The sequence below is a fragment of the Chanos chanos genome, chromosome 11, assembly GCF_902362185.1.
Source record: "Chanos chanos chromosome 11, fChaCha1.1, whole genome shotgun sequence".
Classification (NCBI taxonomy): Eukaryota; Metazoa; Chordata; class Actinopteri; order Gonorynchiformes; family Chanidae; genus Chanos; species Chanos chanos.
The window spans coordinates 14,384,049-14,450,115 of record NC_044505.1 but is presented as its reverse complement, the minus strand read 5'-3'; the positions used below and the strand labels follow the sequence as shown (position 1 = coordinate 14,450,115).

General features: G+C 41.6%; 2 protein-coding genes across 2 annotated transcripts in view; both read left to right on the top strand.

Annotated features, from left to right (window-relative positions):
- The first annotated feature begins 5,326 nt into the window (after positions 1 to 5,326).
- ncapd3 (non-SMC condensin II complex, subunit D3) lies at positions 5,327 to 33,016 on the top strand. Its single transcript, XM_030787720.1, has 40 exons — positions 5,327 to 5,378; positions 5,799 to 5,950; positions 6,208 to 6,370; positions 6,651 to 6,826; positions 7,179 to 7,343; positions 7,458 to 7,519; positions 7,629 to 7,716; positions 7,836 to 7,969; positions 8,443 to 8,515; positions 8,716 to 8,841; positions 9,192 to 9,444; positions 10,047 to 10,130; positions 10,293 to 10,366; positions 10,495 to 10,629; positions 11,043 to 11,263; positions 11,796 to 11,987; positions 12,207 to 12,304; positions 12,579 to 12,688; positions 12,798 to 12,905; positions 13,116 to 13,230; positions 13,523 to 13,618; positions 13,969 to 14,207; positions 14,873 to 14,952; positions 15,064 to 15,201; positions 15,533 to 15,666; positions 15,866 to 16,062; positions 16,269 to 16,379; positions 16,493 to 16,687; positions 16,799 to 16,923; positions 17,184 to 17,230; positions 17,390 to 17,434; positions 17,569 to 17,631; positions 17,829 to 17,886; positions 18,073 to 18,130; positions 19,038 to 19,101; positions 20,698 to 20,807; positions 21,663 to 22,299; positions 23,321 to 23,436; positions 28,797 to 29,074; positions 32,902 to 33,016. Exons 1-40 carry the CDS (start codon positions 5,327 to 5,329, stop codon positions 33,014 to 33,016), a joined length of 5,487 nt encoding a protein of 1,828 aa, XP_030643580.1.
- Positions 33,017 to 64,329: 31,313 nt separating this feature from the next.
- Positions 64,330 to 66,067, top strand: part of LOC115823686 (high affinity choline transporter 1-like) — a 5,713-nt gene continuing 3,975 nt past the window's right edge. The window contains exons 1-2 of the mRNA XM_030787719.1: positions 64,330 to 64,513; positions 65,514 to 65,627. Of these exons, the coding sequence (XP_030643579.1) occupies positions 64,330 to 64,513; positions 65,514 to 65,627 (298 nt within the window). The remainder of the gene's footprint in view (positions 64,514 to 65,513; positions 65,628 to 66,067) is intronic.

Sequence of the window (66,067 nt, the reverse complement as noted above, 5' to 3'; positions counted from 1 at the left end):
AACAGAAAGCTTTTCTCAAAACCCCATTTGTTTCTGCACCAGCAATTTTATGTTTGTCTCAGTTCTAATCATCCCAACATCACACAGCTGAACGAATATATATACACACACACACACACACACACACACACACACACATATATATGATAGTGGGGTTTTTTTGTTTTGTTGTGTCTTTTTATGGTAGGATGAAAGGCTCTTTTTTACTATTGTATGGTTAGACACAGAATCTGTTTTCCCTGGAGCAGAGGTCTGAGAAATGATCGATTGGGGAAGAGGGTTTTTTTTTTTTTGTAATGCTATGCTACGCTTGTGTGTTGTTTAATCTGTGCGCTTTGTGAAGGAACGCACAGCCGCGCTAATGACCCGAGACGCTTTTGTTGCTTTCCACAGCCACGCGCTACCGGCGTTCTAGAACACTCATTCTAGAACGCGCGTCTTCCTCTGGGTTCTACTCTGCGACAGATCTGTGGTGTTCTAGATTTTAATTATTTTAGATTCTGTCTGTTCTGTCTACTACATCTTCACTGCTCCTAAGAAGACAGAGGCTTCACTGGATATGTGTGTGTGTGTGTGTGTGTGTGTGTGTGATCTTGACGATCTTACACTCTACCCCATACTGTGTTATGAGTGACACTTAAAGAGTCACAGGAAGGAAGCTCAGAGTCTTAACTGACAGACTGAGTTTCCCCACACTCCCATGATTCAGCTCTGTGCGTTTTTGAGGAAAGAAGAAAAGAGGGAGAGAGGGAGAGAGAGAGAGAGAGAGAGAGAGAGAGAATCTGAGAGCAAAGTGCTGCAAAGAGCAGCAGAAACAAAAGAAAAGAGCCAGTGATATTACAGCGACTTCAAAAAAAAAAAAATAAAGGTCTAAATGTACTCCCTTGGTGCAACAGACAAAGAATTTCAACTGAGGTGTAGTCAGTAGTACACAATATTTTTCTGTTTGTTTTGAAGACACTTAATATGAATTTGATATTTACTCTTTTCTTTGGTATCCATTACATATCAGCAGGGAATTCATTAGTAAATACTGTTTGTGTGCAGATGGATTTCTGATAGCGATGCCTTTTCTTTCAGGAGTTCAAGAATTGTGTACCTATTTGTGCATAACTGTGTGCTTAAGGAAGTTTACCATCTGGTAAAGATGACCAGTGATGACTCATCCCGTTCTATATTGGGGGTGAGGGTGGGGGGGGGGGGGGGTGTTGGGCACTGACCTTCCCATTGACTCTCTGTGTGTGTGTGTGTGTGTGTGTGTGTGTGTGTTGCCCGCTCCATTCATCAGCAGATTTTTACTGCCTATCTCATCCAAAGTGTTTTGGTCGAAGGTCAAACAGGGGACCATCAGGGACCTTAAATCACTGTCTCTGCATCCGTATATCCTTATACCACACTACACACACACACTACACACACACACACACACACACACACACTTACATTAAACTTATACAAATAAACACAGCTCCGTTCTGGCAACACGTTGTAAAGTAGTCCGTATGATTCATGTAGCGAGTTTAGTTCTCTAGACACATCAAACGTTATTAGGGTATTCAGTGCCATGCACACTGGGCTGCAGTGTGTCACACCAGTTCAGCATAATATAACACACTCTACCTTTTTGTACTGTATGCTGTAAGTCAACCAGCAAAATGTAAAATAACCCATATAAACTGTATACAGCAAGTGATTCTTAATGTATATTAATTTGTTTAATATGTAGGACACGTGGCGTATGGAACACTGTTGCTAGGCAGTGCGATTCCGACCAGTTAGTCCTTAAGGAGCGTGTAAAGATTCATTATTTGGTGTTTGGTGCGGAAAGTCATGTTTTTAAACAACATAACATACCATATGGTATACTGACCATGATGCTGTAGCTATCTTTGGACCAGACTTTGGGCAAATGTAGACTTTTTAAATGAAAAGAGAATGGTTGAATAGACTAATGTGTTTGAACATTAATGGAGGCCAATGATCCAATGACTGTATGTAGACTAGGTACAAAAATCACATTTTAAGCATTTGTGAATAGTCGAAACTTATCGGTCCAACGTGCCCCGAGTCTGAAGATTTGAGAACTTCTTTGAGGATGTTCTCTCTGCACTTTGATATCTTTGTTTTAAAAGTGATCTCAAATGTTAATGTCAAAGACATTCCTAATTCATAGATTCAGTTAAAAAAAAAAAAAGAAAAAAAAAAAAGAAGAACCGTGGACTGTACTAGTGATATATTGAATATGGTCCAACTGCCAACATACATCTGTCTTTTTAGTTTGTTTGTTTATTTCTTGTGTCTTCAGTCAGGTGGTAGTTTTGTGTTTTCAGAATGAAACAAATGGTACTAGATGATAAACACATTCTCTCTATTTTTTGTACTCTGTTGTTTCTTTCATGTCTAATTTGAATTCCTTTTAAACATGTACATGTTGTTAAATGTTTCTTGTACATTCCACACTGCAGTGTATTGGTATATTTGTTAATATTTTTTTATATTAAAGTGCTGAGGAGAAAAAAAAAACTAATCTGTTGCTTCTGTTAAGTTGTGACTGCTGATTTGTGTTTTATAAAGTACTTCATGCATAAAACCCCATAAAAACCAGGCATAAACACTTTTGGGGGAATGAGTTTGCTGTGCAGTGTCGTTTGAATATATTACTGAGTATATACTTTGTGGGTTTAGCTCATAAACACAATGATAATATCTTCTTTGTTTCATCATTATACTACTGCCAGAAGTGAAGAAATCCCCGAGGGGTGCATTCAAGACGCACAACGTTCTGAAACTTTTCAGACATTGCGGATATTGAGCTGAAACTGCTCTTCTGAACGTAAGACCTCATTAACAAACAGGCTCTTGGTCGGTAGAAAACAACGGCGCGCATCTCTTAGAAGTCGTTAACCCAATTTCTTATTTCAAAGACGAGGCAGCTTGGTCTTTTGTGTGTGTAGATACTGACGTACTTTATCTTTCAACCACCTCGTCCACATAAAAAAGCTGAGTGGATGCTTGAAAGACTTACGACTTAAGATGACCTGTCTAGCTATCAGTCAATCAATTTCGCAATAAACCTATCAGTTGCATCCACTTTCATTTTCAAGTTAATGTGATTCACTAAAACTTAAGAGGCTTGCAGTACGTGTGTGCATGTATGTGTATGTGTGCGTGAGAGAGAGAGAGAGAGAGAGAGAGAGACTGTCAGAGTACAATGCTACGTATTTACCTAGAGCAGGTGTAATTCAGCACATCCGCTTGCTGCGGTTTACGGTGACTAAAGACAAGGCCTTCCCTCTCTCTCTCTCCTTTGTGCTGCGGTGGCTCATAGCTGCCGCCGGGACCAAGGCCAAGCCGCCAATGATTCATCCCAGTCTTCCTAAATCATCACCGAACTTGATGAATGAGCACTCGAACCTAACACAAGTCATCTGGGGTTGGCACGCGCGTCGTGGCACCCACCCTGAAGCACTGACCTGTGGTCAGCTTTGCCGTTAAGTGATATTTAAGGTTATGGCGAGCAATTTTTATCTTTCATCTTATTAACAGATGACTTTTCTGCCCGGTTTATGAGTCCCCTTTCATTTAAAGCACTTTTAGTTACATCGTCCATGATGGCTCAGACTGATAGACATTAAAAACTTAATAAGCTCTGGAAATTCAACGGATAAACTTTATGTCTGAGGTGTAAAAATCGTTTGAAAGAATGTAAATGGGGCCTTCATATTCACACTAAACCTTCACACGTTTCCTTATGGACCGCGACTTTTCAAAAGGCATTGTCGCCCTCTAGTGGATAAAACAAGTACCAATTGCAAGGTAACGGACATTCACAACGTTATTGCTATCAACATGCTGTTTCGTTTTTCTTGAACCTAAAATTACAGATACCTAGAAAGTAACATGAATCGAGCCTGTGCGTCTATATGGCTTGTGCGACTATATGGCATGTCATTCTCACACCCAAAAATAAGTTTGGAAAAACTTGCACCGGCAGGGGACATGACTATAGAACTTTTTACTCACAACACAACACTGCGACTGCGTCGGTATCGAATGATATTCTACAGATGTGGATAAGAGACACGGTGTTATCACGTTCAGTCATATCTAGATCCAGGGGTTGTGCGGGGAAAGAGCGGGCGGAGACCTCGGCCCGAGTCCCGTACAACTGCGTGAAAATAACATTAACAGCATCAACTGAGTCGCCAGGATGTTTTCACCCAAAAGTCATAGACGGGGGTAATCATCTTCTAAAAGCGACGAACGGAAAGAAAATATCATACAGTATGTCACATGCAGACACTCTGCAGTTTCTGCTCATTTTAATCCCCAGTCAAAGAGATATTTCAGCAATCTTTTCTGTCATATTCCGTCATTTATCAGTGAGTTCTACACTGCTGTGGAAGTGACACAAAATTTCGTCTCAACATCCCTTGACACAAAGATACCCGACACCCTTTGCTGTCTTACGTCACATTTTTACTAAAAGCCATAGATTATTCCACATCTTCCATTCTGTACCATGTTCACTTTCAGATAGTATACACTGAGTCAAACTATTATAATCACGAGAGACCATTATAATCTCATGAAGACAAGTTCATTTCTTCATTAAACAGATAATAATCTTGTGAAGACAGTTTCATTTCTTCACTTAACAGATGATTTTATCCAAGGGACTTAGAAGTGAGGAGTTGAGCTCCTTACAGTTAATTGTTTCGCTGTGATAACGTGATAATCAAGCTAATGTCTAAAGGAAATATTAAACTGTTGCGTTGTGATGACGAAACAATTAAACTGAGATCACGACTGGCAGTTCTCTTGGGATAACGAGAAAAAAAGTTTTGAAGTTAGGTCCTTTCTCGGCTTCCATAGGTTACCTACGTCAACGTAAAAAGGCCATTGCCGTTCCAGCAACTGGAGAAATAATCGAATCAGGGCATGCTGAAAAACAAACAAACAAACTAACTAAAAAAACAACTAACTAGATAGTTAAATAAATAAATAAATAAATAAATAAATAAATAAATAGAAAATTGCTCTCTCAGTTTGCGGACCGCCCCTTTTAGGAGTGCCAGATATTACGTTATGTACTAGAAACTTTATTCCATTCAAATACATCTCTGATAGTAAACTTATTATATTTGGAAGTGAAGCACGACATTTGATAACTTTTATGTATTTTTAACAGTATTTTTCAATCAGTTTATGGAGAACAGTTGACAATTTTGTAATAAATAAATTACATATCTGGCAACCCAACGTCGGACCAGGAAACGTACTTAGGTCCGCGTTTCGAAAATTGGCGCGTTGTTTCAAAACGAAAATGGATCTCATCGACGCGCTAGAATTATTGAAAATTAAAGATCTTTCTAAAGGTAAAAACAGTTGCTTTGTTTAAAATAATGACTTTGTTGACGCAGCAATCAAGTTTCACCAACCTTAGATTCATATCAGCTATCGACAAATTGCACTGTTTGTGCGATAGTTTCCTAGCGATACTCCGTACTACCTACCTATCAGTACGTCAGTGTAAAGAAAATCTGTATATCTAGCTGCACTACACAAACTGTCAGATTTAGTCAGTCGGGGTGTTATTTAATTTGTTTGCTGAGTTATCTAGATAGTTACAATATAGTTAGGTTAGGATACGCCAATCACAGCTACTCCTGATAGCTGTCAACAATCTGTTGCATTGTTATGAAGTCTTTGCATACGGTAGTTTTGTTTTGTACATATCACGTCTGAGATCAACAATGAGTATTTCTGCAGCTATAGCATTGTCCTTTTCCTTACAGAATGGGTGGATTTGGTGTGGGATTTTGAATTCACCGATACGGAGCCCCTAGATGCTGTAATAGAAGAGAATATTAAGGGAAACCCGAGTGTTTTTAGAAAAGTTTACCAACAGCTGTCGAAGTTCGTGAGAGATGATGAAGAACCGACGCAAGTAAGTATCGACTTAAAGGGAAAACAATCTAGCAAATGATAATTGGTCGTCAGCTGCAAAAATCTTATTTACTTTTAGTCAAATATAAATATTAATACTCTGAATGTGATCTGTTTAAACATCTCTCTTTTAAAAATTCGCCCCTATGTGGTGTTTGGTATGTGGTCTTTTCTGCCTAATGCACACATAGCATTAATCATAATGAAAGTTTTTGTTGTTGTTGTTTTGGATTGTTATTGTTCTCAATTTTGATACAGAATGTCTGGATGGTATTCGGGGAGAATGAAATTTCAGCAAAATCCCTCGTTGCGCTACTTTCCTACTTCATACTCGCAGCTAAGACCAAAACTCCCAGCGTTGAGCAGAGACTGTACGCCCTTCAAGCCGCGTCTCTATACTTACTGCTTCTAAAAATCCCAGGTCAGATCTTCCTTTCTTTACGTCTTAGGACCATACTGTGGAAAAAGAAACAGTCCAAACCTAAAATATACAAAATTATTCATTGATTATTGTTTTTCCTTTTTCAGTCGGAACTGACGCGTGTCTTTTCCTAATCTAAGTGTTATCCAAACTAGTTTTGTCTGTCTGTGATGAACTGTTAGCAACTATCAAGAAAATATGTGTATCGTACTTATCTGTAGTTGTTTCTGCGTTTTAGTAACGTGGGGATTCATAAGATTGTGATTTTGTATGGGTGCAGGTAGCGTGGCCAACAAAGTGTTCCACCAGATCCTGTTTGACATTTGTTTCGATTTGGTGCTGAGATGCTGGCCGGGAGACACGGGAAAGAAGCGTAAAAAAGACTCACTGAAGAGTTCCCAGGCCGATTCAAAGGGCGGGAAACGTTCTAAACCTCCAAGGAAAGACTCTGAGGAGGTCAGGCTAAAACTGAATCCTTCATTACAGACTATTTTATCGTTTAAAATTGTGTTACCTTTTTTATTTTAGAGTGATGTGGTTCAGTTTAGGTTTTTTAGGGAGGATTCAAATTTCGTACAGTTCCTTTGTTAAATGCAAGGCAGGCTTGACTTTATACAGAATTACATCAGTGTTTTCATGCATTAAATCAGCAGTTAAACCTGTGACTGGTACATGGTTAGCGCAAAGACTGACCACATTGCTAATATTAAACATATTGAAAGCTATGGAACTTCAGGACCTCAGCTTTCAGTGACTGACAGCTGTGTATGTATAGTTAACATAATTCCTCCCACTCACCTATCCACAGATGGAGGTTGATGAAGATGACACAGAGGAAGAGGAGGTGTATTTCTCAGCGCAGGATCTTCTGAACCTGAGAGAGGAAATCGTTTCCCTGGTCAAAACCCTTCTCGGTCTCCTCGAGAAGTTCTCCTTGAAGGACAAGCCACAGAGTGCAGAGAACTGCGTTCGGGTCTGTTTAAAAAGTCGAATTTGGTTCGGAATGCTCGGGATTAAAGAGTATATTCTCACTGATATCAAATGACAGAAGCCTTTGTAAATATCCTTTTTTTTCCCCCACTTTCAGCTTTTTACAGAGCTCACTAACTTTGAGTCAGCCATTGGAGAGATATCTTTTTCTGAAAGACAGTAAGTCTGTAAAACACATTATACACATGGACACACACACACACACACACACACACACATTTGGCCCTGTTTGGGAAACTCAGCCTAATTCTCTTCGGCCTGTCCACAGGAACATCGATAAACTAAAGGGCTTGCCTGAGCTGGCCTATCACGGACTGCAGCTGCTCTGCTCGTCCAATCACGGCGAAGGAAATGAGGTTGTCACAAGCCATCAATGCTTTCCTGTGTCTTTTAAATAATTTCTTCACTTACCACTCAGATGTCGTTGAGTTGTGTGTTTTTACGCCGTTGCTACTGTGGTCTTGTGTTTGTACAGTGTCGAAGACGCGTCTTCCACAGACTCCTGTACGTCATTCTGATGATGAGGAAGGAGGACCGGTCGAAACCCCGCCTACTGGTCCCCTCCCAGTCTGTGTACGCTGCCCGTGACCAAGCCATCAGCTTCATCAAGTGTGTAACTGTCTCATGTTATTTTACCAGTGTTTATTTAAATAAAGTTTTGATACAATCTTACCACCAATCACAGAGACAGCATGATAACAGACACAAACAGCAGAATTCACATCATCTGTTGATGCCTTAATATGGATGTTTAAAAGGATGCTAGAAGTCAAAGTAATCTTAGTTAGGTAGTTTAATTAGTTTTATGTGTGTGTGTGTGTGTGTGTGTGTGTGTAAGCAAGAAGCTTCTTTGTCCTCACACCTTGCTGAGTTTTGCCTTTGACACGTCAAAAGCGTTCAAATCACTTTTAGACATCAGGTTTTGTGACCGCATTGCACACTAACGTAAGACATAAAAGCATAATAATATGTACAATAAAATCCGGGGACTAATCTAAGTAAGAACAGGAAAAAAAAAAACATTTCCACTGACATTTTAACAGAACAGAGTTGTAGATCTTTCTGTGTTTCATGTTTTTTAGTCACATTGTGGACGAACAAAAGGAGAATGTTCTTCCTCTACTCAGGATCTTACTGCAGCATATCTGCTATCAGGTACGTCAGTGTTTTACATCAGCGTTAAACGAGAATGACTCAAACCAAGTTTCATCTCTGTTTGAACGAGAACGTGGATTTAAATCGCTTCGGTTGCAGGTGCTAGGTGTTTTATAAGCTTGTTTTTGATGTGAATTTGCCGCTGAAGCGGTGATTAACTCTGTCTTTGCCGGTCTATTGGTTTGACTGGTGAATTGTAGATGGTGGAGAAGTCGGAGTATCGCAGCAGTGGGGCACAGGCTGTGGGCAAACTGGTGGTTAAAATGCCCAGTGAGGACTATGCCGCCTTTATCAAATGGCTGTATGTGTACTCACTGCACACCAAGGTGAGTCTGTCTTTGTCTTGAATCTATTGACAGTCAGTAGGGATAAATATACATTAAAGTCGATGCTATCTGTGTTAGTTTTGTGATGATGCAATAAGGGGGATTATGATGTCATAAATGAAACAACGCCACTTCAACAGAGGGGGCCAGTTTAAGGCTCAGTTTCCTTAAAATGAAAATCTTCATTCAGAATCAAGGGGTTCCTTTACTGTGAGTCTTTGACTGTTCTGTCCTTCCATTGTTTTACTCCTAGATCCCTGGTGAAGGGGTTTCTATATTATGGGTTGCTGAAAGGTTTTTTGCTGTTGTGTTTGGGTTAAGATTTTAAAAATCTCCTCTTCTTCTGTAAGGTTGCCTTTAGAATGTTTGCTCTGGATGTTGCCATGGTGTTGCTGGAGCAACCAGAGAGAGAGGCGGAGCCTTCCCTGCCCCCGGAGCTGTCCGTCTTCCTCCCGCACAAGTTCCTGGTTCAGAGCATGATTTTTGGCCGGCGTTCTGACCCCTCCCCGACGGTACGAGGCCACGCCCTCCACTGCCTGGCCCAGTGTTTGGAATTGCCATCACACAACGCCACCAAGTGTGTACAGGAGCTGTTCTCCACCAGTGAGTCAAATTCAGTCCACTTCATGTATTATTGTCAATAAAAAGTTACCAAAGCTTAGAGCAACAGTTAGCATGTTAGCTAGTGGCAAATGTGGCGACGTGAATGTTAATGATAATTACCCAGGCGTAAAAGATCAGTTGCTTGTTTAGCTAGGCAGTTTTTGGTGTGTGTGTGTGTGTGTGTGTGTGTGTTTTAAACATTTGATTAGTTTTGTCTTGTCTTTATTTTGTAAATGAGTTGCGGTGTTACTGTCTGTTTGAATACTCATTCTTCTGAACAATATTAACAGCAACTGCACAGACAACGCTGGACTCAGAGAGCTCTGAGGGTACGTATTTGATTTTTAAGAAAAACATTTTTCACTGATTTTGATTTTGTTTGTTTTATTTTCAAGTAATTTTATTATTATTATTGTTATGATCCCAAAACACACATTTCAGTAAGGATGTTTCTAGAAAACACATTACAAAAACACATATTAATAAGTAATACAAGTAATTACGAGTTTACACATTTTGTTATTTCGTCCATATGTGACTGAAATGGTTTTTTTTTTAATTGATAAAGTGTTCTCACTGATTTAACTTCTTTTTTTTTCCAGGTACTCTCAGAAAGTCTCATGGGACAAAAATGGCAATGACCTTCAGAACGATTGAGGTCACGGCACAAAATGCCTCTTTTGAGAGTAAGATAAAGCTGCATTGTTTGTTGCTGTTTCACTGCAACATTTTGCTCATTAATTTGAAGTATGAGAGTTAAGTGCACTGAGTGTTTGTGCCTGAATGTATTGAGTCTATGGTCGTATGTTTGATGGATTTTTTTTTTTGTTTTTCTTTCCCTTATGTAGCTCAGGAAAGCATGGCTCTGGTCAAAAGGCGCGTCAGTGACCCCAAAACTAATGTCAGGAAATGTGCTTTACAGGTAAACGCTCAACAACACACACACACACACACACACACACACACACACACACACATAGAGGTCACCATTTCCAGACATGTTAATCTAGACCCACACCTAAACGTGTGTGTGTGTGTGTGTGTGTTTAGACACTAACAGGTCTGCTGAAACACAACGTGATCTCCTGTATTCCGGAGAATCTGGCCATTCTGTCTGACAGATGTCGGGACCCTGCTGTCTCTGTCAAGAAGAAAGCTCTACAGTGTCTCATGGACCTGCTGACTGTGAGTCTCTCTCGCTGTCTCCTTTTCATTTTTACTGTGTAAGTCTCTCTCTCTCTCTCTCTCTCGGTCATTTTTACTGGACAGTGTGTGTTTCTGTGTCTCTGTCTCATTCATTTTTACTGTGTATGTTTTTCTCTCTTTCTCTGTCTCCTATTCATTTTTACTGTGTATTTTTCTTTTACTGTGGATGGTTCGATCTCTCTCTATTTGGCGATTAAAATACACCTTGTCCATCGTGCTATACGTGTGCGCTACTTTGTAGTCAGCGTGTGTGTTTGTGTGTGTGTGTGTGTGTGTGTGTGTGTATGTGTGTGTGTGTGTGTGTGTGTGTGTGTGTGTGTGTGTGTGTGTGTGTGTGTATGTGTGTGTATGTGTGTGTGTGTGTGTGTGTGTGTGTGTGTGTTTTTCTACAGGCGCGTCCGGAGAGCAGCCTAATCCAGGAGGCCTGGCTCAGGGGTGTGGTCCCTGCTGTAATGGACACAGAAAGTTCAGTCCAGGAGAAAGCTCTAGAATGTCTGGACCAGATGATCCTGGCGCACATCAAACACCGTAGCAACTATAACCACGGCGACGTGTCTCAGACGCTGGCCTGGGACCTGCTGGACCTCATGAGTGACCAGTGTCAGGACCTACGGTCAGAATTTTTCACGTTTTCAATCATTTCTTTGATCATTTCCTCTTCTATGAGGGTTCATATCCTGTGTCCTGAAGAACTGTGTTTCTACAGGATGGGAAATACTACACAACACATCTTACTCTGAGATTACTGCGGACTTTTATATAGAGTGTGAGTGTGAGTGTGAGTGTGAGTGTGAGTGTGAGTGTGAGTGTGAGTGTGTGTGTGTGTCTGTGTGTGTGTCTGTGTGTGTGTCTGTGTGTGTGTGTCTGTGTGTGTGTCTGTGTGTGTGTCTGTGTGTGTCTGTGTGTGTGTGTGAGTGTGTGTGTGTGTGTGTGTGTGTGTGTGTGCGTGCGTGCAATTACAGAAAAGACTTGTGTGCCCTTGAATTCTTTAAGGGACATGATTCTTAACTATACAATTGTGTTTTCTATACCAGTTTTCGAGCAGTGGTCTTCAGAGTAAATATGTGTTTTCAAAAGCTTACAGTTGAGTTTTTCTTCAATGTTTTTTTCAAATCAAAATTCCTTTGTTGTCCGTGTGTCTGCAGGCGTTACCTCAGTAAGGCGTTCAGTGTCTTGTCCCAGCAAAAGAAATTTGCCTCCGTTTTCTTCAACAACCTCATCTCTCACACCGACACGCAACGTGTGGCCGGAGCCTGGCTTCTGCTCTCTAAAATCGTCGGCTCCGCCCCTAAATTCAACTTCGGCGACCTATTGGACGCCTGGGACGACATGATCAGGTCAGTTAGAGCGGGGCGGCATCCTAACTATCTGGTTTATCGGTCGGAAGCCACCGGGTTAGCGCTGGTTACCCCGAATGATATTTTACTATTGCACTAAGACCCAAGTGGTCGTAATAAGACCAGTCAGGTTTTGCACTAACATGATAAAGTGTCATTCTTTGGGAACTGTCATACTGTGTACATTATTCATTTTGCTTCAATATTTCTTTCTCTCAGGTCTAAGAACATGTCTGTTACCCTGTCCTGTCACATCTTAGCTGTGTTTGGAGATATTGCTGAGCATCTCAATGAAGATACCAAGACAAGGATAGTGGGTAAGTGTGTGTGTGTGTGTGAGATTGATGCACGTGGATGTATTTGTGTGTCTGTTTGTGTATGTACTCACACAGCTCTCAGTGTTTCACTTTACTTTATGCGGTATTGGACAGAGGAGCTTTTTACTGTGTTTTAGTGTGTTGTGGTGTTTGACTCTGTGTGGAATTGGACAGAGGACCTTTTTGCTGTGTTTTACTGTGTTGTGGTGTTTGACTCTGTGTGGTATTTGACAGTACCTTTTTTCTGTGTTTTACTCTGTGTGGTATCGGACAGAGGACCTCCTGAATTGGTTGAAAGGATTTAATCTGCCCCTGGAGGTAATTAGCGCCAGCGTGGACACGCTCTACCGCCTCGGACAGAGGGAGAACGTCCAGGAGACCATGGTAACACACAAACACGCACACACACACACCATACCTGTTCTTCTCTGTACGCAGCAACAATTAACTTCTGTCATTTCTTTTCTTTTATCTGTGAAATCGGTTTCTTCAGGACTTCATGAATCGATACTGCGGGGAGTTGGTCTCTCTCTGTGAATCCTACCTGTCTGGCGTTCTTCTCAGTGAAAAAGGCACCGACAATCTCAATGTGGACTTACTGGTAAGAACCTCATTTATCTGACGTCTTACCACAGCACTAAAAATTAGACCGAACTGACGTGTTTATCAGAAAGACAGGACCGTCCTTATGAAATCACGCGTGATTCTGTTCATCTTAAAACGCCAAAAAAGTACATGAATTCCAATGTTACCCCCCCCCCGAGGAAATCTCCAGTCTTGGTGCCGTCGTTAAGGGTGTCTTCTGTGCTAGGTGAATCATCTGTACACCTTGGGTGTTGCTTCCCTGCACTGTCCGGCCAAAGTGAGCAAACGAGTCATCCTGCTCGTCCAGTCTGTTCTCACGTCCAGTGTGCAGCTACAGCCTGGTGAGAACTGACCTACGGGAGAATTATTCAGATCATACCATTATGATGTCATAAAGAGCTCTTTTTAAACAGAGGTTGTTATGAGGTCACAGCGCAGTGCTGTGTGTGCATGCATGTGTTCTGTCCTAAAGAAGAATCTGATGAGGTCATGATAAAGCGTCTCCTGTCACAGAGTGCTTCAGTTAGGTCATAGTGAAGTGTTTGTTTTTCATAATAAGGATTTGATGAGGTCATAATGTTGTGTCATTAAAGAAAAAAAAAAAAAGCATGTCCTGTTTCTTTCTGTTCTCAGAGGGCTCTGAGGAGATGCCAGCCAGTCAGCCTCTGTCTCAGTTTAAACCGTCATCCCTGCCCACTGTGGTCCGCGCACACGCCGCCGTTACGCTAGGTATAAACCTGCCCAACCATACTGCTTCAGTGTTTCTCACGTTTCATGCTGAAAAACAGGCGAAACATCGCTCCTCTCTCTGTCTCTCTCTCTCTCTCACACACACTCTCTCTAACTCTCTGCTCAGAGGGTTTTTTTTTTAATTATTTTGTTTTGGGTCTTTTTGTTTTGATCAGTTTGGTAACAATCAGTCAGATTACATTGATCTTGTGAACATGTTGGAGAATTTATAACAACCTTTGTTGGATTTTCATTTAACATGGTTCTTTCTTTCTGCATGGTCGCAAAGTGATCAGTAAAGAGAATTTAAAAAAAAAAAAGAGAAAAACGATCTTTGTCTTGTATTGTAGGTAAGCTGTGTTTGCAGAATGAGGAGCTGATGCAGAAGTGTTTGCCAGCGTTGGCGCAGGAGTTGGAGGTTGGCAAAGAGCTGGCGGTGCGCAGTAACGTGGTGGTGGTGATGTGTGACCTGTGTGTGCGGTACACCAACACCGTCACCCGCTACATCCCCAACATCTCCGCCTGCCTCAGAGACAGCGAGGCCCTCATCAGAGAACAGACCCTTATCATGCTCACCAACCTACTGCAGGTAACACCAACACACACACACACACACACACACACACACACTCATTATGCTCACCAACCTACTGCAGATAACACACACACGTGCGTGCGCACACACACACACACACACACACACACACACTCAAAATGCAGCAGGTAACACATACACACACTCTCTCTTTCAGTAAACACACACACCCACACACTATTTAAACTGCAGGTAACACACAGACACATACTCAATATGCTCAGAAACCTACTGAAGGGCGCACACACACACACACACACAATTTTCTCACCAGCCTACAGCAGGTAACACATACACACACTCTCTCTTTCAGTAAACACACACACCCACACACTATTTAAACATACATAAACACATACCCAAAATATTGACCAACCAGCCATAGACAATGGACATAGAGACTCAGACACATGCACTCAGAGACACAGAGAGACACGTACACTGTAAATACTGTACACAGCAAATACATCTGTAAACACATGCCTTGGCCAGCCAATAACCACTGATCAATCAGCAGCTGGTAAACAGCATTGATCCAGCCTTAGACACTTGTCACAGTGACTAAGTAACATCCGGCAAGTCACACACACACACACACACTCACACACACCGCATATTCTGAGGCTTTGACCCATTGTGCTGTGTCTCTCTTTAAACAGGAGGAGTTTGTGAAATGGAAAGGTTCGCTTTTCTTCCGTTTTGCCGCGGTTCTGGTGGACCCAGACCCCGACATTGCCGGGTACGTGTTTACGAAAAGCACTTCCAGCCTCACAGAAACCTGCTCTTTTCCTCATCCGTTCAATTTTTTTACCCTTCGCCCTTTACCGTTCACTCTCTCCGTCTCTTTCAGTCTGTGCGAGTACTGTTTGGTTCATCTTCTGCTGAAGAAAAACCCACTCATGTTCTCCCAGCATTTCATCGAGTGCATCTTCCACTTCAACTCCTACGACAAGCACAAAAAATACAACAAATTCTCTCAAACTGACAGGTAAAGTAAAGTCTCCGTGATTACACACACACACTGTGAACAGTGAGCAGTGAATTGGCACTGTAACTGAAGTGTTTCGGGCTACAACTGCCCGGTTTTGCTATTTACTTGTACATAGATCCGGTTTTGTTTAATCCTATTTTATTTGCTTTTATTTGGTTGAATGTCTTTTATATTTTTTTTAATAAGTAAATAAATAGAAAAGCAAAACGAGACCAGTGCTGCCAGACATGATAAGAACGTGTAGCTTTTAGTTTGTAGTTTCCCTGGAATTTAAAGTGTGTGTGTGTGTGTGTGTGTGTGTGTGTGTGCGTGCGTGCATTTTCTGCAGTGAGAAGGCCAGGTTCTCTCTTAAAGGACCCCAGAATCAAGGCAAGCGGTTCAGGATCTACAAATTTCTGCTCAAACATTTCACCGACGAGCAGCGCTTCAACATCATCACCAAAATCAGTCAGGACGTCCTAGGTCAGACTTTGTGATTTATTTTTGTTTGTTCTCCACACGCTGTTTGTGTGTGAGCGGACAAGTTTATTTGGGTTCTTCTGTGCATGGTTACCTCTCCCTTGTAACATTCGTTACTTAAAGATTTTATGACCTTTCTATGTAGCTGTATGTAAATTTGTGTTACTTAAATTGTATGTGTGTGTGTGTATTTTGTCTGTAGCCTGTTTTGTTGATGGCGAGTTGCCACTGGACTCAGACGGAGCAGAGCTCCTCGCTGACACGTTTGACGTTCTGAGTCTGAGAGAGATAAAGCTGACTGCCATGAGCGCCCCCTCTGGTGGGGAGGACCCACAGGAAGACGAGATGGCCATGGCGAAGGCTGTCATACAGGTGGCCCAGAAAAAACTCATCTCACAGGTAAAAACACACTTTATCCATCCTGCCGGGCACTGACAGACCAACTATATCCAAATACATGTGACATCTGGCACTAAGTGTTGGTGATGGATGCATCGTGTTATCGGTTTCAGACTGGTATCAGATGTTCTGATAAACTGCGAGATTATAACATTGCTGTACTTCTCCACATGGGTATGTAACCCCCTTCTCCTCCCCTCACACAGGTGCAGAAGAGGAACTTCATCAAGAACGTGATCCCCATCGTCATTGCGCTGAAGAACATGCTAGAGGAGCAACGCTCACCTGTGCTCAAACACCTGATGGCCTATCTACAGGTGACCACACCCACCACACCTTAAAGACATGAACCGCAAGATCTAGAAAGCTTATGTTTGGAGCCAGTGCCGGGTCGTAGAAATGGGTGGATTGTGTTTGCGTGGTTTGCCAGGTGACCATGCAGGACTACCGTAACGAGGTCCGGGAGGTGCTGGCGGCAGACGAGCAGTTGGCTACGGAGGTGGAGTACAACCTGAAGATGTTCGAGAAGGAGCAGCAGCAGCAGCAGCAGGAGGAAGAGGAGGTGCAGCAGAAGTTGGGGAACTGCAGCCTGAGCACTGCAGAACCTGCCAGCAGAACTCCAACAGTGAGTACTCGTCCCTCTCTGATAATACAATCGTGCACACACTGATTCCGATTCTGATTCCGATTCATTTCTCTCTCTCTCTCTCTGTGTTCTTCCCTCTCTTCCCTGTAGGCCTCTGTTCCTGTCTCTCCGGCTCCAGCAGGTGCTCTCCGTTCTCAGGTGGGCTTTGCCACCCCGCTGCCCCCCCGCTCCGCCACGCGAGGCCTGCGCACCCCCAAATCCTCCGACCTGCTCCGGTAAAACGGCTCTCCACCAAACAAGCCAGCACAACTTTCACAATTTTACGATTATAAGTACGAGGGATGAACTGATAATAAAAATATTCAGAGAGATATAGATCAGAGGGGGAAAAAACCCCCAAAAAACTATGACTGCCCTTAAATTTCCTTGGTGTTGCGTGGAGTTCTTTTAGACCGCTGTCCAGTTTTTCAGTGTCTGGCCTGATCTTAACTGTGTGTGTGTGTCTGTCTGTGCGTGTGTGTGTGCACGTTTGTAGGCGGAGGACATTCTCTGGCATCGTTGCACGGGAAAGAAGTGGATCAGGTGACTAATGCACTCCGACTCTTAAAATCAACTCCTTCTTCTGAAACAGTGTCATGTTTGTAAAACGAAGTTCAAAATACCTTTAAAATTATGCAGAGCTGTTAGTATAAACTCACTGACACCACCCCACCCCCCCCCCCCTTTCCATTCTTCCCACAGAAACGTGTACACAGGGCGTGGGCAGAGCCATCAGCACGCCCCAGGGTAAGACTGAGAAACACGCGTTCATCCACCTCCCCCACCTGAACGCGCAAAGTTGATTTTCGATTTTCCATTTAAAAAAAATTAACACAATTCCCTCTCTCCGCTGCTGACACGTCTTGTTTCTAACTTTTCAGAGAGTATAAATGAAGTAACATTTGGAGAACAAGTCAGCGCCATTTACAGCGAGAGACTATCAGGTATGTATCAATTCAGTACGATATCTTTTATCATCATGTTATATTATAATGCAGTTTATCTGTATTACGTAACATATACAGCAGATCTCTGTAATAATTAGTTTTGTGTTATGTAGATCATAGGTAAAAAGTGACATGGTACATATTTATTGTGTGGTCAGTGAGACTTGTTAAATCTGATCTCTGATTGTTTACAGGGAGGAAGAGTCTGGATGAAGACGGCAGCATTCTCCACCTCATGTCCCCTGATCACCAGTAAGAACCAGTTTATCTGTCTGCCTTTGTAACTGGACACTTGAAATGGATGCTGTGGTTTATCCTGACCCCTCTCTCTCTCGCTCTCTCTCTCTCTCTCTCTCTCTCTCTCTCACTCTCTCTCTCTCTCTCTCTCTCTCTCTCGCTCTCTCTCTCTCTCTCCCCCTCTTTCTTTCTGTCTCTCAGAGCCTCAGTGCCGCGGAAGTGGAATGTGGAATCTCCTATGCGCCGAAAAGCCAGACCAGTCAGAAAATAACGCGTGTCTGTTTCACTCTGTCTGTTTTACATGTTTTGTTTTGTTTTGTTTGCTCTGTATTTGATTTATTTCCTGTCGTGTGTTTCCTCTATATTTGCTTGGTAACCTGTGGTTTTGTACATAAAACCTAAACAACTCCCTTTGTGATGCATTTGTGGTGGAGTTCACATGGCGTGTGGCATACAAAAGCATTCTTAATCCATATTCTATTTAACCCATGCAACACATGCATGCTTATTTAATGACACCATTCTTTACCGGGGGAAAACTTTTTTTTTTTTTTTACTTCATCCTATTTCCACTGTATCTGTGACTCCGTACAATGTATTACGTCACATAAGAAATTTCAACTGAATAAACATGCATAAATCTAAACTACACAACAAAACAACAGGACTCACATGATTGGACATGTTATTCATAAATACTGCAGGCATGTGTAGGTACATGCTTTCAGTTGTATGCAACTTTTACTTACATTAAAAAAGCGAGATGACTAATGTTTTTTTTAATGGAAATTGGGAAGTCATTAGTTTAATCACACAGCTTTTTTTTACATTGTTAACTGTGTTAGAAATGTAAAACTATGTTTCAAAGCCACTTGTAGGGATTGAAGAGTGTTTGTGTATTTCCATATAAATACTATGACATGTCTGTAGATCACTGTTTAAATACAGTCATGTAACTTCCTAAACATGTCGCCTTTTAACCCTCATATCAAGGTGGCCAAATCGTCCTCTGTAAACAACAGCTAACTTATTAGACAGTTTACTTTTTTTTGGAAATACACATTCTTTGTCACTTTGAATTGTAAATACTCTTAAAACGGGATACACGCTGGACTTTGCACTCCATCATAACAATAGGTGTCCAGACGAGCCCTTTCAAACGACAGGGGATCATCTCCTCTTTAGGAAACGAAATCGTAGCCTCAGAGACGAATGCAGACATGAACACAGGTCGCCATTAGAAATATTGCTTGGTAGGCAGTGGTGCAGGGCATTTGGAACTTTCTATGTCAGATCTTGCGGTCAAGCGAGAGGGGTGGGCGGAGCGATGTAAACCTCTCAGAGCAAGCTGTCATGTTTCCTGCTCTCTGCAGTTCTGTGCACATCTATATCGTCTTCGTTTTCCGCATGTCACTTTACCGCAAGTTTTGTGCACACTCGTTTGGACACTAAATTGGCGGAGGACGGAATTATCCGGTAAGCATTGCAGATATCAACGCAAATCGGTGAAATAATCGTGATGTCTTCAGAGCGCGTTTTGTGTAACTAAAACCAGGACAACTTCTGAGTTCAACTTGGAGTGTGATTTGTTCCCATGGAAGGGAGTAAATGTGTTTCCTTGAATGTATTGACAATGTGGAAAGTTCAATTCACATTTCTTTTTGAGGCTGTCTTGAAGCTCTAAAACCCACAAGTTAAAAAAAAAGTTTATATATATATATGACCTTGTTTATATATATATATATATATATAAACAAGGTCATTTGAGCTGAGCCGTCATGTCATGTTCAAATGTTTGATTGGTACCGTGTGTGTGTTTTATCATGTTTTTGAACATAAAACGATGTAAATAAGTTTTGCAATAATAATGGTAAGCTTGCAAGTCGTAGGCCAGCTCTACAACTTTACATCGACAGATGCTGAGTAACACCCGACGAATTCATAAAATCAGACAAATGACCATTGCACGTATGTATTTGCTCTTCTAACGTTGCTCCACTCATGCTCAGCGGGGTAGTTGCTTAGCGACAGAATCATTGAGACTGACTGTTCCACCCGTATTGGTTTACGAAGATGTCGATTTGACGGACTGAAAAAAATTGACGCTGACAAGCTGACATTCATTTATTCAAGTTCTAAACCGTTTATCCTAATTACGGTCGCGGGGGCGTTGGAGGTTATCCCAGCATTCATCGGGCAAAAGGCGGGGAAACACCCTGCACAGGTCGACAGTCCATCGCAGGGCGGACACACACATTCACACTTAGGGGCAGTATCTCCAGTTCACCTTACCTACGCGTCTTTAGTATGTGGGAGGAAACAGGAGCTCCCGGAGGAAACCCATGCACACGGAAGGGAGAACAAGCAAACTCCACACAGAAAGGACCCTCATGGCCACCATGTATCTGCTCTCCGTTGATTCTCCAATAAAGTAATATTTTGCATATATATTGTTCTTGTCTCTCCAGGAATGACAGTGCCTATAAGCTTTCAGACCCACTGATTATGCTTGTGCGAATATTCTTTGCACTACTGCTGTCAAGTCATGGTAAGTCACACACCAAATTCTTAAGAACTAAGAGTCTGGTACTTGTTCACATAGCAGAGTATGTTGCAAGCTTCTTTTTGACACCGTATCCACATAAAGCCCTTACCATATACCAAAGTGATAAAATAATAATATTCATCCTTTTATCCTTACTGCTGTGTGGAGTATACGGAACTCCTTTTTTTTCCATTTTCTACACCTGGAAAATTGTCACTAGTTTGACAATAAACAGTCCTGCATTCTCAAAATGTAACCAGCTCTTTTAAATCTTTTTCTAGGTAAATGTGATCGTTTGGTTCACGTGACCAAGGCTGACGTTGAGGCCAAGAGTGGGGAGAATGTCACCATGGAGTGGATGCTCAGCCCAGAGAACAGCTCATCAAAAACAGTAATAGATATCAGCTACACCAGTGAAACCTCATCTAAAGTAGTATTCCAAATGATTAAGGGCAGAGAGAACCGCGAAAGCCAACACGAAGACTTCAGAGGTCGTGTTTTTTTCCGGCATCTGGAGAACGGCATAATATGCCTAACTCTCTTAAATATCAGCAAGACCCACTCAGGAGAATACACACTGTATGTCACAACAGCTGAAGGCACAAACTATAGCACCTGTAATCTCTCAGTTACAGGTCAGTACTGTAGTCATAATTCCAAACACTTGGTTCTATCAAGTTTTCAAGTATTAATTATTTAATGCTCGCTGTTTAGCTCAGAAGTACAGATTATTCCTCGCTACCAAACCTCACTCTTTTCTTCCCCCCCCCCCCCCCCCTCAGATGATCCTGCGGGCAGTCCCACCTATGCACCAGCTGACATAACATCATTTACCAGCTCCACGACTACAGGTATGATGCACTCAGGAGTGGACTAACTAAGGCACTCTTAATATGCAAGAATTCATCTCAATTTATCACCTCTCCAGCCTCAACCTTGACGTCTCTGACCACCTGGCAGTCATTTTGGACATCGACATCCCTATCCCCATTCCAAAAAACAAACGAAATATATCCTTCAGAAACCTCAAATCTGTCTCTCCCTCGGCTCTATCTGCTCTTCTTGCTAGTAAACTGTCCACCTCTTCTCCCCTCTGTCTGATAATCCCTCTGATCTCGTTAATTATTACAACGACATACTCTCCTCCTGTCTTGATCAGATGGCTCCTGTTAAAACCAAAACCGTTTCATTCACATACTCAGCTCCCTGGTGCACTCCTGTACTCCACCAAATGAAAACCCGCTAGTGCCAGCTCGAGAGACTCTACAAGAGAACTGGCCTCACAGTGCATCTTCAGGCTTATTCAGACTACCTCCAACAATACAAAGAAGCTCTCACCACGGCTCGGTCCACCTATTACTCAGACCTCATACACTCTGGCTCCAACAACCCCAAGGCTCTCTTCTCAACAATAAACAATCTTCTCAAGCCCACTGACAACATTCTCAAAACCTTTACTGTCAATAATTGTAACTCTTTCCTTTCATTTTTCCAAACTAAAATTGATACCATCTACAGTAATCTGACCACTTCCCTAGCCCTCCTCAGCTCCCAAAGTGCGTCTCTCCAATTCGCCACTCAGCCCCCGTCTCAGTTCTCCTCTGTTTCCCTAATGGAACTGGCCAACATCATGGCGGGAATGAAAAGCTCCAACTGCATTCTGGATCCCATCCCATCCAACTTCATCAAGGACTGTCTCCCAGTTCTCTCCTCACTCATCACACTGATCATAAACTCCTCCTTCAGTTCTGGTTCAGTCCCCCAAATGCTCAAACTGGCTGCTGTCACCCCCATTCTCGAAAAACCTGGACTCAACCCCAACATCATGTGCAATTTCCATCCCATCTCCATCACCGCTGCAACTTACTCTACTCTGACCAACTGTATCACTGAGGTTAAATCCTGAATGCAAGCCAATTTCCTCATGCTAAACTGGGAAAAATCAGATATGATCATCATCTGTCCCAAATCCCTCACAAAAAATGCTCACAATGTCTGCCTCACCATCAGTAACTCCACATTGTCTCCCTCCCCACACATCCGCAACCTTGGAGTCATTTCTGACAGCAACCTCTCTTTTGAACACCATGTTAACCACATCACCAGAACTGCTTTCTTCCACCTAAAGAACATAGCTCATCTCCGTTCATCACTCTCCTTTTCGGCTGCAGAAACTCTGGTCCATACTTTCATTACATCTAGGATTGACTACTGCAACAGCATTCTTCACGGCTCATCAACCAAAGTCCTAAATAAACTTCAATACATCCAGAACTCTGCTGCTCGCCTGCTCACTCACTCACATTCCCGTGATCACATCACCCCGGTCCTTCAGAAACTCCACTGGCTTCCTGTCCCTCAACGGATCCAATTCAAAGTTCTCCTTTTCACCTTCAAAGCCCTCCATAACCAGGCCCCCTCCTATCTCACTGACCTGCTCCATCTCCACGCTCCTTCCCGAAGCCTCCGTTCCTCTGATGCGAAACTCCTGCCTGTACCATGCAGGACCAAGCACCGGACTGCACTGAACTATCACTATTCAAATCCTTCCTTAAAACCCACCTCTTTCGAACTGCTTTTAATCTATGATTAACACTGCTTCTTATACCCTTTTAATGCATTGATTTTACGACTTTTCTCTCCTTAGTCAAGTGCCTCTGACTCTTAATTCTTATTTTATTGTTTCTTATGTTCTCTTATTATTTTTCTTATGATTATGATTTTTTTTACTGATTATTTTATGTTTGTTAAGCGTCTTTGAGTATCATGAAAAGTGCTCTACAAATAAAGTGTATTATTATTATTATTGTTATTATTATTATTATTATTATTATTATTATTATTATTATTAAGAACTTATCAATTTTAAGAGGAAATATCTCTAATACACGTTTTGACCCACAGCACCAACGAAACCACAATTTGCTGTTGTCCGTTCTCGGCTGTGTGCATTGGTGGCATTTGTGCTATACGTCCTGGCGGTGATAGTTCTGTCGTTTTTCTATTACAAGAACCTGAAGGTAAGTGATCTGCATTTTGAAAGTATTGATGTGAATTTGTGGTTAATGCACTCACATCCACAGCATGTAGTGTAATAATGAAGGACTAGTTATGAGAAAGCATGAATATTTAATTGAAAGTAGTTATTGTGTCCTTTGCAGTTCTATCAGCTAACTACAAATATGTTTAATGAATGTGGAAAAAGCTGCACCTGTCTTCAAAGCGCTTATTTCATTGACTCAGTGTAACCGACCTATGACAAGGTACTAATAATGCTTAAACTTTGACAATGGTACCTGAGGACTTTCACCTCAATAGTTCATAAGCAGACGTCTTCAGTCAGGGGGTGGGGTTGGGGGGTGCCCACATAGATAGGTTGGTGACCAACACCATGTCAAAATGCAAATTTAGAAAAATAGCACCGTTCATCTTTCTTTGTTTCAATACACGAAGACCAGGATAGTTGTAAAATAGCAACACCAACTTGGGGACAATGAAGAATACCAACATATGGCCAATGGAGGGTGGAGAACTGACTGAAGGGACTTGACCTTGCTGTAGACCTACTCGCTGCCACATGTGTTTGTGTCTGTGCTCTTAGTCATGCACACACTGTCAAAGAGGAGGGGACAAGAGGTCTAGATTCTCAGCTTAACACATCAGACAGTGAATGTGAGCATGCAGTGTGATGGGGGCTGGGGGGGGGATAGGGACCACTATACACACCTGCCAGTGTAGCCGCCAATCACTCCACCAGGAACCCAACCTAAACAGGGAAAATATATATATATATAGACTGAAGCAAGGCAAAAAGAGAATAAACAGCAATCCAATTACTACATCACCATATAAGATCAACTCACAGCAGGTCAGAAACTATACAACCGACTAGAACATGAAAAAATAAGCTATCCCACTTTGGAGCAATTTGGAGCTAATTGAAATTTGATAAAATAACATGGTTTAATGCATGCAGAACTAGAACAAATTTATTTAAAAATGACAAAAAAAAAACCCAGTACTTTAGCTATTAGGTGTTTGGCTTTTTGGATATTCGCCTTTGGCCTCTGCCAAGGAAATAGATTTCAGTGCATCATTAAAGTAAAAACCCTAATAACTCATTTTTCCTCTTTTTTTTAACTTGAGGTGAAGTGAAGAGGCAGCAAGAGGTCACAGAAACAGGAAGATGCCTGGACTTTACTGCTGTTTCCTGTCAAGATGAGAATAGCAATCACACCAGTGAAGAATTTTAAGTGATCATACTTTCTGTTTGCCTTTTTTTTTTTTTTTTTTGTCTTTGTAGTTTTTACTACTCTGAAACTGCTGTTATTTACTCATTACGACTCTAAAACTGCTGCTGTTTACTCATTACGACTCTAAAACTGCTTTTATTTACTCATTACCACTCCAAAACTGCTGCTTACTCATCCTGTGGATGACGTATTACTTGCACATCTTTATCACTATGCTCTATATTTGTTATCATTACAGTTTTTGTTCGTGATCTGTGCCTTGTTATTGTCCCCGACCCGCAACGCCCGGGTTAACTTGTAAATATTTAAATTCTTAGTACTTTTTTAGTAATTTTTTTTACCCTAGTATTTTTAAACCCTTGTATTAGGCGCTTTCGCACCAAACAGTTCTAGGGTCTAATTCGATAGGAACTACCCCCTGTGGAGCCTCCCCTAGAACTACATTCGTTCTAGGGCCTTTTTTCTGTTTGCTTTCGCACCGCCAGTCGGAACGCTGAAGTAACGTAAGCCAGCTGACGGTATAGCAGCTAAGAGCTGTTGTTTACGACCAACCAGGATAGCTGCACATTTTGAAGTACAAATTTAATGACTTTTTAATGACCTTTTAAATACCTCCAAAAGGAGAAAAAGAACCATTACTGCGGCAAAAGAAATCGACAAACTAGACTACAGTATACACAATGAGTTTTATTGAATTTGAATGACAGAAATATTGAGTGCACATTAGATAACCTATAACTGCCTTCTCATTAACGAAAATAAAACTGTATGGCGATAGACCCAGTCCAATGGAAAAAATAATTTCCCAATGCATTTATGCATTTACCACTGCAGTAGCAGTGAATGACTTGATGGGCATAGTACTTTTCGGGTGCTAGCATAGCGCTTGTGCCTGACCCTTGCTCGCGGCATCGTGGGGTTTTTTTTTCCCTTTTCCCCGCCGCTGTATGTCCTGTACATATGGCAGAATTGACAATAAAGTTGACTTTGACTTGACTTTTGTTTTTTCGTTTTTTTTTTCTTTTTCTGACAAAAAAAAAAAAAGAATATTGTAATACAATATCTGAATGTAGTATCTGTTTAGTTTAAGTACTCACACTCATGGGCAGGCATACACGCACCTCATATGCGACACGTAGGGTGGTATCAGGTTAGGGGGCCGGTCTTAGTTAAATTAGTTGGTCTATTTCCCAAGACCACAAATGTTAAGACAGCCGCTGGTTAAGTGCAGGGCATTCCCCATAATACTTCGGGTTAGGGTTACTATGCACACAGGGCATTGTGGCACTTTCAGGTGGCATGATGATTAGGGGCTTCTCTGGCTTTTGTAACACTTATCTATGTGATAACATATCTTTGTGTTTTCCTATTGTGCAGTACATGTGTGAAAGGGCAACTCTGGACAAGGTCTGGATCTGATTCTCCAGACATTGTCCGGAGCACATATAAGAAAGCAACAACAGACAAGTTACAAACACTGTAAGAAATAAAATGATTTTTTAAATCAGCAATGCACACAATGAATGTGAATTATTACGCGTCTTAATGATGTTTGAAAGATCAGAGGGAAGCAGTTAGAGAGAAAGAGGTTTCCTTTCTGATATGATTTGGGCTACACAGCAAAAACTGTGTATTTTTCATACACATTCACAAGTTCTGGTGTAACTGGTAAGTAGTTATTCTGGGTAGCGATTCTATTTAATAAAGACAGCTGAGCGTTTTCTCATATATATTTAATTATTATGTAAAGTTTAAAACTTGTCAAATGTTTTCCTCATTCTGACCTTTCTTTTCCTCCTAGGTGGACTCAGGGCAAGGTAGCCATGGTCACACTTTACTGACCCTACTATTTAAAAATCAAAAATGATGTTGCTTAACAACTTAAAAGAGTGAGATTGAGGTTATATGGGAAAGCGAACCTTAAAGTAAATCTTGCATTTCCATTAGGACTAAGGAGAAAACAGAATCAGCAGGATTGCCAATGGAAAACTCATCACCCATTGGGCTTGAGTTAAAGATAAAACATAAAACATAACATACACCAAGGGCTCATCAGAAACAAAACCAAAGTCTTCATTTCAGATATATCAAGCAAGATTTTGTCCTCAGTTTCTCTCTTCAAACTGTTCAGTAATTTGATGTTCATCATTATAATTGAACATATAATGACTTCGAGGGGATGTCCCAATCAGTCTGCTCTTTATATATATGTACACACATTTGACTAGACCCCACTTTATGGTTTAATTGGTTTGTTCTACTTGGCTATGGGAGGTAGGCGGAGGTGATGTGCTGTTTGACACCCAGGCATTTGAAGATGTTTTCATTGACCTGAAAAACAAATTCAAGTTTGGAAAATATCAATTGTCTTGCAAACAGGTAAACATATACATGATTTGTGAAAACAGTACATACAGACAGCCTGTTTGTAAAGAGGGGAGTGCAATGTTTTAATCCCTGAAAATGTGAAATTCATACTTTCCACTGCATAGAAAACTGTCTGTCTACCTAACTGACACATTCTCGTCCTTGATCACAGATCACTTTGTCGATCAGGCCATAATCAAAGAATTTCCACACCAGTCCTAAGGCCACATCTGCTGATTTGCTCTTGACGGGTTCAGTGGCAACCCACTTAGTTGTGAGTATGTAATTGTTTCCCCTCTCTGTGTTAGAGAGAGGCCCAATGACAGACCATGGCTGCAGAACAACCACCAGGTGCATGGTAGGAGCAACAGTGTCCATGCTTTGGTTCAGGCAACACTGTGGACAAGATCGTAGACATATTCCATGAAATCATAAATTTGGATGTAAATAGGTAAGGTCTGTGTCTGCATTACTATCTTTAGTAGAGCTTTATTCACCCACTGGATGGTGTCCTTGGTAATGGTGGTCCAATAGTATGCTGAGTATAATTTTTTTCATTGTGTAGTTGACAGTGGCCAGATGTCCTCCTGTACCTGGGCCATCATGGCACTCGTGAAGTACTCCTGTATTTTGCTCATTGTCCGCCACAACAAACCGATTTTACGTATCATGTGTTCCAACATAGGACAAGAAATCATCTTTGGAATAGAAAAACTAATTAAATGATATTAACATAAATACATGAGAAATGAGCGTAAATTTTTGTGGCACTTTAAATAACCATCAGATCAAAAACTCTCACAGTGTTATTAATGCACCTGTCTATGTCTGTGCAATGCTCTTCCTGTCACATTACCTTGGACTTGAAACTTCTGTCCTGCTTTCTTCACTGCAAACTTGATACTCACTCCCTTTGTACAGTCATGGTACTCATCTGTCTCCTCGTAAAATTGAATTTCTCTGAACCACTCAGATGAATCCATTACTTTGAGTTATGTTAGACATGATAAACGCACAGCAAAGTAATTACTACATACGGCAAGATCAATGAGAAATTTCTCATTGTTACTACGTAAGTTGTGACCAGAGTGAATCCCTATTCCCTCATGTTGCACTGCCTTGTATTGGGGAACTATTTAATGGACTACTTAACATTAAAAATACATAGATTAATAAATGAATGAGTTTGATAAGCCAGAGTTTCAGGTGTCAGTTAGATATTCCTGTATTATGTCAGAATTGCACTTTGCCATCATCCGAATAGTTTAAGCAGAGGTTTGAAAACCATAACATCAACTTTGCTTCACCTAATGTAGTGCTCTTAACCTTTACAGGCAACTAGCTTTCGACACTTTTAGGATGGATTTTTTTTTTTACAAGGTAATTACTATTAATAAAGTCAATATTTTTGCTGAGCCGTCACATTTCCAGAATTTTAAAATCCAGAAAACCAAAGGCGGTGGTGTTTGTTTCATGGTCAGTCAGCACTGGTGCGCATATATTACAATGCTAAATAAGTCCTGCTCCTCTCACCTAGAATAGATCAGTGTTAAATGCAGAACACATCACCCTCCCAGAGAGATTGCTTCGGTTGTTATGGTCGGTGTTTACATCCCCCCGGTGGCTAACGCAAACATAGCAATCAGCGAATTAGCCACCTACATCTCCTCTGTGGAAAACTCTGTGCTTGGCGACCTTAACAACACCAACTTGTCTACTGAACTCCCCACCTACAATCAACTGCTGTCATGCCCTAGCAGAGCTTCAAATTCGTCGGTGTGCACATTACTGAGGACCTCTCCTGGTCACTACACGTGGACACCGTGGTCAAGAAGGCTCACCAGCAGCTCTTTCCTGAGAGGACTGAGGAAGTTTGTTATGCCAGCATCCGCACGAACCTCTACATGCGCACTGCCGAGAGGTTGCTGACGGGCTGCATCATAGGCTGGTACAGAAACTGCTCCGCCCACAGGTGCAAATCTCTACTGAGAGTGATAGCGGTAGCACAGCACATGACCGGAAGTCAGCCGTACACCCCGTACAACCGTGGACATGCTACTACGGCGTTTGTATGCGCAAAATACCACTTAATGTGTTGTTATCAACTGATATTGCTAACAGTGGCTAACGACAGCTAACCTGTCTAAAACGGTTTTGCGACTTTTTCTTTGGGTCAGTCGCCGACTGTCAGCTTGTTCCGATAAGCCACGACCACAACCGTACAACGGGCCTGCACAAAAAAACCAAAGGTAGAGTCTCTTGAAATTCATAATTATGACATATCTACACGTAAAATAATTCCGATTTTCCTCTCCAGACGCGTGCACGGGCGCCTATGGAAACATGGTTCTTTAAATAATCAAACTGAGCAGTTGGACAGCCAAGCTTAAATTTGAGCAAGTTAGCCGGTGAAGCTCGCTAGCTAAGTTGGTACCATCAAGTTGGCCCTGGCTTTTTAGGTTGTTAAGTTGGTGTTTGCGACCTGGATGTAATGTATGTGTTTGTTTAGACTACATATTGTGAGAACGTGTTCGATTTTGAAAGACTGTATCTGTTGATCGATCCTAATCTTTCAATCCGGATAACGCTTTTAACTCCTGAACTCAAAGGTTTAGTTAGCTGGCTAGGATATACAGGTAGCCAACCGCGTAGCTATTCAGAGAAGCTATGTTTGGAGTCAACATTCACTTAGGAACGCTTGGAAGTCAGTCGCTGACTATAAACCTGTTTCGATAAACAAGTTTGCACAAAAGAGCGGTGCCTTTGATGTTAATGGAAAGGCTGTGTGTGCATCGCGGAGGACTGTTTCCACTCTCTCACTGATGACGCTTCAGTGACCCAGTCCAGAAACCAAGGGAAACAGTGCATGTGCATGGCTCATACATACAGGGGAACAAGATTGCTTTTCACAAGGGCCACAGTGCCAAATAAAACAAATAATGCACAATAAATATTAAAAAAAGGTAGGTGAGTTGCTTAAAATGACAGTGCAGATCATAGTATTTCAAATGTCCAAAAGTTCTTGATGGTTGTAATTGTGTTTCCCAGTAGAGCTGGCATCCTTTCTTGCAGAGTAAGAAATATTAGACTACAAAAATACGTTTCTTTTTTTTGCTCATGTGAGGCCGCTGATGTGCCCGCATGAGCCGCCATCAGAAGAAAAGGCTGTTCCAGTCATTTGTAGACCGAATGTGAGGTGGAGACAGGATCTGACACCTCACAACATTAGGTGGAATGTGTGACACAGTGTGTGTGTGTGTGTGTGTTTTCTCCCTTAGGAGGGAAGCACAGGAGGGGTGGAAAACAGTTTCAGGATTCAGTGAAACTGGGTGCACCGTGTGTTTTCAAGGACAATGCTGGCTAGTTAACTCCCCCGTCCCCAATTCTCTCTGTCTTTCTCATTCATGATTAACACACACACTGAACTTGTACACACATTTCACATTGTCCTCCTGACCACCACACAGACAGCTGCAAATATTTCCTATGTGTATACATGATAGAGAGAGGGAGGGTATGAGGGTTCAGTTTTCTCTCCCTCTCTCGCGGGGGGCAAAGACAACCTGTTGCTGTTATGGTAGATTTTTGGCCCAAGTTTGAGCCAGTTTCCTTTTCAAACTCGCTCTGATTTTAGAACCCGCTCTCTTTGTTTTTCCGATTCTTTCTCCTCACCTATGCTCATGCATTCTGAGCGCTTTCTCCTCCCTCAACATTCAGTCATTCTCTCTCTCTCTCTCTCTCTCTCTCACACACACACAGAGATACACGCATCAGCACACAGAGCGCTTTTATTTATCATTTTAGTAAGCTGTAAACCTTTCTCGTTTGTGTGCACAGGTCATGGCATCGCTCTGTGTGTGTGCGAGTGAGTTGAGAAAGTTGTCTGCAGTGGCTACGAGATCGTGCTGGTTGCTGTTAGACTATTATTAGCGCCAGTGTTCTGCTCTTTCGGCCTCACCTATCGTGTGTAGGGCTTTCGTTTTTCTGCTTGATAGTTGTTAGTTATTGTTTATCTTTTTGTTGCGGATTTGGGATTAGTGCAACATGTGACCTAACTTTACGTGAAATAAAGGGACTCGTCACTGCCTATAGTTGCCCAGTGTATTGTTTGTGTAGCTGCGCCAATGACGTGTATTGTGAATCTAGTACCAATGAGGAGTTGCGTTATGCTAGCGACAATGAGATAGAGACTCAGAAAGAGACTCCCACAGAAACACTTGTAGTCACCGTTGTAGTGAAAATAACCACAAATTGGTGATATACCTTGTTGATTATGTCAGAACCCCTTTTGTCGTAGTTCAAACAACAAACTCAAGCGTTATTTTCTCAAAACACGCAATGATTTAGGATTGTGTAGTTATGTGATTGATTGCATTTATGTTACAGATCTTTGTCGCGAGTCACGTCACTTCATCAGGGAAACTGTCACAATTAGCGACTCAAGTAGCCAAACAAAAACAACTGAAGACGAATACATCGTAGGTCCAGTAAGTGTATGAATAACTGTGAACAATGAAATCTAATGTTCTCTAATTAGCGGCAGGTTAATGTTAGATGGCTGTAAGAATAGCTACAGGGACGTCGAGGAACCATTGGTGGCATTAAGATCGGAAAGTTTGTTTCGGACCGTAGAGAAACTGTTTTAGCGAGAATTTTTGGATTACTCATGAAATGTGATATGACCTTGCAGGAGGGGATATGTGCACGAAACTATATCATGTCTTCAATAACATGAAAGCTATTTTGTTTGTCTTTTTTCAGGACCCGTGCAGCTGATGTTGCTGTGTGCGCGCGTGTCTTAAGGCCTAGCCACATTGAAATTCATGAAGTATTGTTTCAGTCTCATTTTATTTCTTTTCTCTCAAGGTAAGGCACACTCAAGTTAATTGTGTCATTAATTCAGTATTAGCTTACGAGATTATTATGGCACACAGGCCTACCTGTTTCAGTTATAGCAACCACAATAATAATAATAATAGTAATAATAATAATAACAGTGTTACTAATAATAAAAAGGCTGTTTTATGTTCTGTCGTATTTCATATTGTGTGTTGCTACTGCAGATTGTACATTGTACTGTATATTGTATTGTATCGTCTATAGTACGTATATTGCTGGTCCTGCACCGTGCATTGTATTGTATATTGGAAGTCTTGTGCCCACTGTTGTATTGCACACTGTATCGCATTGATTGTGTATCTATTGTATTTTTTTGTGTATTTTGTGCACTGCACGGAGAACACCAAGAAAAATTCCTAGTACATGTAATGTACCATGGTAAATAAAGGTGATTCTCAGGTCTGTGTAAAATAAAGGCATATCCTTGCTTTTGTATTTAAACATGAAACTGGTCCATTTTAGTTTTTTTTTTTTTTCTGTTTGTAGGTTATGGTGGACATGATGGCAACATGCCTCAGTGTGTCACACAGTCTGGCGGCAGTATCTCAGTGGAGTGTCGGTTAAACCAGAGGAGAGACCTGTCAAACATCAGACTTTATGTTGTTTATGAGGGACCCAAACCCAGAAAGACAGTTTTTATGCTAATGAAGGGTAGAGAGGACCCTAAACACCAAAGCCCTTATTTTGTAGGCCGGGTTCATTGTACGGCCCAAAATAAACGCAAAGTGGACATAATCATTTCAAATGCCACTGAGCATGATTCGGGCGTGTACAGGTGTATCATTGACGAGGAAGCCAGTGGTGTCATTAACATCACAGTAAAAGGTCAGTAGCATTACCACAGACTCAGTTATTTGATTCCATCAGTATTCATTCATATAACTAATGCCAACTGAAGTTATGAATTGCAGAGTGATTTGCATCACACTAAACTCTGTCTTTTTCTTCCTTTTGCTACTGATTCAGGACAGCAACTTGCCCTGTCTGGGAGCACCACTACTACCTGCCGTATTCCTACTGGCACTGTTTCTACCAGTACTGTTTCTACCAGCACTGTTACTGCCAGCACTGTTCCAGGTAAGATGGTCTCAGTGGTTTCGTATGGTTTTATCATTTATAAATTTCCTTGGATTATTTTTATCCTTTAAATCATCACATCCATTATAGTTAGAGGAATAAACATGACCATTTATGTATATGTACTGCATTTTAAGATTTTATTTGACACAATTAGGACTTATCCTACCTACTAACATGACCAACTTAGGCCTGATGTGGTGGATAACTGAATGTTTTTTGGTTTTTTTTTTCAATTCCAAAATATAAGATATCAGACACCTGTATAAACTAAAATCTGTGAGACATCCCAGGGCTATTTAGGTGTCAGTGGGCTGGATCTTAAGCAGTGTGATATAAAGAACCATTAGTTTAAACATGTAGTTGTCCTTCTTGACACATGTCCTTTTGTGCTGGCTTTTTGCTTTGGATAGTACTTATTGGGGGCTTTGCTTTTATTTTTACTCCAGCAGCTAGGCGCGGATTAATGCACAGGCTGGCCTTGGCTGCAGCCCAGGGGCCCCACGTGTACAAGGGCCTCAGGGTGGCCAGACTATTTTAAATTGTTAGTTTACTTCAGAGACAAAAAAGCTTGACCCCTTCTGGCCCACAAGAAACATTTAAAACATTAAACATCTTATTGTGAGGACGTGGCCAGGTTCTTAAGATCAGTATGGTTTTCAAATAATTCGTCACTGCTACTGGACACCATAGTGGCAAAATGTCAGAAAGAAAATATGATAGAAAGAAGACATGATATCCTCAGTAGTGTCAATGATTAGAAAATGTAATCTAATTAATCTAAATCTGGTTTGGTTTTGTTATGGCAATATGTAAGAGCAAGTGGTGAGGAAGGGGTGGAATGACCTACACAGATTACCTGATTGTAAAAAAACAATTTCTTTGTAATTCCATCTAAAATAGGCCACCCTAGACGCTGAAAATGCAAAGAGTAGCCTAGGGGCCCATGACCACCTTAAAATGTCACAGCTAGCAGCAGAATAGTGGTCCAAAATGACATTGTTTTACAGTGTTTAAACACTGCTTTTTAAACGGCACAAATCGTAGTTGTTCACTGTACTGTTTTTATTTGTTCAGAAGGCAACACAGGAATGTGGACAGCACTGGGGCTTGTGTCAGTGATGGCTGTGATACTGATTTGTTTCCTTGCACTCGTGCTGAGGAGGAGAGATGATTTTGGCTGCAGAATAAAGTGGCGTGGTAAGCAATGTGTTCTCCCTGTCCGATGCTGTCTGAATAAAAGTACAAGAGCTTAGTACAAAGAAAAAAATCTTTACACTTTTTCCTCTCGTCTTATATGTTAAGGCCAAAAGGTCCCGGCGGAGGACCAAGAAGGTGGAAGGGGAAATGCAGAACAAGAAGCAGCTCAGGAACATCTCTTCCCTCTATTAATTTGACTGACATCATAACAGTCAGTGTTGTGATTGGCCAGTGCTGCTTGAAAGAGCCAGGAGCAACACAGGGTAGCTGCCAGTAAATCATAGCGACAACCAAAGCGTGCACACTGTAAATAACATTATATACCGTTTCTATCTGTACATACTGTAAATAACATTATATACCGTTTCTATCTGTACATACTGTAAATAACATTATATACCGTTTCTATCTGTGCATACTGTAAATAACATTATATACCGTTTCTGCAAGAAACTGAAAACCCACCTCCTCAGAACCCACCTGTCCCCCAATGTCTAACCTCCCTTCCTTACAAAAAAAAACAACAAAAAAAAAACTTGTCTTGTATCTATGTCTGTCAAAGTATTCCAGGGGCGCAATACGAAGGGGTATACTGACGCTCAGTCTTATTGTGATGTCTGCTTATGAGGTATTACAATCAGTGCATCAGTCAGATTCCTAAGTCGCTTTGGCTAAAAGCGTCTGCCAAATGCTAAATTGTAAATTATATACCGTTTCTATCTGTGCATACTGTAAATAACATTATATACCGTTTCTATCTGTGCATACTGTAAATAACATTATATACCGTTTCTATCTGTGCATACTGTAAATAACATTAATATACCGTTTCTATCTTTGCATACTGTAAATAACATTATATACCGTTTCTATCTGTACATACTGTAACATTATATACCGTTTCTATCTGTGCATACTGTAAATAACATTATATACCGTTTCTATCTGTGCATAATGTAAATAACATTAATATACCGTTTCTATCTGTGCATACTGTAAATAACATTATATACCGTTTCTATCTGTGCATACTGTAAATAACATTATATACCGTTTCTATCTGTACATACTGTAAATAACATTATATACCGTTTCTATCTGTGCATACTGTAAATAACATTATATACCGTTTCTGCAAGAAACTGAAAACCCACCTCCTCAGAACCCACCTGTCCCCCAATGCCTAACCTCCCTTCCTTACAAAAAAAAACAACAAAAAAAAAACTTGTCTTGTATCTGTGTTTGTCAAAGTATTCCAGGGGCGCAATACGAAGGGGTATATTGACGCTCAGTCTTATTGTGATGTCTGCTTATGAGGTATTACAATCAGTGCATCAGTCAGATTCCTAAGTCGCTTTGGCTAAAAGCGTCTGCCAAATGCTAAATTGTAAATTATATACCGTTTCTATCTGTGCATACTGTAAATAACATTATATACCGTTTCTATCTGTGCATACTGTAAATAACATTATATACCGTTTCTATCTGTGCATACTGTAAATAACATTAATATACTGTTTCTATCTGTGCATACTGTAAATAACATTATATACCGTTTCTATCTGTACATACTGTAACATTATATACCGTTTCTATCTGTGCATACTGTAAATAACATTATATACCGTTTCTATCTGTGCATAATGTAAATAACATTAATATACCGTTTCTATCTGTGCATACTGTAAATAACATTATATACCGTTTCTATCTGTACATACTGTAAATAACATTATATACCGTTTCTATCTGTGCATACTGTAAATAACATTATATACCGTTTCTATCTGTACATACTGTAAATAACATTATATACCGTTTCTATCTGTGCATACTGTAAATAACATTATATACCGTTTCTATCTGTGCATACTGTAACATTATATACCGTTTCTATCTGTGCATACTGTAAATAAAATTGTTCATATAGAGCTTTTTAGTTTGTTACTTCCTTTCATCTCAGTTTAGTATAGGTTAGTACAGCTAGCTAGCAGGTGCAAAATGGCAGATGTTGCTAATGCTGTCAACCTGTAGTCCTTTGATGGTCCTCTTTATGAGGAGAGACTTAAACGGCAGGGCAGATCAACACCCAACATTAATTTAGTTCAAAAACCGATCAGTTCAGCCCTCCTGGTATGACAAAGTGAAATGGCAGACTGGAAGTGCTTTGACTAAGAGAATGTGCTGTTGGCCGTGTCTCTTACAGTTTTTTATGATTGCTTATACACTTGTTGCGGAATTTCGCTCATTGTGTGAAAACTCTACACACAAGCCAAATAAGAGACAACACTTGGACATAACCATCTTACTTCTATGTCAAAATGAAACTGCAATCAAAACCTAACAATCCTTTTTCAAAATGGCATTTTTACAACAAAATGATACACACATGCACCGTTTGAATTACTCTTTGAAAGCAGCAGCAACACACTGATGTACTTTATACAAAACACTTCTGTCTTTAGTATTTCGTATACATTTTTAATTTTCTCATACAGGCTCCTGTGAAAGATTGTTCCAGTACAGTACATCTACTCTCATTTCAATGAACACAAAAAAAAGCTTCAGAAAAAAATACATACAGCTTTTTTTTCCCGCCATTGTAGGTTTTTACAACAACAAGAGAACACAAAGAAAAATAGAATTGCAGAACAGTAATCAATACAATATGTTACGCTAAACTCAAAAAATACAAAATACAGTAAAATGACAGTGCAATGGTAAACAAAAATTAGTATTGTAAGGAATTGTAAGGGATGAGGTGGATGATTTATGGATCCCGCCCTCTGTTAGGGTCTGGCCACATCACCTCATTCACAAGCAATATCATCCTTGGCTGGGCAACAAGGAAAATATTGCCTTGCGTGCCGTATCCAAACCTGGACTGACCCCACCTCAGTGTGTCCACATGCCTCTTCCATTGCTTGCAGAAGAGGCAGGCTGGCATGTGGATGGTGGTCATACACTTTCCAATGCCAAGCCGAAAAAATTCCTCAGTAGGACTGAGAAATGGGGAGTAAGGGGGCAAGTATACAACTGTGAAGTTATTGTTGTTTGTGAACCAGTCTCGGACCAGAGCAGCCTGGTGGAAACTAACATTATTCCAGATCACAACAAACCTGGGCTGCTCTGGTCTGTCCAGTACAAGTATGTTGTACATCCAGAAATGGAATTATGTGTGCTGTGTTGTAGCGACCTAGGGTGGCATGGTGGTGGAGAACACTTTGCAGTCTCCTTGCAGGAGCCCCCACAGACACCCCACCCCCTCCAAAAGATTACCTGAGGTCTATTTGTAGTGCTAAGGCTCAGACTGATTGGTGTTCAATTACTGTATAAGTGTTTTTATATGTGTGTTTGGATGTTGCCAATTTCAGCCATGTTTTACATTTCTAATAGAAGTGTTTTCCCATGATTACAAGAGGTTTCATTCATGAACAATGTGTCAAATGTAAGAAACAGAGTGTAGTGTTTTGCAAACAGTGTGTTGCAGAGTTGCAAATAAAGTGCAAAGCAGAAAATGTGTTTGTAGTTTTGGTGCCTTTGTTTAAGGCATGGTTACAAAAGTTAAGGTTTTGCTGCTTTTGTCTTGTCTAAGCAATCAGCAAAAACTGTAATGAAACCATCTCAGGGATGTATTGTTTGGTCAAAAGTGGGTTTTGGGGATGTGCACAGTGAAGTTTACTTGGCAGGGTCAGAGTAGAACATGCAAGTGATGATGGTCTACGTATTCAGGTGGCAAAGCACAATGAAACAGTGGGAAAAAACAGGGCCTATCTGAACCATCTAACTAATGTCACATCATTATTTGGCTGTCAAGAGCTGGCTTTCAGAGGCCATGATGAGGGTTGTGAATCTGCTAACAAGGGAAATTACAGAGAATTCACTGAAATGTTAGCAAAGTATGATGATGTCTTATCCACTCACCTCCAGTCATTTTCTGTGTTTTATGGCATGGTCCATTCCATTCAGAATGATTTAATTTCTGCCATTACAGCCACTGTCCTTGATGAAATCAAAGACAAAGTTCGAACTGCTCCTTTTTGCATGGCAAGTAGATGAGACAACCGACATTTCATGTCATCATGCACATCTGACTGTGATAGTTTGGTTTTCCAGGCGGTTTAACAATATAGTGTGATCAACCGTGTCAAATGCTGCATTCAGATCAAGCAGAATAAGAATAGAAGTAGCACCAGCATCCATGGCTAATAAAAGATCATTAGTTACTCTAGTAAGCACGGTTTCAGTAGAGTGAAAACACCTGAAGCCTGACTGAAATATTTCAAACAGACTGTTAGAGGACATATGGGCTATCAGCTGAGCAGCTACAATTTTTTCAAGTATTTTTGAAAGAAACAGGAGATTAGAGATCAGCCTATAATTATTTAAGGCTTATTTCAGGGTCATGGTTTGGTTTTTTAAGTAAATTTATTTACTGTTGTGTGTTTCATCTGTATTTCTTTTGTAACCTCTTGGTTAGAGAAGTGGGCTTGTGACAGGAAGGTTGACGGTTCAATCCCCTGGACCGGCAGGAAAAATGTGGGCGGGGGGAGTGGGTAAACAGCGCTTTCCCCTCCCTCAACATCCACAGCTGAAGTGCCCCTGAGCAAGGCACTCAACCCCCAACTGCTCCCCGTGCTGCCCACTGCTCCTGCACCTGGTGTGTGTGTGCTCACTACCAGGTGTACAGGATGAGTTAAATGCAGAGATTAAATTCACTGCTCACTGCTCGCAGTGCGTGTGTGTGCAGTCACGGAGATTCTGTCATGTGTGGTTACATGCTCTCAGTTGTTCGGTCATACCATGTCTCTGACGTAAGGTAAGAAAATCTTGCAATTTTTTAAAAATGGGAACTAGGCAGCTATTCATTTATTTACAAGGCTTTTTTTTTTAAGTTGTTAAATACATCGACATTGACATAAAAAAGCTTCCAAGTCAGTTCCAGAGCCAGAGCAATGTCGTTATATATTTATTCCCAGTCCACCTACATTATAGCCTCTTTGAAGAATACTTTTGTTAACCCTTTTGTTAACAAAGACATTTGGGAAGTGTACTCATCCTGATTGATGGTATTTCCCCAAGTCATACTAAGGGGTTGACGACTCCATCTCTCAAAATCAGCCCTTATATGGTTAATTTGAGACCTGTAATTAGCTTCAAACAAAGACACAAAAGAGCAGGTCATGTGTATGAGGGGTGGAAGTAACAAAAATTAACTGATAAAGCTGGAGGTGATGAAAATGCATGTGAATTGAAAAATAGAGTGGTAAAAATGAATGTGAAATGAAAAACTGTGATGAATTATCAAGTGATTTGATTAATTTAAAGCCGATTTAATTAAAACCGTCATGATATGATGAAAACAGAGCCATGTTTCATCATTTACATTCATCGTTCATCATGCACAACACAAAATTGCCATTTCAGTCACAAACCACACCCACTGACTTGTCTGTAAGTCAAAAACCACACCCACTGAACTTACTGTCCTAATTTCAGCTCCTGAGGAGTGGCACAGTGGGTAGCGCTGTTGCCTCCCAGCAAGTGGGTCTCGGGTTCGATTCCCGGGCGGCCCAGGTATTCATTTACAGTATCTAATTTCGAAACCCCATGTGCCAGAGAACATAGAGTTCGCTTATGCAACGGAAAACCAGACCAGTCAGAAAATAACTTGATTCTATTTCACCCTGTCTATTAGACTGTTTGAACTGTATTTAATTCATATTCTGTCATGTTTTTCTTCTGTATTTCTTTTGTAGCTTCTGTTTTTTTGTATAAAACGTTAACAATTCATGTGATGCATCCAGGTGGGGTTCAGGAGGCGTGTGGTGTACAAAAGCAATCTTAAGCCATGTTCTATTTAACCCTTACAACATATGCATGCTTATTCAATGACATGCAAGTCTAAAACAGGGGAAAATAAAAAAGTTTGTTCTTTGTCCCTTTCCACTGTATTTATGACTCCGTACAATATACATACGTTACACAAGAATTTTCAAGTGATAAACATGTTTGAATCTAAACTGAACAATACAACAGCAGTAAGACAACTCCATTTGCCTGTAGTGTCACACAGGTTGACCCTTTGGAAATACAGATATTTTCTCTGCCTCTGAATAATGAATTTAGATGGAGTGTAAATTCACATGCATATCACATCAGCTTGGGTGCATAACAGCTCACGGGTCCAGACCAGCTTCTAACCCTAAACCTTTTTAGCAGAAGGAGCCATTTACCCATGAATGCATTTTAGTGCTAAAAATGGTGGTGTGACTCTTATACTAGATTTGACAGTATTAAAGTGTGCAGTGGTGGATGCTATTTAGAACGCTGGGTATTGTCAGATCTTGCAATAAGTGGGGAGTTTTAATTTGAACCCCATTTAGTATTAGAGATATACAATAACAAATGAATCAAAATAATAACCATGACAACAAAGCAGAAGTAAGCTATTCGATTTCAATATAACAAAGTCTATAACCTACCTAGTATGAGGTAGTGATGGAACAACCATCTTAAAGCAGCCTATTTAATGAGCAAAGCATTAAAGTAGGCGATAACATGCTGTTCTGGCCGAAATATCCAATGGCAGTAATGAGATTCAGTCCACATCTGAATAGTCAATCTTGCCCCCACTGATGACTTATGGTGAGAAACTATTTTTGTAGGGTAGTGTGATTTTAACTGATCATAAAGGTATATTAATCAAGATAAACTTGGCAGGGAATCATTCTCCTCAAGTCAATAGAGTGAGTTAAAAGCATATTGCTTCAATGTGAAATAATCAAAAGTGAATTTAAACAAATAATTGTCTAATATTGGAATCAGGCATCTACTTTAAAGATGCTAAGTTGTTGATCCTGACAATGGGACACTGTTTGTTGGTCTTCTCTAACACATCTGCAAGAATGCTCCTCAGATAACAGGGGAAACCATCAGTTAATTAGTTAAATTAATTTAAGTTACCTCATTGTCAGCGTCAGTTGGGAACATTGTAAACGAGAAGGTGCTCCATCCCTCTGAAAATAAGCAACAACTCAGTGTTTTCTCATTATATTTGATTATTATGTTAAGTATGAAGCTTGTCAAATGTTTCCCTCATTCTGACCTGTCTCTTCCTCAACCTGACTTGTGTCTTGCTCACTAGGCAGACTCAGGGCAAGGTAGTTATGGTTATATGGTACTGACCCTACTGTTTAAAGATAAAAAATGATGTTGCTTAACAACTTGATCAGAATCAGAATCCCCTTTGCCATGGTACATTACATGTATGAGGAATTTTACTTGGTGTTCTCCGTGCAGTTCACAAATACACAATAAATACAAAATACACAATAAATACTCTACAGCGTACAATACAACACTGGATACAAGATGTCCAATATACAATACAATACAATGTACAGTACAATGTACAATCTGCAAAATATAATGCACAATACAACACCACAGTCAATGTGTAGTGTAGTTTAATAGATAAATGCTAAATGGTAGATCATTTATAGAATTTGTAAATGTTGCCCAGCAACTAAAAAGGGTGAGAATCAGGTTATATGGGAAGGCAAACCTTTAAGTAAATACTGCATTTCCATCAGGACCAAGGAGAGAATTATAACTTTATCTGCAAACTTCCGCACTCAGTCCTTCAATTTACTTGACCCTCTCATCAGTACAATCAACAGGATTGCCAAAAGAAAACCCATCGCTCATTGAGTTGGCTTGAGTTAAACACCTCTGATAAAACACAAAATACACCAAAGGCTCATCATAAACAAAATCAGAGTCTTCATTTCAGGTATATCAAGCAAGAGTTCAGCCACTCTCTTCAAACTGTTCAGTAATTTGATGTTCATCATTTTATTTGAACTTACCTGTGTTGAGGTGTCTCTGCATATACTTCAGACTTCAAAGGGATGTCCCAATCAGTCTGCTCTTTATATATATATACATTTGACTAGACCCCTCTTTATGGTTTAATTGGTTTGTTCTACTTGGCTATGGGAGGTAGGCGGAGGTGATGTGCTGTTTGACACCCAGGCATTTGAAGATGTTTTCATTGACCTGAAAAACAAATTCAAGTTTGGAAATATCAATGGTCTTGCAAACAGGTAAACCTGTCCATGATTTGTGAAAACAGTACATACAGACAGCCTGTTTGTAAAGAGGGGAGTGCAATATTTTAATCCCTGAAAATGTGAAATTCATACTTTCCACTTCATAGAAAACTGTCTGTCTACCTACCTGATAAATTCTCGTCCTTGATCACAGATCACTTTGTCGATCAGGCCATAATCAAAGAATTTCCACACCAGTCCTAAGGCCACATCTGCTGATTTGCTCTTGACTGGTTCAGTGGCAACCCACTTAGTTGTGAGTATGTAATTGTTTCCCCTCTCTGTGTTAGAGAGAGGTCCAATGACAGACCATGGCTGCAGAACAACCACCAGGTGCATGGTAGGAGCAACAGTGTTCATGCTTTGGTTCAGGCGACACTGCGCACAAGTGGCAATCTGTATATGATCAAAGACATATTCCATGAAATCATAAATTTACTATCTTTAGTAGAGCTTTATTCACCCACTAGATGGTGTCCTTGGTAATGGTGGTCCAATAGTATGCTGCGCATAATTTTTTTCATTGTGTAGTTGACAGTGGCCAGATGTCCTCCTGTACCTGGGCCATCATGGCACTCGTGAAGTACTCGTGTTTTTTGCTCACTGTCCACCACAACAAATCGATTTTACGTATCGTGTTCCAACATAGGACAAGAAATTGGGGAATAGAAAAACTAATTAAGTAACATGAACAAAATACATGAGAAATGAGTGTAAATTGTGTAGAGTTTCAGGTGGCAGTTAAAGATTCTTATGTCAGAATTGCACTTTTCCATAAACCGAACAGTTTATCAGCAAGAATGCATAGTTCTTGCTGATAAACAGAGGTTGGAAAACCATAACATCATCTTTGCTTCACCTAATGTAGTGGTCTTAACCTTTACAGACAACTTGCTTTCGACACTTTTAAGATGCATTAAGATGCCCTCTAGGAGGCGCTATAGGTCCGTGCCCACCTAAACATCCCGTTTTAAAAACAGTTTTTTCCCAACTGCAATACGGACTCACTTCTCTTAAATCTTCTGTAAATAAATCTTGTAAATATTTTCTGTTAATTTTGTCTGTGGCATCCATGAATTCTCCTGTGTCAATCTTGTAAATATTGTTTGTGAATATTGTCTGTGAATGTTGTCTTATAGCATCTGAGAATATTGTCTGCTGTGCTGGTCAGTGTCTTCAATGTCTAACGTAATGGTGAATGTCTAATGTTATGTTAGCATCTGCCTATGTTTGATGTTACTGACACTGTAGAACTCAGCTTACCCACATGCTGTACCGAAAGCAAATTCCACCGACCTGGGTCGTGTGGTCATTAAAAATTATTCTGATGATGATTATACTTTACTATATATTCTAGTAAAATATACAGTAAATTGTAAATAGTAACTGGTAAGTTAGAAAATTGTCAATATAAAAAGTTCTTTATTTGTGATAACTGTGTCCATTATATGTTATAATTATGGCTGTCAAAGTTAACGCGTCCTTGACGCAAACTTAACGCGTCAACAACTTAACGAATAAGGTGTTATCAACTTTGACTTTGAATTTTGACTTTGACTAATGGTCAGTGGCGGTTCTAGCTTGTATGGTGCCCTGGGTTGGTCGAGGTCTGACATTCCAAGAGATGCGATTGGGAGGTACCTTCTTCAAGGTATGAAGGCCTGGAAAATTGCTGGGCTTTTTCGTGTTTCTGAGAGGACGGTCTGGTGGAGAATGGAACAGTTTGGACTTACGTAAAGAAACCCTAACTTTAATAAATTCTGACTGCACACAAACATGCACACACACAATAAGTCTTATGCCGTGTTCAGACCGATTTCGACACGATTTTGTCGTCGCGGACAAATTTCCACTAAGACATTTCCTGAGTGCACCCTTGGATGTTTGTGGGTCATTTATCGTGGTTTTTGTTTCAGAATCGAGAGGCTCTGGAGAGATGTGTATGAGCATGTCCTGGTTATACTGTATGACATCTTCTACAATCTGGAGGCAGAGGGACAACTAAATCCAGCCTCTGACGTTCACATTTTTGCTCTTCACTGGAGCTTTTTACCTCACCTGCAAAGACACCTAGCCTGCTTCAAAGAGGCTTGGAACCACCACAGGCTCAGAACAGCAGGCAGCCATCCTCCGCTCCAGCTTTGGTTGGGACACAGTGCACATGCTAGCGAAGATCCTATTCAGGTAAAGTCTGTGATAGCTCAGAAAAATACATTACTGTTATTGTTTAATTGTTCCATGACAGGTCATTAAAGAAATCAGGCTACATACGTCAACCTGGTAATTTAGCATTTACATTCAAATTGTAATGGTAGCTGGATGAGTACTATGGCATTGACTGGGATGGAACATCAAGCTACAGTGAAGGGGTTACAGTTACATGGGAACTCACTTTAGTTGAAGTGGAATCACTGCCAGATCCTACTGTTCCCTTTCCAGCTGTAGTAGCCACTTACTATAGCACAGTCAACCAAATAAATCATGCATTAAGTTAGTCCAAATAGAGTCTGTGTGGACACTGTGTCATGTTGGTGTCCTGGCTAGTCAGATCTGTAAATTTAAAGTTTTGTGACCCTGCATTAGCTTTTGTATTTATAAGACACAAGTGTATTTCAGTTTTTGACCACTCAAATTAATGCTGCAAATGTAATAGCTTTTGATAGTGATTTGTCATGTTTTTTAATCGGGATGTCGTAACTGGATATAAAGACAATAAATTGAATACAAGCTCAGAGAAAGCCTTTTGTTTTCTTTTGTCAGAGAAATAGTATGTTTCCTTAAAAGAATCATTGTAACAATCATGATAAACACTGTTAACAATTATGTAATAATTTTAATAAGGATGAATCAATGTATTCATTTGTATTCAAAGTTGTAACTATACAATCTTTTGTATTACAAGAAATATCAAGTTCTTTGTGTGCAAAAAGAAGAGGTATGTGAGGCCCCTTTAGGGACTGCATGGGAGATAAGGAAGGGAGCCTCTGCCGGTGCGATGTGGTCATTAACAAAGCATGCAGACAGTGAAACGTTCAAGGTTACATGGTATGTCTTATGCCACTAATGAGAGGGGCAGTAAATAGTGGTGACAACTTATGGTTGTTGTAAATGGAGAATATGAAATAATGAAGTACTGCAGAGTGGATGGGGAATCTGCGAGGCTGGGCAGACCGAACCGAAAAGAGATGAGGCAATGCACACCCTTTCTGGGGGAATTGATAAGAACATGTATAAAAATTGGTGCTTGTGAAGGTTGCTTAAGCCACTCCCGGGACTGGGTACCGTTTGTTGTATGCTGCATCAGACTCTGAAGACTTTTATTATTTATTTTGAAAGTAAGTGAACAGTCTGGTTCCCGACCGGGTGGCCAGGGTCCTTTCTGTGTGGAGTTTGCATGTTCTCCCCGTGTCTGCGTGGGTTTCCTCCGGGAGCTCCAGTTTCCTCTCACAGTCCAAAGACATGCAGGTTAGGTGAATTGGAGACATGAATTTTTCAAGAATTGTGTGTGTGAGTGTATTTGTCTGTATGTCTGCCCTGCAATGGACTGGCGACCTGTCCAGGGTGTTTCGCTGCCTTTTGCCCTATGAGCGCTGGGATAGGCTCCGGCACCCCCCGCGACCCTAATCAGGATAAGCGGCTTAGATAATGAGTGAGTGAGTGAGTGAGTGAGTGAGTGAGTGAACAGTCTGGTTAGAATCTTAGCCATATCTGGCCCAAGCTGAGAATTCTCTCCCACACTTTCTTTTTTAAGGTTGCTTAATTGCGCTGTATTAGACGTTGACATGTGAGTGGATTTTCACTCCTGTCCCATCCCACTTCCACAAAAATACTCCTGTCCCATCCCAATCCCATGACAGAATAAAAAAAAAGAAAAAAAATCCCATCTTGCCCAATCCCAAAAGAATTTTCAACAAGCGATATTGTGGGTGAAATTCTCAGCCTGGGCCAAATGGGACTGAGTCTCAACGCCACACGATACCTGTTCTGAGACAAAACAACAGGAGTCTAACAATGAGTCAGATGCAGTGTAAGTTTATTGTATAGTTCAAAAGACATACAACAAACTGAGTCAGATCCCGGGGAGTGACTGACTCCATTTCACAAAGCACCGGCCTTTATACACGTTTTCTTAAAAAAAATACACATTCCTTAGTCTCTTTGTATGTAGGGCACCTCGGCCAGCCTGTCTTCACAGACTCCTCTTATCATCATTATTTTCTAGCACCTTTTACTCCTAGCATAAGTTGTCACCAATAGTTACTGCCCTGCTAAGACGTACCATGAGACCTTGAACATTTCGCCATCTGCCTGCATTGTTAATGACAACAACACTCTGGCAGGGGCTCCTTCCTTATCTCACAGGCAGTCCTTAAGAGCCTCACTGACCTCTTCTTTTTGAACACAGAGAACGTGATATTTCTTGTAATACAAAAGATTGTATAGTTATAACTTTTAATATAAATGATTACATTGATTCACCCCTATAATAATGAATACATTGTGGTTACATTGTTTATCATGGTTACTATGGTTAGCTTAAAGGAGAGTAATAATTTTCCAACATTCCCCCCTTTGTGACTTATAAGTCACACACTATACGGGAGCTCGACTAATAGTTATATTGCAGCAATGCAAGGCTATCCCTCTTTACTGGTTCTGCTTGCATCACACATTTTGTGCCATTCATTTAAACCCATGCAACTGACCATACATTAGCCTTGCAAGGCAGTTTTAGTAAATGGTTATAATACCTTGTATAAAGAATATATGAAGGAACTGTCCCTTATTCTGTTGACCATAATCGTCCCGTTCGGGCAGCAAATTGCTGTCACATCAGAACTTCAGTGATCATCAAGACGATGACTATCACTTGGAGGATTACAGATCAGCAGAAATAAACACGGGGTGGAAAACATCCCCTCCCTTTTGACTGGGAGTGGGTAAAAGCCACTCCGTGTTCTTTCCCTATTCAGCAGTCATTTCATAAACATTTAATACAGCAGTTTGCATAATATCATATTGGTTCAGTAGTTGGTTGTACAATATTTCAGTGTTATAAGGACTAATGTTTTGACTATTGGATGAGATATGCACTTAATACAATTGTTGGGACCTGCCTCATACACAACAATAATCAAACATATTTAGTGAAGTGTATATTGGAAGCTGCTTGTCATCTTCTTCAACCCAGGTGCTTTGCGCACCGTAGAGGGCCATCACTGTGGAGAGGTTACTAGCACATTCGAAGCACAGTGATATGGTTCTGTTTCCGGTGGTGTGATATTCGAGCTGTTGTGTGTGTGATAGGGGAACCTCATTCTGTCAGGGGCTTGACCGAACGAGGTCACTTCAGCCAGGAAATGGCCTGCCTTTCACTGACAACACAATGATCGACCTCCGGTTCCATCGTGTAGTAATCCCCTATCTGAGTTGTGTCGTCCCCACCGTATCCGAGAGTCTCCGGTGTGGGTAGTGGGTTGACTATGCAGATCCGGATGCCTGGGTTGTTCGTCTGCTTTGCCCCGGACATTTCCTCGTACAGTTCCTCGTCAGTATCTGCGTTCCTCTCCACACCTACAGTCTCCACTGCAAACTGTCCCGCTGCGGTGGTTATCATCGTTAATCGGTCGTGGGGGTTTTACAGTCTCATTACTCTTTTTAGCCCGTTTCATTTTTCCTGTCTTTCAGTGGCACAACCTCCTCTTCTTGATCTTGATTTGGCAGTGGGTCTGCTGTCGCTCTTCTCAGATCGTCTCTGACCTCTTGCTGTGTACGCCCAGGATCTGCAGCTCTGCAGCAATGATTTAGGTGAAACCAGACAGTTTTGCCTTCTACTTTAAGGGCTGTGGGTGTCGCTAGTACCACTTTATATGGTCCTTCACGTCTCGGCTCACTCCACTTTCTTTTAAACACTTTAACATACACCCAGTCGCCTGGTTGAATTTTCTGCAGGTCCCCTGGAATCTCAGCACTCCTCCCCTCAGCGGCGCCTTTTACCTGTTGAAACATAGTTCTGTGTATGACAGTTAAATGTTGCACATAATTAGCAAGTTCGCTTTCTAACTGTTCAAGCGGAGGGCCTCTGTATGGTCCTCTCAGATATGGCAAAGGCATGGGTCGACCCGTCAGCATTTCATGCGGTGTTAGATGCGTAATTCTGTTAGTTTGCATTCTCATGCTCATTAGTGCTAATGGCAGTGCTTCCACCCAATTAATTTTCCCATCTGCACATATTTTAGCTATTTTTGCTTTTAAACCACCATTCGCTCTTTCAACCATACCTTGCGATTGGGGGCGATAAACACACCCAAACTTTTGCCTTATTCCAAGGGCCTTTGTCACTGTTGCCATTACTTGAGCTACAAAATGAGGTCCATTGTCAGAACTTATGTTATCTGGAATTCCAAATCTAGGAAACACCTCTGTACACAAAAACTTTGCCACTGACTTGGCATCAGGTCCCTTAGTAGGTATTGCTTCGACCCACCGACTAAACCTGTCCACTACTACCAGCATATATCTTTTTCCCTGCACCCTCTCAATCATGTCCACGTAATCTATCATGAGATGTCTAAATGGTCCGTCTGGTGGTGGAATGTGTCCTATAGGCGCTGAAAAAGCCTTTCTGTTATTATAGGCCGCACATGTTGTACAATTATGTAGTGCTTGATCCACCATTGCTGACAAATAGGGTGACCACCATGCATGTTGAATACGCCTAATAACCTCCCCCCTTGCGCAATGGTCTTGGCCATGCGCATCATTAATTAAGGTGTGAATGAGTGATGCAGGTGCCACGAAATGTCCCGCAGGACCCCTCCATAAACCCCGATTTGGGTCGTTTGGTGTTTGAATTGCCCCTCTTTGTAGCCAAACGCTTTTCTCATAGACGCTGGCTTGTTCTTGTGCTTGTATAAGAGAGCTTAAGTCCCCTGCTGGACTGGGTTCTTCCGCTACTAGAACCCCTATTAATTTAGTACCAACCGCTGCATGACGGGCCAGTTCATCTACAAAATTATTTCCTTTTGCAACTATAGTGTTTGTTTTTTGATGAGCTGGACATTTAATGATAGCTAAGGCGGTTGGTAGATGCATGGCCTCTAATAATTGAGAAATTGCATTCCCATGTGTAATAGGTGAACCGTCAGCCCTCAGGAATGCTCTTTGCTTCCAAATGTTACCATAAATGTGGCATACGCCGTAGGCATAGGCCGAATCAGTACAAATATTAACACGTTTTCCTGCTGCAAATGTACACGCTGCGGTTAAAGCTTTAATTTCGGCTAACTGAGCAGAACACGGCTGATCAAGCTTTTTAGCTTGTATCGAAGAAAAAGAATAATCAGAGATGTTCAATTGTGCTATTCCATAGCCCGCATGATTACCTGTTTCATCTCTATAGCATGATCCATCAACAAATAATGTAAGATCAGCATCGATGGGGTGGTTAAAGAGGTCGTCACGTACCTTGAGAAAGGTATCCGTGGCTTGGGCACAATCGTGTGGAGTGCCTTCATTTGGAAGTACCATTCTGGAGGCCGGATTAATAGTGGTACAACGTTGAATAGTGAGCTCAGGTGCTGAAAGAATTACTTCATAGCCAGTCTTCCTGGCATGGTTTAACACAAAGCGTGGACTGGTTAAAAGGGCGTGTAATTGGTGAGATGTATACAGTGTTACCGGATGCCCCATAGTTATGGTGGAAGCTTTTTGGTATGCAAATGATGCAGCCGCAAGTCCCTGATAACCTGGGGGTAAACCTTGTTCTACTGCGTCTAGCTTAGTACTATAGTACGCTATTGGTTGCTTACCTGTGGGGGTGTCCTGCATTAATACTGCATTAGCAAAACCCGCTCTTTCAGATACATACAAATGGAATGGCTTGCTATAGTTTGGGGTGCCTAGTGCCGGAGCAGACTGCAGTTCACCTTTCATTAATTGGAATGCAGCCTCTGCTTCTGTAGTCCACTGTAAAGGTGTAACACTATCTGATTGCCCTGCTGCTTTAATCATAGCCCGCAATGGCGCTGTTTTAAGGGCATAATCACAAATCCACTGTCTGCTGTATCCCGCCATACCCAGAAAAGACAGCATCTGTCCAACTGTCTGTGGCTGTGGAGCTTTAATTATGGCATCTATGTGTGATGGAGCAATACACCTTTTATCACCGCACAACTTCCTACCTAAGTATTCTACTTCTTGTTTACACAACTGTATTTTATCCTTACTGATTTTGTGACCTCCTCCAGCCAGGGCACATAAGACAGTTACTGTGTCTTTTTCACACTGCTGTTTTGTAGGACTGCAAATTAATAAATCATCCATGTACTGAATTAAAGTGCTATCAATATTGATGTGTTGTAAGTCCTCAGAAAGCACTCTATTGAAAATGGTTGGACTATCGCAAAAACCTTGTGGCATCCTGGTGTATGTGTATTGTTGACCTGTATGTGAATGCAAAAAGATATTGTGAGTCTGGATGTAAGGGGACACTAAAAAATGCTGAGCATAAATCTATTACTGTGTACCATTGAGTGTCCGGTGGAATATTTGACAACAATGTATGAGGGTCTGGTACAACTGGAGTCTCTGCTTCAACTATGGCATTAATCGCCCTTAAATCATGCACTAACCTATAATCATTTGAATGTGGCTTTTTGATGGGGAAAATCGGGGTATTACATGGACTTTTAGTTTTGATTAAGACTCCTGCTTGTACCAAGCCCTCAATAGTAGGCCTAATGCCGTCTATGGCCTGAGGTGTGAGTGGATATTGTTTTTTATATGGTAAGTTAACCCCTGCTTTAACTTTGATTTTTATTGGTTGTGCAGATCTAACCAGACCTATATCTGTTTTATGTAATGTCCATAGATTGGCTGGTACCTGCTGCAACAGGGTGTTTTGTTCTTCAGTGAGTGGTAATTGAGTGTTTATTCTTTCATCTAACAACACTTTTTCAGTCACACTCTGATCATATGTCTTATTTGATATCCTAATAAATTGTTTATCCGAAGAAATGTGAATATTAGGATTACCGGTTGGAAGCCAATCTTGTACTTGCAATGCTTTTTTGATCATAGGTCCTAATTCATGTGATTCATGTCCATCAGCAATCATTTAAGTTACACGAGGCACAGAGTTATTAACTTGAAACCACTGCTGGAGCTGGGCTGGTAAGGTTACGGCTGCTGCTGCACCTTGCGGTCCCACATAAATGTCCTCCCCTATGATATAGGGTTGGAGTCCGTTGACGTCTTCATCCCAACATTCCTCATAATCTTTATCTGATTGAGCCTCATCAAACTTCATTGTGCAATGTAAGGGTAATCTTGGATCTGTTGCTTTCCCCAGCTGGGCCTGCACCCAAGGTTTCCATAGCATCCACTGTTGTTGTAGGGCTGTATTATGTGGTGTGAGACGTAGCCAGTATGCTACTGGCTGATTTAGGGATTGTTCTTCTGCTGCTGACAGTGACATCACAGACCTCACAATTTCATCTGGAAAGTCGACATAAATCCCATCTTGTGTACACATTATTTTAGCTTTTAAGGAGCATAGGATGTCTCTACCCATGAGATTTGCTGGTGTGTTGGCTGAGTAGAGTAAAGATGCAATTATTGTTCTGCCATTAATTTGCATGGGTTCAGGCTCTGTTAATGGTATTACCTGTAATCTCCCAGAGAAGCCCACAGTCTTCACAGATGACTTTGAAAGGGGGAGAGCTGAGCCCTCTTTACCAATGCATGAATATGTTGCGCCTGTATCCACCATAAATAAATGTTCTCTCTGGTTTATAATTACAGGTATGGTGGGCTGTTCTTGTGGATGCTGTGAGGTGACAGGCAGCATCTGCTCTCCCTCGGGCCTCTCTGGGCAGCCCTAATATGGCAATCCTGTTGCCGGGCCTGTCCACGGATTGATTGGGCATTCTCTTTTCTTGTGCCCTACCTGGTTACATCCCCAACACAATTCGTTGCTTGTTTGAGTGGGGATTTGTGGCTGCTGTTGTCCAGGCTGTGATGGGCCATGCTGTGCTTGCCAGGAATTATACGGCTGTGGTCCTGGTTGTTGGCTCTGTGGGGGGTATGCTTGGTTCTGTGGAGAGTACCCAGCTGTCGTTTGTGTCGGGCCTCTGTATCCTCCTCTTTGTCGTTTGCACCGTCCTCTTGACGGCTTGTAACCAAACGGGAGTGAATTCACGTGCACTTGGATTGTGGGTGTGGCTGATGGTAAGGCCATGGCTGGGTTCGTGACCGTAGAAGGTTGATACATGTGTGTGGGTGGCATTGATTGTTGTTGATTTAGTACTGGAGCAGGGGGCGTCTGAGGCGGTGATAGCACTTGTGGTATAGCTGTCACTACAGGTGCTTGGACGTGCTCCTCTTTCTTTTTGCTTTTGGTATCCTTTGTGAGCTGTCCTACTTGCAACTGAGTCAATTTGTTGGCCAGCCGCTTAGACTCCTCCTCCTGCTTCCGCTGCTCCTTTCTGTGTTGTTCCACGTGATGGACTATATGTTCAGAAAACATCGCCCAATCCATTTTCAGCAGCCCCACCACATTATCTAATTTCTGCTGCACCTCGGGTGGCATGCTCTTTTTAACCATCATTTTAAATAAACTCGCAGTGGTAGCATTAGCATTCCACGGACTTCCTGTCTCTTCCCTCCACTTTCGTTGAAAGGCATGTAGAAATCTCAATGGGCACTCGTCATCTTTTAATATTTCCCCCTCTAATTTTGAAGGATCCATCTTTTCTGGATATTGTTTTCTTACTGCAGCCCAAATCCTCCCTCTATGACCATTAAACCCTACTTGATCTGCAATATTGCTAACGGCCAATTGTGGTAGTTCTGCTTCGTCGAAAATCTCATGGGCTATTTGTTTTCCTGCCGTATGCATTAATAAAGCTTTAACATCACCTAGTGCCAGCCTCACTCCTCCTGTGAACTCCTCTAAGGCCACGATCCACTTATTGGCCCCTTCAGTCAACGGAGGCAGTTTGCTGGCCAGGGTTTGCATGTCCATAAATGACCATGGCACGTATTGCTCTCTGTCTCTCTTCACAATCAGTGGTGCTTGGATCTCGATCTCCTCCTCCTCCTCGTCATTCGGCTTCATCTGTTCCCTCGGCACTGTGTTGACTCTGCGCCCACTCCTCAGCTCCATTCCGGTTTCTGATGTTTCTGTTAATCTTGTCATGTCTTGAAGATGGCAATTAATATTCTGTTCCGTCCTGCCAAATTCTTCAAGTAGATGTTGATATTGTTGGTTAGTTCTGTTTCCTCTTTCTCGGGCCTCTTCGGTTCCCTCTATCCATAATTTTCCAGACACAAATCTCTCCATGGAGGTTGACCCTGTGGGCGGCGCTGTTGTCTTCCTTCTGCAGCTCATGTCCCGGTGCTTTGGCGTGGAAGTTGTGTATCCCTCGTCCATTAACACCTCTGGGTTGATAAGCATTGACCTTTGAGGCTTCTCCATATCCGCAGGAAGCGTATCCACTAGTCTGTGAAACTCCTCTTTGTCTGCCCTCTCTTGTGGGTCCTCTATATATTTTCTTTCTCCATCAGTGTGTGTGCCTCCTGTTGCTCCTCTCTGTCTCCACTCCTTCCAGATGTAGCCCCCCTCTTCCTGCTTGTCTGTGAAGTCTGCATGTGCCTGTGTGCCTCTGTGTGTATGTGTGCTTGGGTATGCGTGCATGCCTGTGTGTGTGTGGGTGCGTGTGTGTATGTGTGCTTGGGTATGCGTGCATGCCTGTGTGTGTGTGTGGGTGCGTGTGTGTGTATGTGTGCTTGCACGTAGTGGAATGCCTGTATGGGTGTGTGCGTCCGCATCTGTATGGGTGTCTATGGGATTCCATGCAAGTTTGACAGTCCCTCTTATCGGTTCCAGCTCTATTTCTGTTTCCATCCTTCTTTCTTCCTGGGGTTGCCCTGTCTGTAAGACGTATTTTCCTGCCTTCAGTGGATTCTTGTCAGCTGAGTGAGATGGGGGTGATGAAGACCAAGTGGGGGCTGTTGGTGGTGTGCAGACATTTGCTTCAGACAATGATTCTTGCCTATCTGCTATTTTCCCACATTCTCTCTCATCCTGCACCTCTCTATGTGTATTTTGCATTTCCCCAGCCCTTCTAGCTGACTGCCTACACGCTGTCCCTGTTTGCATAAACCAACCAAGAACCTCTTTTTCCTTATGCTTTTTTCCTATCCTCTTATCACTAGTGTCTCCCGCTTTGTAATGTGTTATATTAGTTTCTACCTCTTTACAGCATGCAAAGTCAAACGTACCCTCTAACGGCCACTGGCGATCTCCAACTGTTCTTTTATTCCATTTTCCATGCACTTTAAAATTTGGGCTTTGTGTTGTGGGTGTTTTTGAATGACTAAGTCTTTAGGTGTATTCATGCTTTTGCTCATCACGGCTTTTTTCATGTTATTAATCACTGATACACGTTTTTAAGTTGATTTCAATAGTTCTGGCTTGTCGTCCCTGTCTCAGCGCGAGCTTACAGTTATACACAATCTGGGACTAACCGACTGCTTTTCCTGGACCTTTAATACATTAATTTTCTTATACCCCTGATAATGGACTTAACGGTACGATTACAATATTTTCTGGGTTTCTATAGAGACTTTTAATAGCGGCTGCAACGCGTTAGCACTCCATAGCCTCTGTGAATATACAGTCCACGTTAAATAGCACCTTTTATAAATTTACCAATTAGTAATTTGCGAAAGCTTTAGTTCGATCAGCCGGTCACTTTGCCAGTGTTTTAATACTGTTAAAATCTTTATACGTACGCTTTAACCAAAACGTGTCCTAATTCCCTACGTTTCTACATAGTCTTTTTAACTTTTAACTGATCGAAAAACGGCGATTGCGTCTAGTAATACACGTAACAAAGATTAAGTAGTCCGCGTTTTTATCACACACAAAGTTTACTGCTTAATTTATTTGGTATTTCACATGTACTCTTCACAAATGGATGTTTGCTGCTATAGCATAGACATTTAACATTACTCAGTGATTCTTTAGACTGGGGCTGATATCGAAACAAATGTTATTCATGACAATGTGCACACTTAGCAATGTTTAGGGAGGTCCTAGCGCTTCCCCATGGCACCCGCTGAAATAACTTACACTTGTCTACGTCTCATAAAAAAGACCCTCGGATAATGCACCCAACAGTTTTAATTCCTACACTACTATTACCTTATGGGTACCGCAAATTACACATGACATCCCACATAAATTTCCACTGTTTGAAGACAGTTATTACTTCTTTCGCGCACTCCGCGTCCTTCTCTCCGCGGTTCTAAAAATGCCGCTTTAAACGCAACTCTTATTTTAACAACCGGAATATTTTCTATTAGATACCTCTCTTCAACGCTCACAACTATATTAATTTCAGCATTTACCACTTTAATCAATACTTTTCTTCACTTCTTCTCCACTCCTATCCACTTTCTCACTTTACTCAACACATACGATTCACTCGCCGTTCATACCGTTTACTCATTCATACAATTGCCGGCACATTCACACTCACTCACTCTCACAAGGTCACCGTCCTGTAAACCCCTTAGCAGCAGCTAGATTGCCGTCCCTCACGGCCCCTTAATCAGTCTAAACAACATAAGTATATATATCTACATGCACACACACACACACACACACACACACACACACACACACACACACACACACACACACACACACATACATACATACACTCACAAATTTTTTTGTTTTTTTCTGTTTTCTCTTTATTGTTTAGCGTCACTGTCTCATAAGCTTCTTAGTGACTGCTAGACTGCCGTCCCAACTGGCCCCCTTAGCAAGTCTATCTTCTGATAACTAATCAGACTGCCGTCCTAAACAGGCCCCTTAGCTAGTCTGGTGTTATTCTAAGTCGCCGTCCTAAACAGGCCCCTTAGCGACTACTAGGTTGCCGTCCCAAGCAGGCCCCTTAGCTAACCTAGATTTTATCTACACCCCTCCTGCCCGTGCAGACCTCCCACTGATACACTTCCTCGACACAATGAGAGCGGTATCCACAGGATGGTGTTTACGTGTGCTGTTGTGTGAGTGGTGCTAATCACCGATAGAAGACTGGGCCCCATTTAAGGTCTGTTGGCCCCAGACCACCCTCTGGCGTGCGTTGCCCCAAGGGGACTCACAGAGGGCTGGATACTTACCGAAGCAGACTGGTTGTTAACACCGCAAGGTTTCCCCAGTCTGCTTGTACGAGGCCCGGGAGGCAGGTACCGTGCAATACGTCACCTCCCAGACAGCCTCGGGTGGGAGTCCGCTTCCAGCGGATAGCCCCCCTATCTGCTCCCGCCCGGTATACACCAAGCCAGAGCCCTTCGGGGAGCTACCAAGCTTCTACTGGAAGCGCACTCAAACAAAAACAAACACCTTCTCCCATACACCGGTCCCTCAGCACATGCAGTGTAAACAGCTTCTACTTAAACATCACAGGAAAGTTAGTCACACTCACACAATCTCACATTCTCACATTACTGCATCGGACTCTACTATAATTTAGATTCTTTTAGAGGAGAGGCTAGATAATGCCTTGGCCTGGGCGGATCCACTGCTCTTGATCTCGACAATTTTATGCAGAATTTTGGAAAAAGGCTCTGCTTACCTTTTGTATGTGGCCACTGTCGATCCAAGGAGCAGATCCGTCCAAGCTGTCGACTTCCCCGTGCCTCTCCTGGCTGGCTCGCCACTCAAATGTGGGTGAAATTCTCAGCCTGGGCCAAATGGGACTGAGTCTCAACGCCACACGATACCTGTTCTGAGACAAAACAACAGGAGTCTAACAATGAGTCAGATGCAGTGTAAGTTTATTGTGTAGTTCAAAAGGCATACAACAAACTGAGTCAGGTCCCGGGGAGTGACTGACTCCATTTCACAAAGCACCGGCCTTTATACACGTTTTCTTAAAAAAAATACACATTCCTTAGTCTCTTTGTATGTAGGGCACCTCGGCCAGCCTGTCTTCACAGACTCCTCTTATCATCATTATTTTCTAGCACCTTTTACTCCTAGCATAAGTTGTCACCAATAGTTACTGCCCTGCTAAGACGTACCATGAGACCTTGAACATTTCGCCATCTGCCTGCATTGTTAATGACAACAACACTCTGGCAGGGGCTCCTTCCTTATCTCACAGGCAGTCCTTAAGAGCCTCACTGACCTCTTCTTTTTGAACACAGAGAACGTGATATTTCTTGTAATACAAAAGATTGTATAGTTATAACTTTTAATATAAATGATTACATTGATTCACCCCTATAATAATGAATACATTGTGGTTACATTGTTTATCATGGTTACTATGTTTAGCTTAAAGGAGAGTAATAATTTTCCAACACACGCTTAACCAAAATAACTATCTGATGTTCTAGTGGGGTTACTTGCACACAAAAGTGCAGTGAGGGAAGGAGAGAAAATGGGAAAGAAGAAGAGCAGACCCAGCCACGTTCAGGTAGGAGAGACCGGAGTATCTGAGGTTAGCAATAGGACACCGTGATACAGCCATTGGTCCAGACGCAGGTATACGATGATTGCAACTGCCATTTTTAAAGATCCGTGCAAAATATAAAGTCTTAGAACGTATTTCATTTAGCTTTTGATATTCATGTCTCAAAATGTCTGGAATTGTAGGAGGGGGCACATAGTTTTTATGTTTTATTTTACCGGTATTTTATATCCCCCAACAATGACCATTTTGCAACGTCCAATGTATATTTGTACATTGAAGAGGTAGCGTACACTCCGCTTCGGTAGATGCTTGTGTGTCGGCTTGTGTGGCTGTGATCCGCATTTTAACCTAAAATAAGAATGTGTTTATCCAGCTTACGATTTTAGGGCTGCGGCGGGGAAAAAGGGGGGAAAAAACACGATGCCGCGAGCAAGGGTCAGGCACAAGCGCTATGCTAGCACCCGAAAAGTACTATGCCCATCAAGTCATTCACTGCTACTGCGGTGGTAAATGCATAAATGCATTGGGAAATTATTTTCTCCATTGGACTGGGTCTATCGCCATACAGTTTTATTTTCGTTAATGAGAAGGCAGTTATAGGTTATCTAATGTGCAATCAATATTTCTGTCATTCAAATTCAATAAAACTCATTGCGTATACTGTAGTCTAGTTTGTCGATTTCTTTTGCCGCAGTAATGGTTCTTTTTTTCCTTTTGGAGGTATTTAAAAGGTCTTAAAAGTCATTAAATTTGTACTTCAAAATGTGCAGCTATCCTGGTTAGTCGTAAACAACAGCTCTTAGCTGCTATACCGTCACTTCAGCGTTCCTACTGGAGGTGCGAAAGCAAACAGAAAAAAGGCCCTAGAACGAATGTAGTTCTAGGGGAAGCTCCACAGGGGGTAGTTCCTATCGAATTAGACCCTAGAACTGTTCGGTGCGAAAGCGCCTTATGCCTACGTCACAAGGTTCCTATTGTGCTGCAAAAGTACCTACCCTGGAGTAGGGGCTAAAAAAGCCCCTCAAAACGGCGTTCTTAGAACTAAAATCGTTCTAAGTTCCTGCAGTGCGAACACGCCAAAAAGGGGGTACTTTCTCCAACAGTTCTAAGAACTATGAAAAGTTCCTCCGGTGCGAAAGCGCCTTAAGACTTCGTGTCGGTGCCGGGAGAGTCTTTCAGCATTATGGATCTTTCGAAGTGGTGAGGCTGGGCTGATTCTTCGCAAAGATGAGCAAGTCAGAACGGACGGACTACATTACGACTGGGTCGACCGGAACTCAACTGGAGCTGAAGCTGAACCACGGTTCAGATGAACCGAAAGCTGAACTGCAGCTTAGCGGAAAGCTGAACTGAAGGATAGCAAGAGGTCTGGCATTGTTATTTGTAGATGGAGGGTGCTGCTATCCTTTTGGGGGTGTCTCTGTCTAAAGGGAGGAGACACTCCTTGGAATTTACAGAGGGATAGAAAGGGTCAAGGAATGGTGACAAGTGATAAAAGGTCAGGGAAGGGTGAACAGAGATAGGGTCAGAGAGAGAGAGAGAGAGAGAGAGAGAGAGAGAGGGAGAACAGGGGCACATGGGGAGAGTCTGTGCAATGTTTAACATCAGGATCATTGAAACATTTATTAGCCCACATATTGCAAAGTAAAAAGTCTCTCTTTCAGTTGCCGCCCGATACTAAGAACAAATCCCAAATAAGAAAACCTTGGTGAATGCCAGAAAACTGCGTAAGTGGGTTTTGTGAGCAAAGTTCCTCTTAAGAACGGTTGGTGAACGAGGCCCAATGTTCGTTTGCATTTGCTTTTCATTTTGGCAGATACAGGTGTTGATGTCGAAATTTAAATCGCAACCCAGCAGGTAGCCTCAGGTCTATCAGCTTTGTCTTTTCGTTTGCATTTTGTCTGATTTGTATCGCAAAATCTGTTGAAAGTCTAACTAATGAAGTGAAATGACAAAAAGGAATTTTAACTCTATTTTTATTTTTGTGAGAGAAGACTCGTGTTTGTCGTGAAAATGAAAATGAAAATCGAGTTATCTACTTTCATGTTTCATTTTGGCAGGTATTGTGCGTACAGGCACTGAAAAAGAAAGGGCAAAACGGGGTTTGAACTTTTATTTTACCGTTTTCATTTTTATTTTAGTAGGGATTACCTCCCATGGATGTCATGTTAGTCACTTAATTTAATATGTTTGATTAACTTTGCTGCTGGGAAACATTGAGGTAGCTCGCACCTCCTTAAATCTGCACCAAAGGAAACACATTTGACATTTACTAGGATTTCTTTTTTCCATTTCCGCATTGTCTGATGTAACTTATGTTGAGACATTATTAATTCATTGATTGAGGAGTGGCATGTAAAAGAAAATGTTTACACAATATTCAGTGCTTTGTAAACTGTTGGAAAATTATTACTCTCCTTTAAGCTAACCGTAGTAACCATGATAAACAATGTAACCACAATGTATTCATTATTATAGGGGTGAATCAATGTAATCATTTATATTAAAAGTTATAACTATACAATCTTTGGTATTACAAGAAATATGAAGTTCTCTGTGTTCAAAAAGAAGAGGTCAGTGAGGCCCTTAAGGACTGCCTGTGAGATAAGGAAGGAGCCTCTGCCAGAGTGGTGTTGTCACTAGCAACGCAGGCAGATGGCTAAACGTTCAAGGTCTCATGGTACGTCATATACCACTAATGAACAGGGCAGCAACTATTGGTGACCACTTGTTTTAGGAGCAAAAGGAAAATAAGAAATAATGATGTGATGTCATACAGAGTTGAGGGGGAATCTGTGAGGCTGGGCCGGCAGAGGCGCCCCCCTACAAAGAGATGAGGTAATGTGTATCTTTTTTGGGGAATTGATATAAACAGGTATAAGAATCGGTGCTTTGTGAGAATATGTCAGTCACTCCCCGGGACCTGACTCAGTTTGTTGTATGCCTTTTGAACTATACAATAAACTTACACTGCATCTGACTCATTGTTAGACTCCTGTTGTTTTGTCACAGAACAGGTGTCGTGTGGCGTTGGGACTCAGTCCCATTTGGCCCAGGCTGAGAATTTCACCCACAAAACTGATTCTTTTTCTATGTTGCATAGTAAAATGGTGCTAACCTTTAAACCACTTCTCTGTTCGCAATTTCTCTCTCTCTTTCTCTCTCTCTCTCTCTCTATTGCTCACTCTCTGGACTCAGAGCATGTTCTTAATCTGCGATCATGTGATACTTCAGTCTACCCCCAGTGCTCTCATTAAATGTTCTTAACTGAACTGACTTACTGTTTTCTTTACGTCAAGTATCTAATTATACCAGGAAAAATATTCCCTACATGACAACGAGTACAGTTTTCAACCTCCCGCTGTATATATGGATAAACTCCGTCTCTGCTTCCCGTCTCTGAGCGGCTGTTTAACACCTTGTCCAGCCGTCGCTACAAGGTTGAGTGTTTGTTTCATAATATCGTCCAAAAAAAAGGTGGGGGAAGAAGAAAAGAAGAAAACACATGCACATGCATATGCACACGCGCACACACACACATGCACACAGAAAGTTAGAGGCAGTATTGGAAGTGGGTGGGAACTCATACAGAACATACATTTGACTGGTGCGACAGAAGTGTACAGAAACGTTTTGTTTTTTTTTTCCTCCCTCTCTTCTTCAAAATTAATTGGCTGCATATAAATTGAGGAACTTGAAGCAGGAGCCAATCAGAAGAGTCCTGCGTGGTTTACATTACACTTGGCACATTGCCACACCTCCTCGGAGGGTATTTATTGACACTCAGGCATGCTTCTGGACTGTTGTTTTTGTAAGAGCGACACAAAAGACATTATCTTCAAGATTGATGGAGAGAATTTAAATCCCATTTAAGTTCCGATTTCCCCCCCTTTTTTGTCTGCTGACACTCTACATTAAGAAGAAGAACAACAACAAAAAAAGAAGAGGAAATTGTTATTTTACCAGACAGTTTCTCCTGGACAAACCTGCTGTTCCATCTTAGGTATGTGCATACATAATATAAGTGATACTGATGTTTTAGTATTATTTTTATTAACATTGAGTCCTGCTGTATTTTTGAAACCACTTCAGTTTTACCGGGAGACGGGGTTTTAAATGTCAGTGTGCTTGGAGGTGTGGGACAGAGAAAGCCAAACTGTCTGAGACATGAAGCAGTGTTACTTTCCGGATGCTTCCTTTTCAGCGCAGAGAATCTTAAATCACTAGTGACTGTTTCAAAACAGTCACATGCACTAGAGCAGTGAGATACAGCCTTTAACTCATTCTGTACACATACATACAGGATGGGTTAAAGTGAGCAGTGAGTGCGCACACACACTAGGAGCAGTGGGCAGCTACAGGTGTCTAGTGACCAAGTCCAGTTTTTGGAGTATCATTCCTAGCACATGTCTTTGCTGGTGGGAGGAAACCCACACAACCCCTGAGACTTGAACCCAATGCCCACTTGCTATAAAGCAACAAGGACCTCAGTTCTGTCGGAACTGTCTTGAGTTCTTGAGCACTAACATAACTTTTTAAATGTCTAAAACATGTGTTCGCGTGATGTGCCAATATAAGAATTTCCTTGTAAATATTTGCTTCTGTATCAACACATGTATGTCTAGTTAGTACATAAAAAATGGAAATAAAATTTCAACTAATGCTGATTCTCACCAAAAACTGTTCATGTGCTGAAATCTTCGACCGTGGCTCATTCTCTTTTGTGTGTGTGTGTGTGTGTGTGTGTGTGTCGGGGGGGGGGGGGGGGGGGGGGGGGGGTAATTCTCACATCTCGTAGATCAGGAGGTGGCATGTGAGCATGTGCTTAGCATGTGACATTATCTTTGATTGAACACATGAATATTCAGGTCTCAATTCAGAATTAATCTATCATATCTAGTTATACCAGGTGGGATCAGCTTTGGGAATTCCTGTAGAAATAGTGATGGATATCTTGGTGGCCAATATAATGTAATGATGAGCACTGATAATTCTGCTTTGAGCTCAAGAGCAAGATATTCAAAATAATGAAAATTCACCAACGTCGATGACATTACACACAAACTGTGAAGAAAAAATGACTTCAATCCCTCCTCCTCTCCTGGTTTGTCTGACTGATAGAGGTTTGTCTTACAAACTATTTTTATCAGTTTTGTTACACCAGTAGTGCTATTTAGGCAGGTCTCAACTAAAAACATACAATGCAAATTCTTTTCAATTATTAGATCATTAATCAAAAAGGATCTGTTTGCCAATGATCTGAGATTAAAAAAAAACAAAAAAAAAACATTTCAGCTGTAGGGATTCTGTAACAGGAAAGGAGACTGGTTGTGGCTGAACATTGACAAATTTAAGATTACTGAGACAGGTACCAGATGGTCTGTGATTGCTACAACATGTTTGACCGTGCCTCCGGCGGTTTAAAATCATCGGTATGTCTTAAGGAAGTGGCACGGGGTCTTTCTCATCTCTGGTAGACACCCGAGTGATGATGTCTGTGGTTAAGGCTGTTTAATAAACCATCAATTTGACCAAGCTTCAGCGTAGCAGCCTTAACTAACTCCTTGATTGGTGAATGTGGTGGAAGGATGAAGGAGGGTTGCTGGGTCCCTGATTGGGACAGAGACATCCTCTGGATGCCTTGGGTGATGTGGGACAGAGGGTCAGATGAGGGGGGAGAGATACAGGCCATCTGCCTGTGAGCGCTGTCCTTCGCGCTTATCTGTACCTTCTTGTTTGGGTGTGGCATCCCAAGAGCACGATGTGGGTTTGCACCAAGTAGTCTGGATCCAGTGATGTTTGGATGAACCCCGTTGGGCTTAAAGCGGTTCCAAAAGATTTACAGTTTTGGTCTTTACAGTTCCAAAAGATATTGAAATAATCAATAAACTTCATCCCATGGATGAGGCACGCTGATGTGGGCCATGCATTCAGACCAAGGAGTCTGCGAATAGATTCGATTCCTTTCCCCAAAGTTGGAATGGGGCCTGAAATGAATACATGTTGCAACTGATAGTTGCTCAGTTTCTCCAGTATCAAGGAAAAGTCTTTTTTCAAGATCTCAGAGCCAGTTTTCCATTGCAGAATGTCAAAAGATCCAACGTGGATAATGATCCTTATATTACTTGGATGTTTAGAGAGTATAACTGACAGCAGCCCTGTAACAGCTCTCTCTGTCTGGCCTTCTGGCCTTCAGCTTAGCAGTTGTTTTGGGGCTATTTCTTGAATTTTGGTTAACCTTGATGCTAGTGGTGTCACTTGCTGCCTTTGGCCTAGCAGTTGTTTTGGGTATATTTCGTGGGTTTTGGTTATCCTTCGTGCTAGTGGTGTGATTAGCTTCCCTGGGTTCAATGTAGTTAGCACTATCAAAAATTTAATTCAGAGTCAATTAATGTATTCTCATACACGTGTCAGTAAGCAGTGGACTAAGACTAACTTATATATGGTGTGTGTGTGTGTTTCTTTGCAGCCCTTACAGATAAGATCTGTCCTGTCCCTCAGCAGGGAAAATGGCACTGAACGTCCCAGGTTTAATAGTGATGGCCGGATTCTATCTCCTCGTCTTGGGTACAGGAATCTGGGCATCCTTTCGCTCCAGACGTCACGAAAAGAAATGCGCTGGAAACGGGATGGAAATCACGCTGCTCGCTGGGCGGGATATCAACTTCCTAGTCGGAGTTTTCACGCTGACTGGTAAGTGCTAGGCAAACCAGTAACAACGATTAAAACAACATTAAAAATATGAGTCTTCAAATAAAACCATCAAGGGCAACTCAGCATCTGTTATCAAATAACTACGCAGGTCACAACCACTTCAAATGATTCATAACTATGGATTAATGCACAATTTAGTTAAGTTAAAGTTTCAGTGATTGCACACACACACTGTGAACAGCAAGCAGTGAATTTGTCCTCTGCATTTAACCCATCCAACACACCAGTAGTGAACACACACCAGACGTGGGAGCAGTGGGCAGCCTCCTTGGTGAGCGCCCGGGGAGCATTGAGCCTTGCTCAAGGGCACACAGCCATGGATGTTGGGCCTGGGAATCGAACCGGCAACCCTCCAGTCACAAGCCCAGTTCTCTAACCTTTAGACCACGGCTGCCCATTTACACACGACGTGTTTTACTAACCTGTAAATGCATATTATGGTAATGTATCACTTAGGGTAATATGGATCCATATTAAAGACATTGTTCACTAAGACACTTAAAAGCATTGACTGATTGGGATAAAGTGGAAAAGATGCCAGGGAATGTAAGATAACACACTTTGAGGGGATCTCATTAGTATGGGACAAATAGGAAGTGGAGTGCACATCTTTATTCCAATAACCGTACAGTGTCTTTGGCCCATCTTCACTTATTGAACAAACGTCCATTATTCACATGGAATGTTTCCAGAAGAGAGAAAAAAAAGCACAACCGCTTTACTTGAAAGAAAAGATTGGCAGTACCTGGAGTTTCGTAACAACACCTCCAGCCAAATAGAAACTGGGCTCCTTGTCAAACCTATCATTGCTTTACTTGTTTAGCAACCAGAAACAGATCTGTTAAAAGAGACATGGAGTAGAAAAGGTTCAAGTCTTTTTGAACGAGAAAACTAGACCCTGACCTACCTTTCCAGGCCCCAGAGGACCAGTGCTGACCTGTGTGTGTGTGTGTGTGTGTGTGTGTGTGTGTTTTTGCAGCTACATGGTTGGGTGGTGGGTTCATCCTTGGCATCGCAGAAGCTGTCTATACCCCTACACTGGGTCTGGTGTGGGCATTCACACCAGTATCATATGTCCTTACCTTCTTCCTGGGTGAGTATGAGAAGGCCAAGGGCAGGGGTGGAAACATCAGGCACTTACAGAGTATGGAGAGAGAGAGAGAGAGAGAGTAAAGGAGAGGAGAGGAGAGAAAGTTACGGAGAGGAGAGGAGAGGAGAGAACATTAAGGGGAGGAGAGGAGAGAAAGTTAAGGGGAGGAGAGGAGAGGAGAGAAAGTGAAAAAGTGAAGGAGGGACGTTGGGGGGGCTAGAGTACATATAGCAGAAATGAGAGAGAGAGAGAGAGAGAGAGAGATTCACAGAAAGAGAGAGGGAGAGAGAGAGAGAGAGAGAGAGAGAGATTCACAGAAAGAGAGAGAGAGAGAGAGAGAGAGAGAGATTCACAAAAAGAGAGAGGGAGAGAGAGAGAGAGAGAGAGAGAGCGCGAGAGAGTGCAATACACAGAGGGAGAGAGAGGGAGAGAGGGGTCGGAAT

Excerpts from the sequence above, each read along its gene's own strand:
- ncapd3 (XM_030787720.1), top strand. The coding sequence starts at position 5,327 with ATGGATCTCATCGACGCGCTAGAATTATTGAAAATTAAAGATCTTTCT. Across the intron at positions 12,305-12,578 it reads TACCAAGACAAGGATAGTGG|AGGACCTCCTGAATTGGTTG; the intron begins GTAAGTGTGTGT and ends GGTATCGGACAG. Across the intron at positions 23,437-28,796 it reads TCTATTACAAGAACCTGAAG|AGCTTCAAATTCGTCGGTGT; the intron begins GTAAGTGATCTG and ends ATGCCCTAGCAG.